The following is a 72089-nucleotide window of genomic DNA, read 5'->3' on the forward strand; positions in this document are numbered from 1 at the left end:
CACGGACATCACAGCGAATGACGGCGCCCAGGCATAAGCTCAGGCTGTCTCACTTAAAAAACACATCACCCCTTGAGGCATTAGGGCATACGTGCTCATACCGTCTAAGCTAGAACTGGCTCAGAACACCCTACATAGATCTGATATAGTTGACTGTTCCAAACAGAATCCATCACCGTCTCCGAAGACGAGAGTCCCTCGCACTGGCACCAGAAAGACTACAGAGCCTTCAACCCGTCCAAGACGTGGGAGACGGCGGACTTCGCCACCGCGCCGCCCGTGTACAGCCTGCCCGTCACCTCCGCGATCTGCGACCCCGCCGACGGTGACGTTATCAGTGTCAAGAACGGAGCTGTTCAAGTTCGAGGTGAGGACATGGACAATAACACTGTCGACGTACAATGCGAGTGACGCAGCTAAGGATATCGTGAACATGTTTGTATGAATACTTAATATAGTAAAATAACATAGCTAACTGACACCTGCGACTTCGGTCATGTGCTTAATTTAGTAGGAACGAGATGGTTTTTCGAGATAAAAAAAGGTAATTTGCGTCACTATAGTATGTATTAGTGTAAAAAAAATATGTCTATCCATTTTTTCGTTTCGAGGTAAAATAAGGACAAACAAACACATTTTCATATATATAATTTTGTATAATTAATGTATAATTTACTAGAGCCCATAGAAATCTACAACGTAAATGCGCCACCCACCTTGAGATATGAATTCTAAGGTCTCAGTATAGTTACAGCAGCTGCCCCCCCCTTCAAACCGAAACGCATTACTGCTTCACGGCAGAAATAGGCGGGGCGGTGGTACCTACCCGCGCGGACTCACAAAAGATCCTACCACCAGTAAAAATTTTCAAATAACTTCAAATAAATAAAGTCGAATTTCGATTACTGGGGGACTAGTACCAGTGTAGTTGAACTCTGCAGGCTACGCGTACTCCGGCGGCGGGGCGAAGATCGTCCGCGTGGACGTGTCGGCGGACGGCGGGCGCAGCTGGTGGGAGGCGCGCGAGCTGCAGGCCGACGCCGCGCCGCCGCAGCAGCACTACGGCTGGACCCTGTGGACGGCCAGCGTGCCCGTCGCGACACAACAGAAGGAGGCAGGACGCAATTAAATTATTAAAAAAAAAAACAAGCTTCTAATAATTCAATAAATTATAATATGCAAAATCGACTAATAAATTATACCTACCGCAGATCTACACCACTTATTATTTATTTATTTATTATAAATTGTCACTTTGTCACCGTTGACATGTTTAGTGATGTTTTTTTTATTTCTTAGATGAGCGACGAGCTCACTGCCCACCTGTTGTTAAGTGATTACTGGAGCCCATAGACATCTACGACGTAAATGCGCCACCCACCTCGAGATATAAGTTCTAAGGTCTCAACTATAGTTACAACGGCTGTCCCACCCTTCTAAAACCGTTCGCCAAACCGAAACGCACTACTGCTTCACGGCAGAAACAGGCAGGGTGGTGGTACCTACCCGCGCGAACTCACAAGAGGTCCTACCACCAGTTAACCTTATTGGTTTTTGTTTTCAGGTGGAACTATGGGCTAAAGCTACTGACAGCAATTTCAATACGCAGCCAGAACGATTCAACGACATTTGGAACATTAGAGGAATACTCAGCAACGCCTACCACAGAATCAAAATTAAACTTGTACATTAATTAAAATGTTAGAGAGAGGCGATCAAATTTACAATCAATCTTTTATACTCTTTATTCTCTGTTAATTTATTTATTGTTACGAATTTCTAAAAAGGGAACCGGGTTGATATTAAAAGTATATACATTAAAAAAAAAGCGCAGTTCGTGTGACGTCATTTGGGGCTAAAATGAACATCGCGCTAACAAAGGATCGTGAGCTCAATGAACAACGATTGCCCACGTGTGACATCACACCTTACGGTTGTGATTTAACTTGACTTGATTTTATTATTATTTATTCGTTTTTATGTACTAAATTACAATAATAGTGACTGTTTTATTTTATATATTAATTAAACAATACATTTTGTAATTGTTCCGGCTTAGGTACTATAGTGTAATAAATGTTTTAAATAAACAAAGGTTGAATTTTATTTGGCTCCAAGCTAAGATTATCTCTTGTGTACCAGGAATATCATGTGAACCAAGTTCGCCCAAACCCCTAATATATTCAGCTGACTCGCTGACTCCCATTCCCGATCCTGCGGACAGAATGGAAAGCAGTCGACGTCGCCCAAAACACGTCATCTCGGATCCTCCTGATCCACTAACGGTGCTTTTAGGTACTTCAAGCACCGGTCACCGTTCTCGTCGAACCCGTCGCTTGCGACGAAGGGCTCGACGAGTAAATTAACTCTCAGACACAGCCCACTGAGTTTCTCGCCGGATCTTCTCAGTGGGTCGCGTTTCCGATCCGGTGGTAGATTCTGCGAAGCACGGCTCTTGCTAGGGTTCGTGTTACAACATCGTCAGGTTTGAGCCCCGTGAGCTCACCTACTAAAGTTAGGGTTACGCTGACATAGCCGCTAGGGCTATCAGCTTAGGTAGGAGAAAAAAAAAAAAAAAAGCTGACTCCGACCGGGAATCAAACTTGTATTGTGAAGTACAGCAGTCGGGGTTTTTATCAACTGTTTACTACAAGCAACGATCGAAATTCGTCCCTAAGTACTATTACCCCAAGATTTAAATTTATTTTATATAATACCACATTTTGTTTTTGACATTCTGAAGACAATAAAGCTGACTATTTTTTATTACTAACACCAATGTTGGTAATTACTCCTAAAAATTATAAATCGATTGTCAAACAGATGATAAGATCATCATACCGTACTATATTGTTTCTGTTTAATTTAAAAAAAAAAAATTATTAGGCACACTATACACATTAAAAATAACAAGTAAAAAAAACTGGCTTACAACATAAGCCATGTGCGCCCGACTAAACAATACATATAATAATACAGATAATACCTGTACTACATATATGTACATAAGTACTCGAAAATGTTAGTGTTGATTTCTTATTTATTGCCAATGTAGGCAGACGGGCATACGGCCCACCTGATGGTGAGTTACCATCGTCCATAGACTGCAGCAATGCCAGGGACAGAGCCACGCCGCTGCCCACCATTAAGTACTCTCCACAAGCCTCTTATGAAAAAATACATGTCATAGCGCTCAGGAAAGACCTTGGAAGGGCCTTATTCCAATGCCGGATGGTTTATTAACAACGTATCAATTTTTCTAAGCGCACTTTCCGTAATAAAAAACAAACATCATATAATCAAGCGGGAAACAGGTAGATATCAATTATCCTACTAATTTCTTAAGTTAATCTTCATTCAAATCGATTGAGCAAAGCCACCGCCTTTTTTTATTTTTTTTTATTGCTTAGATGGTTGGACGAGCTCACAGCCCACCTGGTGTTAAGTGGTTACTGGAGCCCATAGACATCTACAATGTAAATGCGCCACCCACCTTGAGATATAAGTTCTAAGGTCTCAGTATAGTTACAACGGCTGCCCCACCCTTCAAACCGAAACGCATTACTGCTTCACGGCAGAAATAGGCGGGGTGGTGGTACCTACCCGTGCGGACTCACAAGAGGTCCTACCACCAGTAATTGAGACATAAAGCGAGAGAAAAAGACCTTTCCGAACTAAATCACGAACAGCGATACCGGAACAACACATTAAGAGAATAAAATATACCCCATACAAAAAATCCAAAGCGATATAAATTAATCAGAGTTCGTTATGTTGTAACAAGTTCACGTAAACGGCTTACCGACCTTTTGCGTAACTACACGGATAAGATTTTATTGTTTTGGGGTTCAACGTTCTATCTGTCAACAGATTCATGGGCATAATTCTTTTTTTATTGAATTTAAAATGCTAAATGATAGTAATAATACGGTTCAGTTCTTCAGTGTTCGCGAGTCATAGACATAATTAAAACGGCTTCTACCGTTTAATATTTTAGGAATCAAGGACAATGGTCTTTCTACGGTGATATTGCTCGGTGGGCCGATGGTCCAAATGCTTTTTATTTATTTTTTGCCTGCCTATTCTAGTAGCCTCGAGGTGTTATACTAGATTCACCGAGTGAGTAGGCGAGCACTCGAGACTCAGACTGGCGAATTTATTAACACTAGCCCTAGCAAGAGCAGTGCTTCGCAGAATCTACTGCCTACCACCGTATTGGAACCGGTTAAGTCTAACCTATGCGAGTGTGATATTCGCGGTGGCACCAAATTAGACTCCCTCGTCAAAAAACTATCACTTTCTTAAGTTATCCGTCGCACCACCGTGGTTCCTATCTACATATGTGAGAAATGTAAGCACAACGATTTTTAGTCACGAACCAGTCCGTAAGTAAATGATCGAAAGTACCTAAATAGCGTCCGTTCGCTTTTTCATTATAACAATAGTTGACATACCTACGTGGCTTACTTGTCCTGAGCGACGTCAGAAAACTATAAACGGTGTTTTTTTACCGAAACATATACTAGGTACTACTGAGCTGGCACTATGACCCCGAAGTGGGTCTTGGCCTCCGACAATAAACTTTGCCATTCATCCCGGCGCTGCGCAACACCTTGCTAGTCCGACACTTGGACTTCACGTAGGTATATTTCCTTCCACAACGTCAGACCTTGGGCCTCCCTACGGGGCGGCGTCCCTACGGTACACCCGCGTACATCCGTTTCACAGCCCGATCCTGCTCCATACGCACTACATTCCCGGGCCATCCGAGTCTTAGAATATTTGGCTCACCAATCGATCATCTCGCACTAATATTTTTCAAATCATGACATTAAATAGGAACATTTAAAGTTTAAATTTCTTTTTATTTTTATTTATTTATTTATTTTATTAGGCTCACAACACACATCACAAGCTAAAGATACACAAAAAACACAAATAAAAAGAAACAAAATCTGGCTTGCAACATAAGACATGTGCGCACGACAAAACAAGACATATAGTGCTGAATTTATATAACAATGTTCCTTACAATTATGACAAAACAACACAATAACAAAAACTAATCTAATGAATAATGTAAGGAAAAAAAAAAAAACAATATAATACATTAAACAATTACATTAACCTACCTATTAATAAAGTGGAGGATGCCCTTGAACATTTTTCTAAACGTAACTAACCTACAAGTAAAAATAACAAAATTTAAAAAATAAAAATAATAAAATTTCCACGTTCTTGTTTTTCTAGACGCGCAAAGAAATGTCATCTTTCGCTCAGTCACGAGAATTTTGTCTCTTATATGAAATATGAACTTGCCAAAAAGTCAAGTATTTATGATGAGCTTACACGTCACTTCGGATCCTCCCGATCCACTATCGGTGTTTTTAGCCATTCCAATCACCGATCACCTTTCTCGTCGAACCCATCGAAAGCGACGAAAGGTTCGTCGTGAAAAACAACTCACAGACACAGCTCACTGAGTTTCTCGTCGAATCTTTTCAGGCGATTCCGATCCAATAGTAAATTCAACGAAGCACTGCTCTTTCTACGGCTGATGTTAGCAAAGTCGCCAGGCTGAGCCCCGTGAGCTCGCCTAACACCTGCTGAAGCTAGCATAGCTCTAGGTTACTAGCCATAGGTAAGCAATGAAAAAATTAATATTGTTTCTTTTCTGACTTCCATGGAGCGCGTGATAGCCTCGCGACAAAAACCGGCAAGTTAGTTACACCCACCAGGGTGGGCTCAAACCTACAGCTTATCAACATTAAATTAATTCATTTCATTATAAAAAATTGTTAGTTAACTCATTGATATGCCACATGGAAAATTTTCGGTCAGATTTTACTTTTTATTCCAGATAGCGCTCGGACAATCAGAATTAAGCAGAGTGCACAATATTTAAGGAATGGTATTATTTGTTAGTTAGCATATTATTTGCCCCATGATTTTTTTTAAACGAGTAAATTTTGAACAGGTTTTGATTCGTTTATATTCGTTAGTAACGAAATATTCTTCACATGCATGTGAGTGCAACAATTTGGTTGGTTTTTTTTTCTTTTTTTTTCCTACCTAAGCTGATGGTCTTGAGAGACTATATCAGCCTAACCGGATAAGTAGGTGAGCTCACGGCGCTCAAACCTGACGTTGTTGCTAACACGAACCCTAGCAATAACCGTGCTTCGTAGAATCTACCACCGGATCGGAAACGCGACCCACTGAGAAGATTCGGCGAGAACCTCAGTGAGCTGGTTAGTTTTTAATACCGCTATAGTCCACTGCAGCCCACAGAAGAACATCAGCAATCGGGGTCACGCATCCCTAGCACGGCAGCCTAGACACGTAGAATACTCACGACAATGAACGTAACGCTCGAACTAAAAATCTATTCTGCATACTTTCAACAGCATTTCTTTGGCTCTTCTTCTTATATGAATATATACAAGTTTCGAATACCTACGCAACATTGATTCGCCGACCAAAAACACTCACTTCATAAAAGATCATCCTTTTTTCGTTCTCCACTAAAGTGGGCGGTGAAATTATAACGATTTGAAAGCGTATGTAAAGGCCTACATGGATATGAAAGCATTTTGATTAGATTTGAAACAACTTCTTTTTTACCCTTTTTTCCCCCTGGGCAATGACGGGACAAATGGTGCGGAGCCATATAAGGGTTATGTGTAGTACCTACAACTGATTTTTATAAATTTGTGACATTTATATATAGGTGTGCGTGGTTTATTCCCAGTTATTAATTAATATAAATTATTATATTTTTAAAGTCTAAAACCGTTCTCAATTAAAAATCACCGAAAGCCCCTGCCATTTTTTTTTAAATAAACCTGCAATAATTGAATTGTGAGATTAAATTGTCACTGACAAAAAATAACCTTTGAGAATTTATCCTTTATTCAAGAAAATCTAAGTTATTAAAAAAATCGTCGAATTAAATTCTGTTTATCGAATGTAAAACAGACTTTATGTATCGTGACGCAAATGCGTTTAAGGGTATCTGTAATTTATGAGATCAAATTCTTAGACTTATCGTATCGTGTTAACGTAACAATTTACCAATGTTTACTCGTACCTACTAATAATTTAATAATAATTTCAATATAAACAGGCCGGCTGTTAAATCAGATATCACAAATAATATAATGTCAAACAAATTTATCTCAGTTTATCATATTCCTGCTCTGAAGCGAGCACCGCAAACATGTTCGCTTTGAAACGGTTTCAAAGCTGCCGTTTTAAATTTATACCGAAAATAATCGCGACACAAATTCATAGTCACAGTGTTCTACTTAAATATACAAATGAAGACCATTTAAAACTTAACATCAAAGGAAATGATCTCAAGTTTCCCTTCGTTTGGCTTCGAGACAACTGTCAGTGCGACCAGTGCTTCCACAGAACCGCGAAGAGCAGGATCCTGGATTGGACAAAATTCGACATCAACATCAAGCCAGCAAACGTGGCCCAAGGCGAAAACTCGCTCCAAGTGACCTGGAGTGATGGGCATAAATCAAGTTACGAGTTCGACTGGCTAAAATTCAGGAGCTTCACCCCTGAAAACCAAAAAACATACAAGGACACGATCTTCAGACCGAAAAGGATAACTTGGCATGGTGATGATTTTGAAAACATTTTTAGCAAACACTATTACAATGATATTGTAAAGTCTGAAGAGGCTCTATACAATTGGTTACACCAACTTTCGATTTACGGCGTGGCTCTCATACAGAATACGCCTGCTTCAGAGACAGCTGTGGATAAAATCGTTGACAAGATCGGCTTCACGAAACGAACGCATTATGGGATCAAATTCATAGTCCAGCACGTGGCCAACACTAGCAACGTCGCATACCTGTCCAGCAATTTACAAATGCATACTGATCTACCTTACTACGAATACTGCCCCGGTGTAAACTTATTACACTGTCTAGTTCAAACGGCGAGCAGGGGTGGTGAGAATTTGCTGGTTGATTGTCATTACGTAGCAAATTACATGAAGGAAAACCACCCGGATGAGTATAAAATTTTGACTGACACCGAGGTCGAATGGAACGATATTGGCGAGGAGGATGGAAACGAATTCTACAAACTGAACCGAAGCCCTGTTATCAGCCTTGACAAGCACGGAGAAATAACAAAAATAAATTTCTCTGTAGCTCAGAGGAGCAGCAATCTCCCCGCTCCTTATGAGTCTGTCATACCTTGGTACAAATCTTATGCGCTCTTCCATAACCTTGGTCGAAAGTTCGCAGCGAAATACAAGACACAGGATGGAGATATTTTGGTCTTCGACAATAGAAGGCTACTGCATTCGAGAAGTGCTTACGAAGACAATTCAAACAACGTAAGAAAATTAATAGGTGCCTATGTTGATTGGGACGAAATATACTCGAGATTGCGATGCTTAACAGTTAAATTAAAATATGTCGATGGAATTTTTCAATCAAATCATAGAGGATAAAATGTTATGTTATGTAACATAGAGTAAGAATGTACTATTATAAATATTATTACTAAAACAAATACAGTCAAAACCGTTTAGTGCGACACCGTTTAGAACAACATACCGGTTATAATAACCTAGAACAAAGGTCCCGGCTGAATGCCATATGACCGCCTTATTAAAAATATTGCTTTATACGACATTGCTTATAACGACATACCTCATAAAACGACCACATTTAACTAATATTTTGGAGAATTAGATCTGTTAGAACGACCGGCTCAGCTGTATTGTAAACAATTTAAATAGTTATCCCCATTTGTCTTCAATGGCTATTAAAATCAGGAAAGAAAACAATAGTTTAGTGTAGGGTCTTTTCTAATTCTTAGAAACAAAACATGTGCATGCAGTAGAGTCAAAGCCCGTTTCTTCATAGCTCTTCAGTTAGTTTGTTACTTATCTATAGTCGGATTTTTAATTAGACGAAGCCAGCTGACAGTAGCTAATGTCACTTTGTGAAATAATGTTGCTATATTTAAAGTAATAGTGATGCGTTCAGTTCTCGTTCGATCACATGAATGAGCAATGAGTGTAAAGAGTTAATCATTAATTTCAAACTATAAAAGAATATTATTTATAATTTACAATAAAATTGTATTAAAGTGCTCCAATATATGTTACTAGTAGTATGTAATACAATCAGTTTTTTTATTTTCATTACCTACCTATAATTGTTATATTTTATACGTCTATAATTTCAACTATATGATGTATTAGAAATAGGACAGTCTTACAAGCTTCATCGCAATGTTTTTCTTAATGTTTAAAACACTCGGTATTCAGTACAGGTAGATACTATAGGAACATAATATTTCGTCGAAAACTCGTTGGTATGTACAAAGCACGCCTAAAACTCGAACCCCGTACCCGATATCGGCAATTCGGCACACCAACTATTCACTAGACAATCGAGGCAATTTCATTAATTCAGGAGTTTTTTCAATCGTTCACTTTGTCACAACACTATTTTTATTTCATCAAAAACTGACAACACAGTAAACGTCAGTTGACTTCGTCTAATAAAAAATCCGACTATATACACAAGACGCACCAAAACTTTGAATGATGGTGTCAATGCTGTTAGTGTATTAAGAAAGATTGATCTTTTTAATGAACAGTTCCACATCCACAGCAGTTATGACGATACGTTAATTAAAATGCAACGTGAATTACAAAATATCTATGCACAACAGAAGTGTTCCAAACAGACCAAAATTACAGATTTTATGCTCACAGAAAAATAATATGCATTGTACTTGTGTGTAATAAACAAAATGTACATAGTTGAGTAAATATATTTTTCCAATGATTCCCTATCGATTTGTTTGTACTTGCACGATACACATTAAGCATCACCGGTTGTTACGACTATCGGTTTTTACGACTGAATATGAGCAGTCCCTTCGATGTCGTTATAACAGATTTTGACTGTATACTCTTTTTTTTATTATAAACAGTAGGTACAGATTTTACTTTGATTCCGATTATGTTCTATTTTATTCATAATGGTAGATATATTTTAGCTATAGCTATAGGCTGCTTGGTCTTGATACTTTTTTAACGTGCATTAATTTTCTGTGAATAAATTTGACAAATATTTCTATACTGTCTCAGGCAAGTAATATATCGTTGCTGACCTCATAAATTATGCTAAGTACACAATTTATTCATCAGGTTATTAGATATGTAAACATTACAATTGTTATTTGACCATATTTCAAAATTTGGAGCGCATTTCGGTAAAATGGAAATAGTTGCCATATACCATTCCTTAAATAAAGGATATTTACTGTCTCTACGACTCTGGTGTTGTTGATGTCCATGAGCTACGTGAACCACATGCCATCTCTACAATGTTTCTATCGCTCGGCTATCTTCTTCCGTTTTATTTTATTGCTTAGATCGGTGGACGAGCTCACAGCCCACCTGGTATTAGTGGTTACTGGAGGCCATAGACATCTACGACGTAAATGCGCCACCCACCTTGAGATATAAGTTCTAAGTTTTGAAGTATAGTTACAACGGCTGCCCTACCTTTCAAACCGAAACGCATTACTGCTTCACGACAAAAATAGGCAGGGTGGTAGTACCTACACGTGCAGACTCACAAGAGGTCCTACCACCAGTATTAACACAAATTATAATTTTGCAGGTTCCATTTTTATTACACAATGCTATTCCTTCACCGTGAACTCAAAAAATTGGTACCGGCCTGGGATTCGAACACTGGTACATCGCTCAACACGAATGCACTGGACGTCTTAACCTTTAGGCCACGCTAACTTTTTATTCCCTACCCATTCGCTGGTAGCCTAAGGGGCTATTCCAGTTATCAACTACCTCGTTGGCGCTCTCGTTTCTAACTCCAACCTTTGGTCCCCAGGATCGGGAACGTAGTTACCGGCGGCCACGATGAGAGGGTTCTCGTGTCGTGCCGCTTTTTCGAAATGGCGCACTGATGTGTGATTTGCAGGGGTTTCAAATTAGTGCGGGGCGCGTGAGCGACCACTACGCTTACATAGGTCATGACCGGGCGTATGCAAGTTTTGTAGAGTGTCACCTTAATGCGAAGGTACAATTTACTTCGCTTGCAGATCATCGAATAGAGGCTTCATAGTATGAACGCGGGTCAGTCGCGTACCAACTTAATGTGGAGGTGGAATGTGATTCCTCTGTCGAAGGTGACGCCTAGGTATTTGATCTTCGGGGCTCACGATGTGGGCTGGCCGAATAGTGATGGGGCGAATGGTAAAGGTGTTTACGCGCCTATCTGGGAGTGGACTGGTCGAAGTGGTATTTGGAGGGCGACCCCTTTTGAAGAGCACCGCTGGGCTTTTCTTGGGGTTGGTGCCATAACCACTTTCCCATGGTGGTTGCTGCGGTCGCCGGTGCAATAACGACTTCTTCGTACACGAGTAGTAGATAGCCGTGTTATCGCCGAAGAGCGCTAGATGGGTCTCCGGAGACCGGGGCATTTCATTGATATACAAACTAAACAGTAACGGGGAGAGCGCGGAGCCTTGCAGGACTCTGGCTGTTAGGTGACGGGGGCGAGAACGAGCTCCCTCAACTCGATATCGGATCGATGCACACGACCTAAATCAAATGACACCGATACCCATCGGGCACGGGCTGGAAATACGCCCAACTACCAGGTTTACATTACATGAGGTGCATCTGTGCATTAGTGCATTAGTGTTATCTCGTCTCGTATTTATTACTTTCCATACGCCCACCTTTTTAGAGCTGCTATCTGTAGTTCAGTATAATTAAATGCAATCTCTATGTTTAACTATGCGGTAAGTAAAAATAGATTATCATAATTATCAACATTTGAGGCATGGAATATGCAGTAAAACGTTTTAAATCGTAATTGTTTCTAATTTAACATTGAAAAAAGGCCGATTTATTCTAAAATTAATTGCCTTTAATTATTGTTCTATAAATCTAAAACTATGGTTTTATATAAAAAATAGAGAGAGAGACCACAATAAAACCAATAATAAACGACAAATAAATTCGTAAGCGATTTTTCAAAAAGTTGATCCTTTAGGTACGTTTCAAGAATTAATTACATCCAAAACTAATTAATTAGGTACATCTAGAAGAACTGATAAAATTACAATAATACGAAACTTATCAGTCACGTTACACAATTTTACCAGTTTTTTTGAGTAAAAAAAGGCCGAAGATTAATTACGTAGGTACCTACCTTATTAGTAAAAAAAAAACAATGCTTATCAATGGAACCGAAATATGCGTGATTTCGGAAACAGATCTTCCCAAGAGTCAAGGTCTCTACTCGTTTATCTTTACAACAGTGTTAAATTGATAGCCCATTACACAATTAAACTTGAAAGTTAATAAACGCTGAAACATAAACAAGAATCGTTTAAAACTAATTACAAACTTGTTGCAAACAATGTTAAGAAATTTTACGTTAACAAATGTTACGGAAAGGGAAATTTATCTCAGAGATCATAATCCTATGTAATGTTTGTTAAGCTTGCAATACATGTTGGCCGAGCTTAGGTCAAGGCAAATTAATACAATGCAAGTGCTACTGCCTACACGTTCGGCAAGTTTACCGAAAACCAATGCAAATGGCCAATATAGACAAATTTTGAAAAGGTGCCCACGTTGGGCTCCTTCAGTTGAGAGAAATATATTAAGTGTATAATCTATGGTTGAGAGTGACATTTTGTACGCGTACACACGACCGACGCCAATCACGTAATGGCGCGCTGACAAACATGTAGACAGTACTACTGGCCAAGTGCGCGCGAGCGCCTTTGATTTGTGCAGAAAAACCGACAGCGCTCCGAAGTGCGACAAGTGGTCGCGAGGGACCGCAAGTTGTGGCAAGCTACGCCAAATGAGTTCTACACACGTTGGCGCTTGACTTTGCTCGGCCAACTAGGCGAGCGACTCCGAGCGATGGCAAGACAATGCAAATATACTGTATATACGTTGGTATTGGCGTTCACTCGGCAACGCTCGGCCAACATGTATTGCAGGCTTTGATGTTGAATGTTAAAATAGTCACGGGCGAATAATTAAATACACGCAAGGCATGTAACATACGCATGGCAGACATAAACATCATAACCATCTTCCTTGCCCTTTCCCGTTATCAGTGGTGCATTATGATGGCTTATGAAATAAGAATTTGTGTATTATTACACAATGTTATTCCTTCACCATGGAAGTCAATCGTGAACATTTGTTGAGTACGTATTTCATTAGAAAAATTGGTACCCGCTAGCGGGATTCGAACACCAGTGCAGTGCTCAACACGAACGCACCGGACGTCTTATCTTTTAGGCCACGACAACTTAATAAAAAACCCTTTACAAAACAATTGAGTCTTGGACCTTAAGTCTCAACTGGGCAACCTTCAGTTTGTAATGGGCACCAGTATCTATTTAGTGCTGAGTAGTCAGTAAATATTTAACATACAATGTGCCATTACACAATATAAAATAATTTGTTTTAAATGGGTTACAATCTTTTTTTTAAATAAAATAAATATTTTAGTCCATCATTATGATATAGGTTTACAAGGGACATTTATATTAATTCAAATTGATCATTAGTATCGAGTGAATATTTAAAGTTCTATTTATAAACACTTAAAAAAAAAAAAAAAAAACAGTGATTTGTTTAATACTACAAAATTTAGGTCATATAAATTCTATATAGGTATCAATGTTGTGATTTCTTATTGTTAACCTTCTTATCGGTATTATAGTTTCAGCTTCCTTCTGTTTGAAGTCTACTTCCACTAGTGGAAATTCTTCTAAATCTGGGTTTGTTGAAATATTCACTACAGTCGACTCATTAGTGTGTATGAAAATTGTGAAACTTTTATTCTCAGGCAAATTAACAAACCTATGTACCATAGAGGACAGTTTTAAACAAAAAGCACGCAAATTTTGTTCACAATTAATCAAATATGCATCTGAAGTGTCATCAAATGTGAAGTTCTTTTCAAAATCAAATACGAATTTTATCAAGGGCTTGTATTCTTCGTCGGTTGTCGCAAATTCAATTCGTTGCATTGTATCTGATTTGAGACATTCAGCAATGCTTTTGAGACACATATCGATGTATCTATTTACTTCTGGATGAAAACAGTGGTAAACCACAAAGTTGTATTTCCTTCGCATTTCAAATATATTTTCATGGTATATTCGTGTGTAGAACAGTATGCTGTGAAAGGCTACTGCTAGAAATTCTAGTGTAACATCCACGAAACACGGATCCATATTTTAAACATTTTCTGCATCTAATAACTGTTGTATTCTACTTATTTACATCTTTTTAATTATAGCATTTTTTTGATAGCCAGTGAAAGTTAGTTTATAAGATATGTTCCTTGGTTAAATTTCCTTTTATTAAGTTAGTTTATAAGATATGTTCCTTGGTTAAATTTCCTTTTATGTCTTTTAATATTTTCAATTTAACAGTGTTTTGAATAACTGGGGTAAATAAAGTAAATATTATGACTATTTTAATTTAACAAACTTTTCTTTATAGGACTTAATATGACATCAAACCAAAATAATCTCGATACAAATTCTTTGACAATGTCACTGTCATCATATAGTAGTACCGTAAAATGGGGCGATTAGGGACAAATTCCAACTTTATGACCAATTTTAAGGTAGTTGTTGATGTATATAATGCTATATTAGGATCAAAATGATTGAGTCTTGGGGGCATCTTTGTTGTCTAATTTAAAATTATGCAACTAACATTCCAGTTCAAGCAAAAAATGCAAAAATAGGTGTAATCCCTATTTACCCGAAAATTGCGGTTAATTGGGACGAAATGAGAAATTTGCTAGGGTTGGCACTACTTTTATTTTTATATATAGTTTTAATTAATTTATTTATTTAGTTGCACCAACAAAGTGATCATCAATAAAAAAAATTGAAAAACTGACAAAAGTACATGGCAGACATCACCTCAATTATAGGTGCAATCGACAGTGCATTAACAACAAAATATATATATAGTGGGCTTTCTTAGAAACGGTTTATATTTCTCCGTTCTTGGTAAGTACTTAGGGGCTGATATTTCTATCTGGGTTAAGAGATTAGGTGTGTCGGTTATTCCATGGATTAATCAGATGAATACCCCCACTCTGAACAAATATTAAATATTTTATTATGTATTACTTAGACATTTTTGTCCACCTTGAGATTTCATTGATCTTGTTACATGTCGCTGCAAAATCGACTTACTTATATTAAATTGCTTATCTATTTCAACTAAAGACTTGTTCCTAATTTCGCTTCGAATAAACCAAATTTTTACCAACAAATTTAACAAATATTGTTATAACTACATAGACAACCCTACAAACCTATACCTATTTATACTTAGGTCGTTTCCATTTCACGTATTCTCATCCCAATTGACCCCTTTTTCGTTGTTATTTATACCTAAGACGTCCCCAATATCCTCAAAAACAACAGATTTTTACATGTATTTTTATTTAATCAAATACATTAAAACCAATAACAACTGAGACTTACCTTTAATATATATGCTGGTTCAAACACTAAATAACGTTTATAAATCATAGTCGTCTTCTATTATTATCAAATAAATAAAAGAGAGCAAAGTTTCTAGCACTAAAATAATTACCACCACAGGAAGTTAATTTGAAACGCGATTTTTTATAAGTTAGCAGCTATTATCATGCATATTCAGAGTTGTTTTGTGAACTTTCAACATTCTACTATTAAACTACAAAAAATGGAAGATTTTGCAACGAATATAAAACTTATATTGAGCGTCGAAAGATTTTCCCGGTTTTTTCCCGATTCGCCTCTCAATCCCTAATCGCCCCATTTTACCGGTAGTAGTTTTTATTTTATTTTTCCAATTGAAAAGGTAAAAGTCTCATACTAAACAGCTTATATTTTTTATCATTTTTTTTATACGAAAAATGATATTATGAGATGTAATGAGATGAAATAAAATCTCAGTAAAATGGTGGTAATTTACTGAGACTTTTTCAGTGGACCTTTTGGAGGATCCCGAGAAGTTACGTTCAGCGGCTTTGTTTCATTTTCCCACATTTGTACACTTTCACATATACTAAACAGTTAATAAACCACCGTTATTACACATTTAAGCCAGAAGAAACACTAAATAGACAAAATAAAACAAATCACACAACTTCACTCCTTGCGTTCCCGCCTAACTATCGAGGGTAGAGGTAAGGAAAACCGTCTCATATGGGAGAAGCTTGAAAAAGTGTCCCACTTTCAACACTAAATAACAGTTCAAAACTCCTCCAGAATGGCGTTAGCATAGGCACAGGGTATGATATGAATTGAGCAGTTGTTAACTGATTGAAGTATGCTAAGTAAGAAAACTTAATATATTTAACTACACTAGTTACAGTGCTAGACTACAGTAGTTACAGTGTAATATAAAAGACCTCACATGTTTACGTAGACCAAATTAATTTTGTCAATATAACCTAAAATTATTGCTGTGGTAAAACGTGGAGACATCGATTGCATTTTCATATTAGCTTTAAAAAAAATACTTTTTGTGACTTTGTAGTGCTTACAGTTCTTTCGTCTTTTTTTATTTCTCTATTTTATTCTAATAGCTTACAGCGCCTCTTTTAAAATTTACCCGGATGCTACTGTAGCGCCACCCTTATTTAGGAAATTTTAACGGACACTTTTTCACACACAGAGACTGTTCTCTTTACCTTTATTTTCATTATATTTTCTCATTCTTTTCTATCAGTCTATTATTCAAATTTAAATGTGCCATTATGGTGGTTATTTGGTGGTTTATTCACTAATTAGTATCTGTGAAAGTACACAAATATATGAAATTTAAACAAAGCCGCTGGTCGAAGTTCCTCTGGAAAAGGTCACTGAAAAGGTTTCAGTAAATGACCAGTGTTTTTCTGAAACTATATTTCACCCCATATTATTTTGTTTCGTTTAATTTCATCTCGATCGATTAATAACTTTCTTTTTATTTATTACTTAGATGGATGGACGAGCTCAAGGTCTATCTAATGTTAAATGGTTACCGGAGCCCGTACACGCTTACAACGTAAATTGCCGCCACCCAATACCACCCACCTTGAAACATGAGTTATAAGATCTGTTTTTCAAATACAATTTCACTCAATAGATGTGTAACTAGCTTGTAAAACAGATAAAATAACTAGCAAAATCTACATGTTTGTGAGATATAAAATATGTTTTGATTAAATATTTGATATCTTTATTATGTACCACAAAGAGTACACGCGGCTAGTGAAAATAATTCACACTGAAAAACTAGGAAGGGTAGTTCGAGAAGTTTCGAGGTTATTGCTCTGTGATAAGAAATTGATTAAATAAACCACTATTTATACCTAACGAGTATGTTTTTTTTTTTTTAACTAATACATTTTTGTGGTTCCACTTCGCAGCTGCCTACCACCCCATAGCAACAACACAGTTCGATGACACGGCGTTAAGTGCCCCAAAGAAAATTCTATAGTAACACCTATCAAGCATTATCTTGGGTATCATAAAGTCCCAAACGGTGGACATGCTTTATAGAGTATCTACATTTTTTTTATTTATTGCGTAGTTGGGTGAACGAGCTCACAGCCCACCTGGTGTTAAGTGGTTACTGGAGCCCATAGACATCCACAACGTAAATGCGCCACCCACCTTGAGATATAAGTTCTAAGGTCTCAAGTATAGTTACAACGGCTGCCCCACCCTTCAAACCGAAACGCATTACTGCTTCACGGCAGAAATAGGCAGGGTGGTAGTACCCACCCGCGCGGACTCACAAGAGGTCCTACCACCACCTACATACATAAATACATACAAAAATAATAGGTCCTAGTAGTATAAGCAAAAATTTAAATAAGTGTAAAACACTATACATTCAACACATTTATTAAATACTAACTAGATAATATTTTACTACTTCAATTATCCGGGATAGCTTCCAAGCCCTGTAACAAAAAGTGCATATTAATAACTTTTGATGTTTTCAACATTAAGATGCTTACTATATTTTTTTTTTTTTAAAACATTTTATTTTTCTTTATATATACCTAATGTAAATGTAATGGGCACAGTCAAACTCCCTATCATTAAGATGCTCTATTTAAGTTTCTTTAATTCAAATGGTGGTAATCGGGCCTATGATCTGTACAGTCTAAGTGGCAATAGCTACAGTCTATCTAGAAGTACACTGGGAATCTTGTTTGGGTGATTCATATTAAATTAGATTACCGGATTTATTTTGTTTTATATCTGATATACGTATATTTTTAAATGTTGTCTCGGTGGCACGAAAGGCTGTCTTCGTGGCCTCTAGCCATGTAACGATGTTCGAATCCCGCAGGCGGTTACCAATTTTTCTAATGAAATATGTACTTAACAAATGTTCACGATTGACCCCTACGGCGAAGGAATAACATCGTGTAATAAAAATCAAACCCGCAAAATTATAATTTGCATAATTACTGGTGGTAGGACCTTTTGTGCGTCTGCACGGGTAGGTATCACCACTCAGCCTATTTCTGCCGTAATGCGTTTCGGTTTGAAGGGCGGGGTAGCTGGTAACTATACTGAGACTTTAGAACTTATATCTCAAGGTGGGGGGCGCATTTACGTTGTAGATGTCAATGATCTCCAGTGACCACTTAACACCAGGTAGGCTGTCAGCTTGTCCACCCATCTAAGCAATAAAAAAAATATAAAAAAATATGAGCCGTCAGAGTAAAAGTGGCCTAACCCACAATTTTTCATATTCGTGCTTATATATCGCTATTTATTTTAAACATAATAAATTTTGTTGCAAGAACGGTTTATCCCTAGTTTCACACATAGATAATTGCGTGAATTATTTTTGGCTACGAAGTATGTAAATGCGTATTCATACCCCTTTTACGGTGATGGCCTCATATGCAGGTTATAAATAATAAAAATCGGACTGTGGGACAATTGAGCAATTTCAGCTGCTTTACAGCTGCAATACACCAGGCATTCTATCCTTTACCGCACATATTCTTCAAAGATATTGCTTTCTAAACCTCATACTAGAGACAGCATGATGCTGCATATATCCCAGTAACATTTATGAGTCTATTTACCAAACATTTCAATTCTGGATCTTAGTTGAGCAACCTCTACAACACCAATACTATCCAGAGCTGATAAGATGGTGTTGGTGCCATAAATCCGCTAAGCATAAAGATATGAATACTTTAACAATCTATGGATTCAACATGTGGTCACCAGGTCCATTTTATTGTTGAGAGAATAATTTGGAGAATGGCAGTGCACTTCCAACCCTCGTGTAGGTTTAAGATAGTACCAGTACTTAATGCCTAATGTCTACCATAAATGTATATAGTGTTCACTATAATGTATGTTGCATTCATAGTTGATGAGTCAAAATTATTACTGAAGTTGAGTCTTGATACTCTTAAGGCTATTTTTTGTTAAATTATAAACAGTTGCTCATCTGTAAATTATAACCCTACCAAAATATAAATCTAATCTTATTGATCAAACAAAAGTTTAATAATTATTTGAGAATTGAAAAATTAGCTGTATCTAAATTTTACACAGTAGTAGAGAATAAAGTTAAAACAGACATTAACAGTGGCAGACATTAATATAACATAAAATAAAGTTGATATTGTATCATGCATATTATCTACTGTTTTTTTGTTTATATTATTGATGGTACTTAGTTAGCCCACTTAGTTTCTCGCTGGATCTTCTCAATGGGTCGCTTTTCCGATTCGGTGGTAGATTCTGCGAAGCACTGCTCTCCCTAGGGCCCGTGCAACACTCCGGTTTGAGCCCCGTGAGCTCACCTACATGTTAGGGCGAAGCTGATATAGCCTCTCAAGGCTATCAGCATAGGTAGGGAGAAAAAAAGATGGTACTTGATGAATTTGTACCATCCTACTGAGTTTCTACCTCTTAGGCTACCTTCAAATAGATAGGAACAAAAAAGGAATTTATAATAATTGCTTACTTACATTCACTTCATAAGGATTACCAGTAAGCCTCATATCCCTCTGGTACAACGCACGACTCCATCTATCAGTAAGCGAGCGTCTATAATGCTGAAACATGCAAATTTTAATTAAGGAAATAATAATTTGAATATGAACGATATGAGTTGTCATAGCAAAATCCTCATGTAGGGTAGTCGTTATAGTTTATGACTGAGAATTAGAAATCCCATCTAAAGGTGGTTGGCGTCATTTACGTTAATTACTATGGGTTACAGTAACCACTTAACACTAGGTGGGCAATGAGCTCATCCGTTCATCTAAGCAATAAAAGGCTGTGTTCATAAAAACAATCGAAAATTTAGAAGATATGCTTAGCAGTAACAAGCTAAAGAATATAAGTACTATTGGATTTAATAGAAAGGGAATTATTGTCATTTTTACTAAGACTAATAAAACTTTAATCTGAAGAAATATATTTTTGTATCTATGACAATAAAACTAGTCTGTGGTTTCGTTAAACTGTGATTTCTAGCAAGTGTTATCTAACTGTTTAAATTTTTTGCACTTACATTGCCTAAAGTCAGATTATGTATATGATAAAGACCCCAGCCCGGTAGACCAACAGCAGCAGTTATAATGAAAAAACTCGGAAGAATTTCGTACCACATTATTCTAAATTCTCGTATCCCAAGTTACACAAGTGTTTTCGTTCGGAAAATAACAGTGACAGCAGTGACAAGAAAAACTGATTTGCCAGCCGTCACTTGCAAATTATACCAAATGCCAGACCAAATTGTCAAGACAGCAGATCAGGGTGAGAGGTCATGCCAATTTCATTGAAATGTAATATAGTACTATTTTAATTTAGTACATAATTACCTATATCCTCGGTTTTTTTTAAGCTCTACATTTTGTCTATACATTTAACTGCATTGAGCAAGCCTTTTATTGTATGTGTGGAGAACCACACTCAGCAGCACAGATCAGTAATATTAGGAATTTAGCAGTAGGATGACTGAAAGAATATATTCTTTCTGTTCAATATATTTACCTTACGAATTTTGTCAGTCTCGGTCCAATGTCGGAGCTTAAAAACGTAAAAGACAGAGCTACTTACGTAGGTATTAATAATGTTGATTTTTGGTATGTGACTACTAGCAAACAGATTAAGTAACTTCCAAAAATCTTAAAATTATAACACTTTTGCAACAACGCATCTGATTATACAAAGATTATACTCCAATTAATCTATCTACATGCTGTACGAATTAAAATCCGTGCAGTAGTTCCAGAAATGTGTGCGAAAAAGAGAGAAAATGATTAAAAATAAACGGTGCGCGTGAATGAAGTGAAACTTCTTTTCGATGTGTAGTATTGTGGTTTTTTCATTTTTTATCCTTAAATCAGATTGATCTTGTAATAGGGAATGCTGTGTTTAGGAGATGCGACGTCTTCAACATTTATATTATTGATACTAGCTGGCCCGGCAAACGCTGCTTTACCATATAAATGATTTCTCGGAAAGATAAATAACCTATATACCGACTGCAACGCCATCTGCCGGGCGGATTTGTAAATCTAAACCATTCTCGAATCCTGAAGGTAGACAAAAAAATTCATTAAAATCGGTCCAGCCGTTTAGGAGGAGTTCAATCAAGCACACCGTGACACGAGAATTTTCTTAGATTTTTTTTTAAATACGCTCCTCGTTGCTAACGCTTACGCTAGCCTCTAAGTTATAATGTGGGCATGCGTTGGAGTGCCACGCATTCACTCTCGCTCTGTCTCTTTCTATTCCATGGTAGCGATAGACGTTTAGTAACGCAACCTTGTTGGAAGTCGCATTAGAAGTTTCACTTCAACAATAGCTCATTTACATTCTATAGTATTGCTGGCTGTATTATTTTATTCAACGTACACACGCCGAGGTAAATTGTATTGTTAAATATATTAATAACGAATATTTTGACCGTTCCACTTCGCCCAAAATTATTCTAACGGCATTGCATGTTTTGAAAACGCTCCATCTGATCGTATTTATTTCCCTCTCTAAAACCGTTGGGGCCATTTCAACGAGGCGCGGACGTTATAAGTGAGTTCACGAGGCTCAACTTGAGAGAACTAACTAACACTAGCCCTACCAAGAGGAGCAGTGCTGCTTTAGAATCGCCACCCACTGAGAATATTTAGCGATAAACTAAGTGGGCTGTATCTATGGGCTTGGATGCACCACAACTAAGGTTGAACCACAGCTTAGTATAATAGTTACTTACTACGTAACCTTGAACTCTTGAAAGTCAAGAGTGATGACCGAGGCCGTTTTCCAATTACAGCACAAGAGCGCATTGTGCGGCGTAATTGGAAAACTAATATTACGGTTTTACATAACAATAAAACCGATATTATGTGCCGAGAAGGAAAACATACAGCATTGTATTATGAAGAAGCAGTGTGTACTTAGCTTAAATTCCTTGTCTATGTCCAACCATAGACAGTCAATTTAGTTCCATCTTTAGCCGCTAGGTGCTGCCAGCAAGTATAAAGGAAGCGCAGCCATCTTTGATCTTCATAGTCTTCACCAGGAAGAACTTCCTGCAATGCTGTATGTTTTCCTTCTCGGCACATAATATCGGTTTTATTGTTATGTAAAACCGTAATATTGATGTGCCTTTGGAAAACATACAGCATTGTATTATGAAGACGTGTTTGTTATCTGCTGGTGAAAGTATTAAGCACAACGCTATGATGAAATAGGTAAAGCCATAATAAAATTATGAAGCGCAATGATAATGTTCATAATTTATATAATTATTAAATCGAAAAAACACAGTTGTTAACTTCCATGTTAATTCAATAATTAAAAAATATTTATAAGTTTGTAATAAACATTTTATCTTGTATATACAAGAAAATGTATAAATTGTATAAATGATGTATATACATCATGTAGGAGTAAATGTTTTGAAAAAAAGAATCGTGAGGATCTTTAGGAAGCCCTATTATTCGGCAATAATTATTGTAAACGTTTGGATGATTTGCAATTGCCTCTAGAAAGTATTTCGTCCATTGGTTCATTATCAATCCATCTCAGAGGCTACTGCTGATCTACAACTTCTTAGAGATGCGTTGATGCCATTACCTCGTAAGAGTGAACGAAGACCAGTTTCCAATTACAGTACGGGATGCCGCTTTTGTGACAACACACATAGAAAAAAGTCCTTACGAATCTTACCGGGCATGTCTTTAGTTTCATGTTTAGAAAGCACTTATGCAAAAGCACTTATGCAAAAGCACTTATGCAAAAGCACACACAAAAAAAAGCACTTATTGACGAAAATGGATTTCAATTTTAGACCCAAAGACTGGTATTAGAAAGATGTTTTTCTCTGTTATCAAAGAAACTGTCTTTAGAAATGTTGAGCAAAGTAAGGTCATTAACTCTGCGTCCAGTAGCCAGCAACATGGTTGTTGGTGTCCTTCAAGCTACATTGAGGCGTGATCTGGTGGCTGGGTTTGAAGAAAACCAGTTTAGAACTATTCTCGGGTCTCATGTGAATGGGACTACACTTAGTAAAGTTGTAATAAGTAGTTGAATTTTGTTTAGCTAATCCGATGGCTTTTTTTAAAATAGCAATTTTTATTAGAGAGCTTGAGAATGTTTGCTGTCCTACATGTATTTCGCCCACAGAAAGTCGACAGCGCTGCTTTATGATGCAGAAGGATTGTTTTATAGGCAAAATTTTCTTTTTGGAAAAGAAGAAAGAATTTGGCAACATCTGCAGACTTAGGATCAATTTTAAAACTGTAGCACCATATGCACCATCTTCTAGTTACTGGTAAGTATGCTGACAAAGTGGATTGACACCAGCTAATTTTCAATAAATCTTCTCCTGTGTAGACCAGTCTATTATTTGTACAACCTCCCCCCCCCCCCCCCCCCCCCTTCTAAGCTTTCAGGGTTAATGTTTAACCTGTGGAGGAGGCAGGTTTTGGATTTCGTGCGAGTTATCTAGCGTTCGGGATCTGAGGGCTTGGAAACCCAAATGCTTTCGTTCAGTCTGGGAACACTACCAGGTAGGTTCCCTAGACACTGTTGAAGTGAGTCAGTACTCTGGGGAGAAGGTTGAGAGGAGAAATTCTCCATGCTAGTTGCATCCTCTACGGTCTGCTGAAGGTATCCAATCTTGGTCGGCGAATGGGCTTATATCCGGATGACCCCACTTTCGAAAAACTCTTGTGGTCACTTGTGGTAAAAAGTGCCATTTCGCAGGTTGATTTCCTCGTGATAGCCTGTCGGCTACGATGTTGTATCTCCCCGAGAGATTATAAGCTGACAGTTATCTTGAACTTATCGCTTAGGTTTAAAAATCGAAAGGTTAATGTAATGGTAAAGGTTAATGGTAAAGGTTAGTGAAATACTTTCAGATTCATTTTGATTGTCACTACCATTGCAAATAGCTCTTTTGTGGATGAGCCGTTTCTGTTGTTGAGCTGACCATAGACAGGACGTTAATATTTTGTCTAATTGTAACCCCTACCCATGTCCGAAGCTTCCGTTGCCAGGAAATGGTTGGTTTTGGGTCTCGGCAATGTTTGACATGTGGCTCCGCGTCAGCACTGCATTTGTAACCCCTACACATGTCCGAAGGTTCCGTTGCCTGGAAATGGTTGGTTTTGTGTATCGGCAATGTCTAACATGTGGCTCCGTCAGCACTGCATTTAATTGTTAACACATGCAGGATGGCCTGTTTTTTACGGGGGTGTTTTTTCTTGAAACTTCGCAAGAAAATTTGCAAGTTAGCATGTAATTCCGTCAGAGTTTGAGCTAGGATGTTGTTGAGTGGCCACTTCATTTCTCGCAATTTTCCATCGAATCCCTAGACATGTCATCTCTTGAACCAGTGTACTAATTGATTTTTTGTAAGGCTGACTTGGCAGCCCAAATAATCCAAGAGCTTTACAGCTTATGTGGTCTGAAGACTCAACTTGGACTTCTTTTGATGGACCTGGTGGGATTTGCGTAGGTGGGATAACACTCAACATCCCTTTGCACGCAATGTCTCCGCGACCGAGCATGCTATGCAAGCAAAAAAGGTGTATTTGTCTTCATAGACCAAGAAAAAGTCGCGTAGGTAGGTTAACATTTGACTTCCCTATGTACGTAAGGTCTTCGCGACCGAGCATGCTATGGGAGCAAAAACGTTTATTTGTCTTGGTGAAACAAGATCAAGTCGTGTAAGTAAGCTAACACTTCGATTTTGCACGCAATGCCTCCGCGACCGAGCATGCTATGGAAGCAAAAAGGTGTATTTGTCTTCAAGGACCAAGAGAAAGTCGCGTAGGTACGTTAACATTTGACTTCCCTATGTACGCAAGGTCTCCGCGACCGAGCATGCTATGGGAACAAAAACGTTTATTTGTCTTGGTGAAACAAGATTAAGTCGTGTAGGTAAGCTAGCACTCGACTTTGCACGCAATATCTCCGCGACCGAGCGACCGAGCACCCTATATAATGGAAATTGACATGCCAGCCCAGATAATCCAAAACCTTCACAGCTTCTGCAGCCTGAAGTTTCAACTTGGATTTGTTTTGGTCGACCAAAAGGAAGTCGTCTAGTAGACACTAGCACTCGAGTTCCCTTTGCACGCAAGGTCTCTGCGACCCAGCATGTTATGGAAGCAAAAAAGGTTAATCCAAAAGCTTCACAGCTTCTGCAGTCTGAAGTTTCAACTTGGATTTGTCTTGGTCGACCAAAAGGAAGTCGTCTAGTAGACACTAGCACTCGAGTTCCCTTTGCACGCAAGGTCTCTGCGACCCGCATGTTATAGAAGCAAAAAGGTGTGGCTCTGAAGCCAGACCGAAGGGTAGGCATGTCATTTCATACTAACTCATAAGAAGGTACCGATTCCTTCCTAGAGGTACTGATACTGGTACCTTGGTACTGATCCTCAAGAAGTATCGACGAAATTTTGCGACTGATACTAGAATAATATTCCTGAGAAATGTTCAATTCTATCATCCAGTCCCCTGGGTGGAGAAAGTTTGGTACCGAGGTGTCCGAAAACAGTTAGGTGTTTTATCTTTACGACCTTGTTCAACTCTCGAAGATCGAAAATTGGACGCATTGATCCGTCGCTTTTCTTCCGCAGAAAAAGGGTTTTTTTTTTTTTTTTTTTACGGTATTTGGTAACCATACATGGTTTACAAATTATTACAATTTTGGTGGCACTCAGTGCCTCCCGTCGGTGTCTTCAATTGCCCCCCTCTGGATTGTGCCAGATGTTACGGACTATGATTGTTTATAATGTTTGGCTTGCCTTTTGTACGAGGTCGTGACAAATAGGATTGTAGCCCTCCGAGGGACTGAATAGATTTCAATTTAGTATTATCAAACAAAAATTCCTCAATGAGTGGTGCGTTGGCAACAGGATACTTTGTTAGAGATCACGGAAATTAAACTTTGACGTCTTATTTCTATCCATACGGCCCTTTTTTTTCGTATACAATTTAAAACGCTTTTTACGGGTAACTTGTACGACGGAGACGATTTGCCAAAGTTTTCAGTAATTATGTTACAAAGATTATTAGTTTAAATCTGTTGTGTTTTTGTCAAAATTTCCGTATTGACGAGATCAATTTGTTTACAACAATTTTCGTTACATTCAATTGTTACACACAGTTGATGCATTATTAGATTTACAACGTAACTGACCTGGTGGGATAACGAGCCGATTCGAAGATCGACCGTTACCTTTGAATCCCGTCGTTTCTTACGCAGAGACTCCTTTTGTTCTTTTTTGCTTGACGAGCTGTTCGAACGCGAGGCGTCTCCATCGCGTCTCGCCTGGACATCTTCCCTCTCGGAAATTATGGATATATATATACTCAACATCACCTCCAACAGATGACGCGTGATTCATGGCGTCCGATGATAGGATTGGTAAATAATACTCGTAATGATTGCAAAATAACACTCATAGAAACACAAAATAAATATCTTTTGCAATTAATAAGAAGTCGAATAAATATTTGTGGATTTGCGACTTCACAGTACGAAAGTACACAACGCTATGAAGATCAAAGATGGCTGCGCTTCCTTTATACTTGCTGGCAGCACCTAGCGGCTAAAGATGGAACTAAATTGACTGTCTATGGTTGGACATAGACAAGGAATTTAAGCTAAGTACACACTGCTTCTTCATAATACAATGCTGTATGTTTTCCAAAGGCACATCAATACAGAATTACAGAGCATAATGCGACTCAGTGACGCACAATGCCGAATTAAGCTGAAGCTTAATTGAGAATTATGCCGCATAATACAGTCTTGTGCTGTAATTGGAAAACTACCCAAGGCAAGGTCGTGAAAACTAATAAAGGGCTAAGAGAACTTTTAGTATATATATTATAAATTATGTAACGCTATGTATTCAACCAATATTTTATAAAGTAAGGGAATCAAACACTATAATTATCACGGAAATCGATTACGTTAAACAGAACTCACATTGCCTAGAAAATAATTATGACACCACCACAGTCCCCAACCCGGCAATCCAATTGAAGCTGTAATAATTGCAACTGTTGGTAGTATTTCATACCACATTTTTTTCCAGAAGAATAAATAATTCTACAACAAATGATACATATATAATTAACTATTTTATACAAATTAAAGGAGCTGTCATGAGTGACCAATATTTATTGTCATGTAATATTTTCTTTTTTTTTCTAGTTTAAACCTCCTTAATCTATAAAAAGGTTTATTACCTACAATCGACCTAACAGGAGAGATTCCTATTCGTTCCTTTGTACTGATATTTTTATTTCTTTATTCACGTGTTACTTTGAACTACATTTCTTAGTTTCAGTTTTATTCATTACGATATTAGCTTATTTCCTATTCAGTCATTGATGATGTACGCTAGGTAAACTATTTATAGATACTATAATTATTGCGAGGTAGGGATTCCGAACTCAAGTGTTCAGTGTTAAATTTCTGGACCAGTCGCAATATTATCAGTTCCAAAAAATTACGGTATCGTTTATTATTCATGTTTTTAGTCGGAAATAGTAGTAGTAGTACTACCTAGTAGTACTTCCTAATATGTATGAAATAAATACACTATCAACGGTTGCCCGCTCGATACCTACCTTGCCCCGGCTAATTTTATAGAGAGATGTTAATATTTTGCAATGTGCTACAATACATTTTTTGAAACATAGTAAATTGTTTTAATTTTTCATGACTCGCAACATTAGGTATCGGGTCATCAAAAATGGCAGACGTACCGATCGACTGTGATTTCCCCGTTTGGGGATTATTACCAAAAAAAGAAACGGGAGTCGTATCGTTTCTGAATAAATATCCTGTTTACGATGGCCGAGATACGATAATAGCTATTTTCGATTCTGGCGTCGATCCGGCGGCCGAAGGACTTAAGGTAACAATTATGTCTTGTCACGATTTGTTTGGTTGTGGTTTTTTAGTTTTTTTACTATTATTTTTTCAAATTATATTGAATGCCTTTGATGTCTTAGGTGACTAGTACTGGTGAAACGAAGGTCATAGAAAGGTTTGACTGCAGCGGATGCGGAGATGTCGACACAAGCAAAACTGTTAAGGCAGTAGATGGGTACATCACTGGTGTTACTGGACGTAAACTAAAGGTAGGAAAAATAGTTTAATACGACCCACGTTTTAATGAAAAATTTAGAAATAAAATGCTATTTGTTTTTTAATCATCTTTGAACTTCATTGACTTTAGAACTGTCATAAAACAGCTGTTTTTGAATGGACAACTTTAACTTTTAAAATAGAAAAAGTTCAATTGACAACACAGAATAAAAAATTATATTATGGGCTATACTTTGCCGTTTATGATAGTTTGAAATCATAAAAAATACATAAACAAGGTTGAAGCAATGAAGATCATATTTGTGCATAATCATCCATACAACTTTTTGTGTTGTATGACAAATATTAAATTCTAGTTTAGGATGGAAATATTAGATGTATAACAGTAACTAACAGTTTAATTCTTCTCCAAAACGTAATTGTAACTAATAATTTTCTTGTTTTACTTCTTTGAAAAATATCAATAATTTCAGATACCAGAAACATGGAACAATCCGAATGGGGATTGGCGTGTAGGTGTTCTCCATCCATACAGCATTTACCCGACAAAAGTCAAGGAGAGGATCCAAGAGCACAGAAAAGAGCATCTTTGGAATGTTGGACACAAACCAGCACTGGCAGAGACCACCAAACAATTTCAGGATTATGAAAGTGAGCTTTGTGAGTCCAATTTCTTATTAACAACAAATCTTTGAAGGTGCTGTAAAGTGTGACTCAGAAGCCTACGTTTTTTTTTTATTGCCAGTGTATTGCACAAGCATACAGCCCACTTGATAGTGAGTGGTTACTGTTGCTCATAGACGTCAGCAATACCAGGGGCAAGCCAAAAGCAGCGGCCTACTGTTGAATTTCCGTTTTGTCATATCTCCAGGTACCTATGCACACTACTGATAACTCAGACGGGGAAAGGTAGTTTATTCGGTTTTCTAAAAAAATATACTTCTGGTCCAACATAACTGGTATTAATTACATGTTAACTTACAATCTGTATACTGTTTACAGTACAGAGCTCCTAATTGCGCAATGCCTACTTTGCCATTATACCATATGATTGTACTGAATATTTACTTAGATGAACCTTCACAAATTTATGCAGTTACAAATGGCCTTTTATCGCTCTAGTATGTTTTTTGGGTCTTGTTTTACATTCATGCCATACACAAAATACACTACAGTAATTATTTAATTTTCAGCATCAAAGAGTCCAACATTGACTCAAGAGGAGAAACTAATGAAGGAAGAACTGGAAGCAAGAGTTGAAGTACTTCAAAATGTTGAAAAGAAATACTCTGACCCAGGTCCTACATATGACTGTGTATTATACCACGATGGAGAGACGTGGAGGTTAGTAATTTGTATATTTTTTTGTTTTCACTAGTTGTAGACATAATAAAAACTGTTTTTACTTTCATTACATATTTTTCTATGTTTCAAATACTTTACAGTGGTCATGGACAACTAAGATGGTTTTCGATTTTAATGTTGTTCTAACTACTGTTTATTCTTCTACATAATAGGCAATGCAGTGATCATGACACTTGCACCAGTGCTGTAATATTCATTAAATGTAAAAATCGTAATAAGAATCTCCTAAATAATAGTGTTTATAATGTACATAACCACAAAAGTTAACACAATTTGTAAACCTAAAATTACTAGTTGTACCTTACTTAAAACCACGTCACAATCTTTAAATCTATTCAGTTTGACTATTTTAGTCAATATAATTTGTGTGACTACAAATATGCACTGCTTTCCATTTGCTAACTATATAATGTAACAGCTGCATATGGTGCTCTGTTCTTGCCCTACCATCCATATCTGAAGTAGTAGTTACAACCTATTGAGATAGCATAGTAGTTCAAGATCTTTTTAGAAAAAGTTGAGACAGTAATGAAATGATAAAATGTTTCAATATGAATACATCTTACATATTTACAGAGCATGCATAGATACATCGGAAAGTGGTGATTTATCAACTGGGCCCAATCTGGGAGAGTACAGTGTAACCCATGAGCACACTCATTTGACACCAATTGACGAGATGACTATAAGCATTAATGTCCACAATGAAGGCAATACACTTGAAGTGGTTGGAATGTGCTGTAAGTCTGGTTTAATTATTCACAGCTTAAAACTTAAGTTTATTTTTATTTTTTATTGCCCTTACAACGAGCATATGGCCCACCTGATAGTGAGTGGTTACCGTCGCCATGGACTTCAGCAATGCCAGGGGCAGAGCCAAGCCGCTGCCTACCGTCCTACCTATTTAAAGCAGCTTACCATATATAAGATGTATGAATCACTTACTGTAATCACTATCTGGATTAATAATCTCTACCAATAGTGAAAGTATAAAACACTGAACATTGTTAAAAATATTCTTAAAATTATCCAATATAACATGCTAATATTGGCTTAAAAGAATGGATTGGTGTATGTGGTCCAGCAGTGGATGTCTTCAAGCTAATGAAGATTCAGAACTAATGCATTGTATTGTTCCAAAGTAGGGAAAACTGTGGCTGGCTGGTGTTTGGTAGATGTTTTCAAAAGGAGATAGTCAATTATTCACATGCATCTCTCGACATATAAAACTGACTTTTAAATATACCAATTCCAATTTTAGCTTCTCATGGTACGCATGTAGCAGCGATAGCAGCAGGATATGTTCCCGAGGAGCCTGAACGTAATGGAGTATCACCTGGTGCTAAAATCATATCTCTAACAATTGGTGACAGTAGATTAGGTTCCATGGAAACCGGTACAGCCCTTGTTAGAGCGTGTATAAAGGTCATGGAATTATCTAAGAAGATGAAGATAGATGTCATTAATATGAGTTATGGAGAGCATGCCCATTGGTCTAATGCGGGGTATGTTTTAACTTGTGCTATATCTTTAATTTATAAAAACCAGATTGTTGCTGAAAAAATTTAGTTGAATATCATATGAAATGGATGAAATGAACAAAAGAGTGAGCTTGATTTATGTAAGTAATTATTCCCTTTGTGACCCAACCAGGGTTTTTAATTTCTTCTTAGACAGCTAGACAACACGAGTGGCTCACGACCCACCTGGTGTTAAGCGATTATTGCAGCCAATAAACTTTGACAACGAAAATGACGACACCCCACCTTTAGACATCTAAGCCTCAGAAGCAACAGCTAGAATTTTATTTTTGTTGTTGCTGCGAAAGATAAGAAGTTAAACTGCCTTTGATAAATAAAGAAGCAGATCTTATCTTTTTACGTTTATGTCATTAATGCGAAACTGGCAAGCCTATGGTTCTATTATTTATTATTTGATTATTTAATTTTTATTACTAATTATTATATTATTATTAAATATTTATTATTTCATTCAAACTTATTTTTGCTATCAAAAATAACTCTGAGTGAAAATGTCCAACTTTGATAACAATACAAAATTCTCATATTTTATTTAAAAATATATATATTTTTCAGTCGAGTGGGTGAAATAATATTGGAAGTGGTGAATCGTTATGGAGTATCGTGGGTTGTGTCAGCTGGAAACCACGGGCCGGCTTTATGCACTGTGGGAGCTCCCCCTGATATAGCACAATCTGTACTTATTGGTTTGTATATTTGTCATCTAAATACCATACTTAATTTGTCATGTCTTTATTACTGTTCCTATCACTACGTTGTCGAAAGGTAGTGACGGTATTACGTCGCTTAAAAGCGTTATTGTTCAATTGAACTAAACGTTAAAGTGTGAGTGAGCGACGTCCGCTATGAGGCTATTTTCTCTTGCAAATCCAGCCGCCAAGAGTGACGCATCGGTTTCATATTTCTGTTATATTCAGCCTTTAATTTGTCACATAAGGACTAGTAAATATCTCAACAGCAATAAAGACAGTCCACACTCATTTACCACAACGCAACAGTTATTGATATTGTGTCACTTTTTTTTTTCCTAGCTAATCTGATAGGCTTGAGGCTATTTCAGCGTAAACTTAACTAGTAGGATCGGAAACACGACCCACTGAGAAGATCCGGCCAGAAACTCAGTGGGCATTGTATTGTAGGGCAATGACACCCCACCCCGCTTAGCTGCTTACTATGCAGTTATAGTAATAAGCAACATACGTTAGTCAGTCAGTGGTTAACGTGCAGTGATCCACCGCGGTCTCTGAATAAACATGTAATTATAAGTAATGTTTTATGGACCGCTCTGGTGAGACTTATGGAGGACAACACGCAACAAACAACCAACGCACACGCCTAATCCGTCATCACCCAATAAACCTCACACTGGTGACCCCGTGTCATTCCCCTACAGTATAATTCTGATGAAGCTTATATACCGCATTTTTCAGGTGTGGGTGCGTACGTGTCTCCGGAGATGATGGCGGCGGCGTACTCCATGCGGCAGCGCGTGTGCGGCGGCGCTTTCAGCTGGAGCTCGCGCGGGCCCGCCGCGGACGGAGCCCTGGGGCTCTCCGTGGCCGCTCCAGGAGGTGCCGTCGCGGCAGTCGCCAGGTACCGCGAATACTACCACTATTAACAATACTTATGTTACTACTATTGAAGTCAATGTGGCTAAATGGAAATTCGAGAATTCAGGTGTTCAAATTTTATACTAATATTTCACATTCACGAATTACTTTCGAACATCGTGTAATAAAAATTTACCCATAAATATTATAATTAGTCTACTTATTATACAATTGAGGTATAGACTTCAAGGCTCAAGGTGGGTGGCGGTATTCACTTTGCGATGTCTATGGGCCCCGAAAGAAAACGGCTTAAAACCAAGAGGAACGTGAAGCTAGTCCCCCATAGTAAATATAAAAATAAAACAATAATAATATTATAAACGTAATTTTAGATGAGATTACAATTTAATGACATTAATAGTTTATAAAATTATTCATTGGTTCTGTTTCATATTATTCACAGATCGGTGGTAATAAATATTGACAAATCGAATAGTCTAGAACTCGTTTCTCGAACAAAATTTGGCTATTTATACCTAAATAAGATGATAAGCTGAAGATTTTTGTTTGATCTGTACCTGCCTACCTATCTGTCTCTCGATGAAAGAAAGAAAAAGATAAATGGAAACTAACCTCTTGGTTTTCATCATTTTCTCATCTAACGTTTACGTTATTGTTGTTCTTTCTAGATTCACATTAAGAAACTGTCAACTAATGAACGGCACTTCAATGGCGGCTCCTCATGTTGCTGGGGCTGTAGGTACGATATCACACAAATAATTATTGAAATCATCACGACTTATTATAAATCACAAAATCTTATGACCGATAAATCCCCTTAATTTGTACTTGATTGATAATCTTTGAAGTCACTGCCATCATCTTAGGCAGCAGTTGGCAACGGCTTGGCTCTGCCCCTGGTATTGCTGAAGTCTGTGGGCGACGTTAACCACTCACCATCAGGTGGGCCGTATGTTCGTCCGCCTACAAGGGTAATAACAATAAAAAAAACTTGCTTGGGTTCAGTAGGTATAACCGAATCTATCGCTCGTATACTTTGTTTTAGAATATGATTTTACAACTGTATATCTCCAACGGCAACCCTAAAACCAATGCTAAACCAATCATTGACTGCTAGGTAGAAGGGAAACTATTTTTTTCTAAAACGGTGAATAAAAGTTTTGAAGAATGACCAAATTCTGTTATTATGTGTTTCTAGAGATACAATTTATGCAGTTATCCTTTATGTTCACAGCCACACTCATATCTGGTTTGAAGGCAAGGAAGTTACCGTATTCGCCGTATTCTATAAAGAGAGGGCTGGAGAATTCTGCAACCGTACTGAGTCACGTTGAGCCTTGGGCTCAAGGATGCGGCCTTCTTAATGTTGAAAAGGTATGAATAATCATTCAGTGTTTTGTAGTGTAATTAGTGTTTTTGTTTCAATTAGTGGGAGGCTCATTGTCTAGCAAGTCGTTAAGTGGATATGTGAGCTCGAAAATATCAAAAGCAAAGAACCTGGAACTTGATGTGAAAGTCCCCTTAGTGTTATTATAATGGTACGCGCTGAGGCTCGGGATAAATAAAAATTCTACCGGAGTACAACTTACAACTGTATTTATTTATTACACTTTATGTAAAATTTACATTGGCGGACTTAATGCCTAAGGCATTCTCTACCAGTCGACCAAAGGTAGTGCAGAGTAAATAATTTATCATTTAGAACGCTCACCGAAGACTTTAAAATTCTTAACTTCTTCCGCTTCGCTTCAGGTGATCCGTTTGTTGTTGCACTTCGAGTAGCTCCTATTAGTAATTGATTGCGTGCCATCTCTGCAACGCATTTATAGTCGATACGACACCCCTAGAATCGTCGAGAACATTCCTCACAAGTTGAGTACCATCGATGTGTTTCCGCTATCTGATAATAGATGGCGTTGCATTTCTCGAGAGTTCTAGATGCTATTAGATCCTTCGATATTCGTTTAGCTATTCGGCGATGGATGGCGTTACTCTTACCGGCGTAACAATAACATGGCTGTTCTATGTTTGAGGCTTATGTTGGAATAAGGCTACTATACATATAATAGAGGTGACAAAAAACCAGATGTATGTAGAATAGGGATCGCAGCCCATAAAATAAAACATCCAATGTTCCAAAATGTTCTGTTATAATAATAATTTAAAATTAATTAACACTTTTATTATGTACGCCTTGCTCATATCTTAAGCGTCTTCGCCATCTTCCTTTTCTCTGTCATTCTCTGTCAGTCTCTTCGCCCTTTCTTTCCGTTTTCTCTCACTCACATCTTAACGCTCCGTTCCACGATATTTTCATTCGTTCTGTTCTCACCACAATCCTACATTTATATAGGTATTTCATATTTATCGCAGGCCTTCGATCTGCTCTCGACGTACTACGATCAGCCCGAACGCGACGTGACATTCAATATACAGTGCTGTTCGTACAACGGCAAAGGAATAATACTGAGACCGAAATTAGACGATCCGCCCGGAGACATCGGCCTCACCGTCGAACCGCACTTCCTGCAGGACCACAAGGATATGGAGGGTGAGTTTCTACATCAACTATTAGAATAACTTATGCCCTTTTAGATATATAAGTATACTGAGACTTTAGAACTTGTATCTCAAGGTGGATGGCGCATTTACGTTGTAGATGTCTATGGGCTCCAGTAACCACTTAACACCAGGTGTGCTGTGAGCTCGTCCACCCATCTAAGCAATAAAAAAAAAGGTACAGAATTTTGGTGAGCATACAGCATGAGATGTATTTGTTGTTCCCAGACCGAGCCGTGATCGGTCGTCAGATCTCGTTCGGAGTCCGCCTGGCGCTGACGTGCGGCGCCAGCTGGGTGTCCGCGCCCGTACACCTCGACATGATGAACGCCACCCGAACCCTAACGCTGCGGGTCCAGACCTCCAGTCTGCCGCCCGGACCGCACTTCGCCAGGTAAAGTTCAACTATGTTCGTAATGTAAATCCAAAAAAATACCACGGCGAATGAATGCCCTGAGGTAATACGGTAGGCAACGGCTTGGCTTTGCCCCTTGCATTGCTAACGTCCATGAGCCACGGTAACCACGTAACCACTTACCATTAGATGTGCCGTATGGTCGTCTGCCTACAAAGGCTATAAAAAAAATCCCGTCACGTCACTACTCGACCTATGATGAACGTCCGTCTGGTGTAGTGGTAAGTGACATGGTCACTACACTAGGGGGTCGCGGGTTCGAATCCCGCCAAGGGAAGATATTTGTATGATAAATATAAATGTCTTTTCCAGGGTTATGGATGTATATTAAATATATGTATGTGTATAATAAAAATCTTACATTTATTTCCGATATCTGGTACCTGTAACACAAGTTCTTTACGAACTTATCACGGGACCAGTTAACGTGGCGTGATTGTTAATAAAAAATATTTATATTTATTTATTATGATACTAGATCTAAGATAAAAAAGTTACTAAAATCACTTTCTTGTTCCCAGCATCGACGCATACGACGTGTCTTGTATCGAGAAAGGTCCAGTCTTCAGAATACCCGTGACAGTATTTCAACCGCAGCCGCTACCGGATTGTTCTTCGCCGACCGTCATTGACGAGAAGGACGTGCTCTTCAAGTCTTCCACTATCAAGAGACATTTCCTAATAGGTAAATCGTTATTGATATTAAATCTATACTGCTAGTTGGCCATGCCATGTCAGCGAGTTGATTGTAGTTAGGGACACAAAGGTTGAGGATGGTAGCCAATCAAATGGGGCCCTCAAGTAAAGGACATTTTCATCCAAGTTCAGCTCAGTGGTGATTAGTGCTACGGACAGAGACCGATGAAGGTAGATCGTCCAATCTATTTATCCTCTGTTATGAGGGACTAATGGCAGAGAATGACACCATATAAGACAAAAGGTTGAGAATGACACGATATGGGACAAAAGGTTGACTGAAGGTTGAATGTGTTCTCAAAATCCAAACTGGTTGTAGGACCTCTTGTGAGTCCGTACGGGTAGGTACCGCCACTACCACCGCCCCGACTATTTTTGCCGCGAAGCAGTAATGCGTTTCGGTTTGAAGGGTGGGGCAGCCGTTGTAACTATACTTGAGATATTAGAACTTATAACACAAGGTGGGTGGCTCATTTACATTGTAGATATCAATGGGCATCAGTTACCACTTATCACCAGGTGGGCTATGAGCTGTGTTCACCAAGCTAAGCAATAAAAAAAATTTAAAAGAAACAAAGACATTCTCTTGCTATCCCTCATTTCGGGACTCAGTCTGCCCAATAACATCAGTAAAAAGATATCGTCTTATTAAAGTACCACCGGAAGCAACGTGGGGCGTTTTGAAGATGGCAACAGAAGACAAAGAGATCGTTGGCCGGTTCCTGGTCCACGTCATGCAGCTGTTGCCGCGCAAGAGCTGCAAGAGTCAGGAGACGCAGAAGATGCTCAGCGTCAGCAACGAAGTACCCACGCTTCTGCCGTTCGGAGTTGTTGTGAGTGATAGAATTATTGTTCACGTATTACGTTTTGAAATACACAAGTCTCGGAGATATTTAATTTCGAGGTAACGGAAGTAAAGGTCAAATGATTCACTCTGGCTTGCTTTAATAATGGATTAGTAATTTATAAACGATTTATGTCGGATTATTCATTTTAAAAATATAAATTACATTGCAATTGAGTTACATATACTTGGTAAGTGTTGTTTTATGATTAATAAACCCGTAGAAATGACAAATCAGGATAATTATTACTGAGAGATCTAAGTTAAATGTTCATCCAAGACCTTATCTTATATTGAAAAATCTCACACAATTGACTAGTATGATGGGAATCGGAGAATGCTACATATCTTTACTGTTCATCACATTAGTGAAGTGGGAATGCAACCCACCACCCTTGGCCTAGCAGTCAGGGCTGCTAGCTACTGCGCCATCAACTAATAATAATAATAATTGCATTTATTTACTCCACAATACAAATACAAATAAATTTTCTATTAATGTGACATAAAAATTCTAATTCTAAACAATATTACAAACTCAGTTGCTTTCTAACATACATTTCAGGGCGGCGTCACAATAGAAATAGCAATAGCAAAATACTGGGCCAACATCGGTGATCTGAGCCTGGACTACACGGTGGAGTTCCACGGTCTGAAGCCGGACTTCGGTCAGCGGCTGGTGATGTCGGCCAGCGAGGGCGTGCGATCCGTCACGCTGTCTGCGCACCGCCTGCTGGAAGTACAACCCAATGCCGTGCTCAAATACTCTGAGCCGGTGGTCAGGTGAGTCGAATACAGAATATCGTCGTTGTGAGGGGACTTTTGGCGTGAACGCGAGGAGTGAAGTTGTGTGATTTGTTTTATTTTGTCTATATAGTGTTTCTTCAGGTTTAAATGTGTAATAACGGTGGTTTATTAACTGTTTAATATCTGTGAAATTGCACAAATGTGGGAAAATGAAATAAAGCCGTTGGACGTAACTTCTCGGGATCCAGTCCAAAAAGTCCACTGAAAAAATCTCAGTAACTGACCACTGTTTTACTGAGATTATATTTCATCCTATATCATCTCATTTTATTTAATTTCATCCCAGTTGATTAATGTCTCAAATTAATCATCTTCATTTCATTTCATTTCACTCCATATTATCATTTTTATAAATTAAGAATATAAATTAAAATTAAAGATGACTTAAAGGTCTTAGTAACCAGGTCATAAAATCCCTTAAAAAAAAATCGTCGTTGTGAAACCAAAATCTGCTATGTGCACTTTTTGCGATTTTTACTTTTTGACCTTTTTGTATAGTTTAGTTTTTTTTATATACCGTATAAAAAACTGTTATGTGTCTATAGCTTTAATATTTATTTATAGCTTTCATTTGATATAGTTCTTAAAAATTCACTTTCATATCAAATTTTATACGAAAATGTTTTTACTCGTTAATTCAAAATAAGAGTTTTTGCACATAGCAGATTTTGGTTAGACAGCGCCATTTCTAAATTGTCATTTTCTAAACAAATTATTTGAACGTAATGAGAATTAATTTGCTAAGTGGATTTATTCGAAAATTCATAAACTCAGTTGTAACTATTGTATATTTTAGTTAAAAATTCAACCCACCAATCTTGTGTAACAAATGATTGATTTACGACTTAAATTAGTCTAATAGGAAACTGGATCTCAGTAATATAGCCAAACAAAGAATTGGTTTTAATTAGTGGTCTTAAATAAAGAGTTTGCACAGTATCTTCTTTTTGAATCTTTCTGAATTTTATTTTCTATTGAAATCATAAGAGTTTAATTTTCAAATCACAAAATCAACTCTATAAATTCCGCTTGTTTCAAGTCATTCAGGCACTTCATACATTTTGGCCCCAAGTGACGTCATATCCAATGAAGTTCCGTCAAGCACAATTTGGAAATGTTTCCATGGTGACTGCAGAAGTGAGGGCTGTCTATTTACAAAGTATATAATGTATCTCCCTGTTACAGACCCACAGAATCGAAATTGACTCCGTTGACGTCTCGTGATGTCATTCCGCCAAGCAGACAGATCTACCAGCTGATAAACACATACAATTTCCATCTTGCCAAGGCTACTGAGGTAAGTTCTAGTTGTGCCAACATAATGTATCATAAATCCAACTTAAAGCAGATTAATAAATTAAATAAATTAATAGAAACTTAAAGCAGGAACCCGTTGAGATTCTGGGCTTTGACAATTTACGTAGAAGAGCTCTACGTTCGGCGGCAGATAGCAGCAAATGGTTTAGAATGATCTAGAATAGGCTCTTGTTGTGAAGAAGAAAGCTCAGTAAAAGCTATTGCATCATGAATACAACGAGGTTCTGAATTCCACCCAACCCTGATTAGTCGCTCAGAACTTCCAGATGCAAAAACCTTAAGCAGGAGATATCGCTAACAATGGAGAACATTGCGAAGGGAATTGTCTAATGCAGTAATGTTTTGTTGCCAGGTGTCCCCGACGGTGTCGCTGCTGTGCGACATGCTGTACGAGTCGGAGTTCGAGTCGCAGATGTGGATGCTGTACAACAGCTGCAAGCAGCTCATGGCCGTCGGGGATGCTTATCCGTCCAAGGTAACCACTGTGCTCCTTCGATTCCACATAAAAATATATAATAATATATGGTGATTTATTTTTGAAATTTGCGTGAGCTCCAAGTGTCGGACTGGCAAGATGTTGCGGAGCGCCGATATGAATGGCGACGTATATTGTCGGAGGCCAAGACCCACTTCGGGGTCGTAGCGCCAGCGTAGTAGCAGTAGTAGTAATGATTTATTTGAAGCAGATTAGTTAAAACGCGCTTTATATTAATGAATGTAAATTTTCTTTGACGTCTTGTAAATCGAAGAACACAGGTTGCACGCACGAAAAAGTGTCACGTTCCGCCTTAGCCTGAGCGTGCAAGCGAGAGCGCGGAACAAGCGATAGAGACGCACGATCGGCCCGAGCGTTGGCTTGTGACACATTTATCTCTCTTCTCGTGTGACGTCAGAGCTAGCAGTTCGAATAGTTGTGCTACTGACGTTATCACGTAAAACTATCGACCTTACAGACAAACGTTTTTTTACAGTATAATGTGAAGTTGGAAAAGGGCGATTACGTGTTGCGTCTGAACGTCCGTCACGAGAACAAGTCGTTGTTGGAGAAGCTGCAGGAGTTGCCCGTGGTGCTGCAGCAGCGGCTCCAACAGCCCATCACCATGGACTCCTACTGCTCCAGGATCCAGGTACCTACTGCTCCTATCCACCTACCGCCATACAACACGTCCTTTGGATGCAAACGAGGACGAAGCAATGACTCATTTGGCGTCGTATAATCGGAGCCCATACCTGGATCGAAAATTAAATAAGCATTTTCTACGGTTTTTGGCACATAATAATATTTTCACAGTTTAATCTTTAAAAAAATAAAACAGTCGACCGTGAAAACTGTAAAGTAATGGTAACATCGGAAATAACGTAATGACATTTTTATTTTAAACTAGCTGACCCGACAGATTTCGTAGTGCCTCAATCGATAAATAAAAGACCTAAACTTTTGTATAAAATAAACTTAAAACTAACAAAAGAATCCGTCCGACGGGGGACACATCAAAGGGAAACCAAAATTGTTATTTTCATTTAATTCCGAGCATTTTCTTAATTATCTACCTTTTAAACCTTCTCTGGACTTCCACAAATAATTCAAGACCAAAGTTAGCCAAATCTAAAACTCGACACTAACAAATAGCAATTCATTTATATATATACATAGATTATGTCAAATCTGGAAGTCTCAATTGTAATTATGTCAGTCAAATCGTCCTTCGAGACGCGACTGCTCACAGCACGCATGCGTGATGCAGGCGCCGGATGATTATAAGTGTCCGTCTCGTCGCAGGCGCTGACGGCCGGCAAGAAGTTCAGCACGGCGTCCCTGCCCAGCGGTAACCTCATGCCCGTCTACTTCACAGCCGTGCCTTCCGACAAGTAAGCTTGTGCTACTACAATATATTATCGCTCGTCGCACCCCTGTTTGAACTCAATAGTGATACGAGCTAAGCTTCTGCGGCGTACGTCTGTAATCTATAACAATGGGCTCGTAGGGTTGACTCGCGGGAAAATACAACATACCGAGAAAGTAATAAGTTTTAACAAAAGAGTGTAATCATAATGTTGCATGTTTATATATTTTTATTTTTTTATTACACTTGATGTACAAGCGGATTTAATGCCTAAGACATTATCTGCCAGTCAACCAAAGGTAGTGCAGAGTAAATAGTGGTAGTTGTAATGAAATTTATTCTAATAAACCATGAAAACAAAATGTATTTCTTTAAATAGGAACTTAATTATTGAGAATTTGCATAAGACATAAGAGTAATATACTGTAGGTACACAGTAAAATTTTCAAATAATAACTTTAATTAAAGCAACTAAATAAAATAAAATATTTCTTTGGTTACAAAACAACACTTTATTTTAATAATAATCTCAATTTAAAAAATATTACAATTTGTCATTTGAATTATTAAAACAATCTTATTAGTTAATTATTTTATGTTCTTCTAACTTTTTTCTTTTTATAAATTTCTTGATTCATAAATTCAAGTCACATCTCACGAGTAGAGTTTAGATCAGACCGACGGCTGATTGTCAAATTTGCACAAGTCCACCCTGCCTATTTCTGCCAAGAAGCAGTAATGTGTTCCGGTCTGAATAGTGGGTTGTACTGCCGAACTGGGAGTTAGAACTCATGTCTTGAGATGGTTGGCGGCATTTACGTGGTTCATATCTGTTGATGTACGGGCTCTGAGGTAACCACTTACACATCTACGCAATAAATATAATTCTCAAAGCAAACAACGCCAACTACATCGAGATGAGGTTGGAGTTTTTTGTTATTGCTTAGCTTGGTGGACGAGCTCATGGCCCACCTGATGTTTAGTGGTCATCAGGGCCCATAGACATCTACAACGTAAATAACGCCACCTACCTAGAGACATGAGTTCTGAGGTCTCAGTTTTTACAGTACACCAGTTGCCCCACCAGTAAAACCGAAATGCACTACTGCTTCACAGCACAAATAGGCAGGGTGGTGGTACCCACCAGTACCGACTCACAATACGTCCTACCACCAGTCTCAGGAGTATTAATTGTTTTGGACAACGGCTGCCCCAACCCTCAAATCGGAACTGACTACCCTCTCAAAAAACATATCTTGTTAAGATTCTGATATGGACAACCACCAGCACATTATTTCCCAACCCTAAATTTCGGAATCATCGAAAGGCTCCAATTTCTGGCTTTTCACCCCTAAAATGTATGTCTGAGTTCACAAAACATTTGCGCTTTAACTAACGCCCAGCCCTGTACCACTATTGAATTCATATCAGTAAACAATCATTAAAGTATCCACACATCGTTTCTTACATTCATTCTTTGTTGTGAATTCCTTTAGTTTGTAATATATATATTTTTAAATTACACAGAGCAAAGATAAAACTTTTTTAAATTGTTATTTTGTTAATATATCAATAAATAGTAAAGTTTATAAAATTGATAAGTAAAAGCACACTTTTGATCTTTGAAAAGTGAAAAAAAAAACATTTGCTTTTTTTTAAGCATCGTGATTAAATCACAAATATTTTTGTGTCGAATTTCAAACTAGGAATGTTTTAATTATAAAATGTATGGTAATGGTATGTATTGGTAAGGTGTATAGATTTATTTTTATTTTGTCAGGTCTATCCAAAGAACGGTTACAAATAGGTACAAAATTTGAAGCATAACTGTTTGCTTTTGTCTTAAAAATTAAGCTAAATCGCTGTATACTTGTTTTGTTTGTATTCTTGTTGAATTTGAGTCGCATGTTTTGGGGAAGAGAACAACATTGTTTTTCATTCGATTCATACATTCATTTTATTTTGTTTATAGAATTGAAAGGCAGATATTTTTTCTAAAAATTTTCAACATGGCTCTCAAGATTAGCTTATGCCAAGTTTATAGTAAGTTACCACTGGAGATCGATTGGAGAGGCTTATGTTTAGCAGTGGACATCTCTAGGCTGAGTTGATGATGATGATAAGTTTATTTAAAATTGAATGGATCTTAATAATATTAAATTAAAAATACATATTTTTAAATAATAAGTAAACAGCTTTAGTGACTTATTTAATTGTAAATCAGTCGTGTTGTCTATCTTTTAACGTTTAGCTTTATTCAATAGTAACACATCTTTCTATCTAGTCCTTCAGTAGATTCACTCAAATGAAGGATGCGGACTAGAAATATGGAGGGTAGATATAAGGAGCACCATCTTGCATATAGAACAAGTTGAGAAAGTGTTCACACTTATTTATTTATTGCTTAGATGGGTGGACAAACTCACAGCCCACCCCATAGACAACTACGACGTAAATGCGCCGCCCACCTTGAGATATCAGTTCTAAGTTCACAGTGTAGTTCCCACGGATGCCCCGCCCTTCAAACCGAAACGCATTACTGCTTCCCGGCAGAAATAGGTAGGGCGGTGGTACCTACCCGTGCGGACTCACAAGAGTTCTTACTACCTACAAACAGCAAGATGTGGAAATCATATGAAGATAGCAGTTTTAAACAGAGTGAAACGTGCTGGATTGAACCGAAGTTCAAGATTCATACTACAGCGCCACCTTGATTAGCTACCTTTCAGCGGACACTTTTTAATACCCTGAGATGATGCTCCTTTCTTCTATCCTCCATCATTGAAAAGTAATATACGTAAACCACGGATTATATACCCAGTAGGGATGTACAGAAAATATACATAGATAAGAATGGCAGCGGCAAAATATTACATAATGACCATGCCCCCTGTCGAATTAAAAACATCATTGAGTGATGTCATTTGTGACGTAAATTGTAAGATGGCAATTTCGAGCGCCTTAATGCGGTTTAAAAAAAAGTATTAATACCTACCGAAAGTTTTATGATCGACGTTAAAAGATAAACGAAACGATTATGATTTCGAATATTCGCTAGAGATTTGGAATACCATCGAAATGTCATCTTTACAGAATAAGCCGTTTGAATTTGACCGTCGGTCACACGTTCTCCGGTACGATATCGTTCGCTAAAGACGAGCTCGGTCGGAAAGTGGACACGTACGCGCTTCAGTACTTGGCCTGCGAGCCGCCTAAACGTAACGCCAACTCCAAGGATAAGGAGAAGGGGAAGGCCCACGACGATTATATGGACGCCGTCAAGGAGTTCACGGTTGGCTGGATTGCTAAACTAGGTATGGTATATTGTTTTTTTGGTAAAACAACTACAGGTTGATTTTATTAGATTTATTTTATTATTATTTAAATTTTTTTATTGCTTAGTTGGGTGCGGTAGGTAGTGGCTTGGCTCTGCCCCTGGCATCGCTGAAGTCCATGGGCGACGGTAACCACTCACCATCAGGTGGGCCGTATGCTCGTCTACCTACAAGGGCAATAAAAAAAAACAAGCTCACAGCCCACCTGGTGTTCAATGGTTACTAGATCCCATAGACATCTACAACGTAAATGCGCCACCCACCTATAAGTTCTAAGGTCTCAAGTATAGTTACAACGGCTGCCCCACCCTTCAAAGCGAAACGCATTACTGCTTCACGGTGGAAATAGGCGGGGTGGTGGACTGCGTTAACGGGTCAATTAATTCTGGCGTACTAGGTCATTTGTGGTCACTGGATCCTATAGGAATCTTAATACGAGTGGCATCACCCAAAACATGATTGCACAAATATAACGCGTCCGAAAAGAAAATGTTTTATCAATCTTTATAATGAAAACACAGCTTCACTAAAACGACCGTTCGCTATTTATGGCTCATGTTTGTTATAAGTTCGCTGTATTTCAAGATTGATCTTAGTACATCCCGCATGACAGCGTATTGAATATTATTAAAATGCGATTGTATTAAGTTTGGTTTATTTGTTACATCTTTAGAGGGTCTTAAGAGAGAAATACGAGAAATGGACCAAAATAATTACAGAGTGGTACCCACGGGATGGCTGTAGAAAAAAAGGAAGACAGCCAAAACGTTGGGAAGATGCAACAAAGAGTGTAGCCGGCCCGCATTGGAGTCGAATGGCCAAAAATCGAGAATATTGGCAATCTTTAGAGGAGGCCTTTGTCGAGAGACAAGTTGTTTTTAAAACCACACCGAACGCCGAACGGAATAATTGATTATAAGTTGCACTTAAATTTAATTTATTATTAAGTAATGTATTAAGTTAGTAATTAGTAAGCAAAACGCAAGGCAAGCAAGCAAATTATTATTATTTATTTGTTACATCCAACAGAAGGCGATAAACTAGAACAAGTTTACGAAGAGCTGGTAGAGAAATTTCCGGGTTATTTGGGAGCTCACGTCGCTTACTTGCACGCTATTGATTCCCCCACCGACCCCAAGAAGTGAGTATGCAATGAGATAAAACTAAAAAAAACAAATTAAAATAGCATTTTTTTTGTATAAAATTATGTATAATTAAATTGGCTTAAAAGACAAGAAGTCAGGCCGTTTGATGTGTTAATAAAAAATGTACTTTACATTGCGTACCTTTGATTTCAGATTACCGCATTCAAACGAAGAGCTGGATGTGACGACGGCGTGGTGTGAACAACTCATTGCGATCTCAGATAAGGTGATGACCCCTAACTCGTGCATCTGGATAGCGTTGCTTTATTGAATACTAGCTGACCCGGCAGACTTCGTAGTGCCTCAATTGACAAATACACGACAAACAAAAGCAATCCGTCCGACGGGGGGGACACATCAAAGGAAAAACAAAATCGTTATTTTTATTTAATTCCGAGCATTTTCATATTTATCTACCTTTTAAACCTTCTCTGGACCACAAATAATTCAAGACCAAAATTAGCCAAATCGGTCCAGCCGCTCTCGAGTTTTAGCGAGACTAACGAACAGCAATTCATTTATATATATATATAGATATAGATTAACGTACACATACGAAGGAGGGTAGTTCGTTTAAAATATATTCATTGGTTTTTTTTTCTTCAGGTAATAAAGGCAATAGACCAAGAGAAGCTGTTAGCTTATTTAGGAATCAAGAACGATACACGAACCGACGCACAGAAAATTAAACAGTAAGTATAATAATAATAATTATAAATAATAATAAATATTTACTAACAATCACGCCACGTTAACTGGTCCCGTGATAAGTTCGTAAAGAACTTGTGTTACAAGTACCAGATAACGGATATAAATGTAAGATTTTTATTATACACATACATATATTTAATATACATCCATAACCCTGGAAAAGACATTTATATTTATCATACAAATATCTTCCCTTGGCGGGATTCGAACCCGTGACCCCCTTGTGTAGTGACCATGTCACTTACCACTACACCAGACGGCCGTAAGTGACTCGGTGTTGATTTTTCTTATTTCTATATACCTTTTTTTTTCTATACCTAATCGCTGGCAGGCTAGAGAGCTATTCCAGCTATTCACTTGAAGTCCATTCGTATTGTCCAAGGCCACAATATAATATAAATCCACCTAGAAACACTAGTGTCGGCTGTCTCAACCCTTGAAACTGGAGCGTACTGCTGTTTCGCGACATAAATAAGAAGAATGGTGGTACCCACGGTTGAATTAGGAGGATTTGTAAGACATCCTACCAGATGCCAGTCAATATTAGTTAACGATCTTAGTACGCTTGTTCGATTTGTGCAAAATCGACATTAAATAAGCACATTTATTATCAACACCATACGGCACAGTCTCGTCTGAAAAAGCAAACTTATTACCAAACTATTAAATATGACGGAAGTTTTTAAAATGATGACGTCAGCGTCGCTGACATAATTCTCAAGTGTACAATAATAACCACAGAGAGCTCCACACCGTTTGGTTGCTGGGTTCAGAATATGTTGACAAAAGTAGTTCATATTTATAGTAGAACAGTGGGGGTAGTTTGGTCCTGAATTTTCCTAAATACTGGTGGTTGTGGTGGTTTACTGGTGGTAGGACCTCTTGTGAGTCCGCACGGGTTGGTACCACTACCCTGCCTATTTCTGCCGTGAAGCAGTAATGCGTTTCGGTTTGAAGGTAGGGGCAGCCGTTCTACTTTAAAAACTGAGACATAACTCATATCTCAAGGTGGATGGCGGAACTTACGTTGTATTTGAAGAAACAATTAACTTTATAAGTAATTTTTTATTTTTTATTTTTTCATTGGTTATATGGGTGGAAGGGCTCACAGCCCACCTGGTGTTAAGTGGTTACTGGAGCTCATAAACATCTACAACGTAAATGCGCCATCCACCTTGAGGGCAGGGTTGCCCCGATAAATATAATTTGTCTTAACAAGTAGGTACCGTTCGCAGAGTGTTTTTATTACGTTGACTTTTTGTCTTTAGGGATCAAGAGAAACAACGCGGCTATTTAATAGACGCGCTCTGCAGGAAGGGCACGGCGCTCTGCCGACTGTACGCGCTGGCCGAAAGCAAGTCGGCCAAGGAGAAGATCGCGACAGCGCTCCAAGCGAACATGATCGACCTCCTCAAGTACACCGATCTCACTGAAGCCAAAGTGAGTCGCTTACCTCACTATTGCACTTCCACTGGACAAGACAGCGGCTTGGCTCTGCTCCTGGCATTGCTGAAGTCCATGGGCGACGGTAACCACTCACCATCAGGTGGGCCGTATGCTCGTCTGCCTTACAAGGGCAATAAAAAAAAACAAGGGTTGAAAAAGGATATCGCCACCAGAGCAGAGCTCATCCATACTACCTGGAGCCACAGCGTCCATTCACAGATCTTTTCTGCCACGTACTATCCGGCTTTGGAATGAGCTCCCCTCCGCGGTGTTTCCCGAGCGCTATGACATGTCCTTCAACCAAAGCTTGTGGAGGGTACTTAACGGTAGGCATCGACTTGGCTCTGCCCCTGGCATTGCTGGAGTACGGGCGACGGTAACCACTTACTATCAGGTGGGCTGTACGCTCGTTTGCCTACGAGGGCAATAAAAAAGAAAAGAAGGACAACATTATTTCAGTTTACATAATGTGAATCACGTTGCATTTTACACGTGTAGTGGAAACCTGTCCATATTGATGATTCCTTTGAAATTGTTAGGATTTTCCACGCGAGCAAATTTACAATACATCCTACAATTTTTTAAATTGTGGGAGAGGATCAGCAGTCGATAGAGATCAGCAGCAGGTTATAACTCGATTAAAGTAGACGTAATGTTTTTGAAGTGAAACTTCTTGGCGCGTTAAAACTAAAATTTAATTCGCGACAGATTCGTTACGTCTAGAGAGAAAAGATACAATTTAGTAAGAGCGAGAGTGAGAAACTAGACATAGCGTCTCGCGAACCATGCGACCGTGGAGAGTGGGAAAGGACAAAGGGAGCTAGGTCGTTTCTCTTATACACATTCTGTGTACGGGCGTCGGCTGATAGATGGCTGGTTATTCTCTGCTCATTGCTCTTGTAGATGGAAGTAACCAAAAGAAGTTTCACTTCTTTCACGTGCATCAAGTTGCACGTGCACCATTTTTTTTATATAAGTTCTCTGATTAATTACAAGTACGCTTCCTTACTTTACCCGTCTTGACTGCAACATAAACAAACATTATCTATACACATCTATAGCTCGGGCCTATTTCAATTATTAAAATTACATTTCATTAATAACACACAAAAAAATCCTCTGTAGGCAATAAACTACGGCGTCTGGCATTGCTTCACGTTCAAACACTGGGGCCGAGCGATTAAGCTCCTCACGAAGATCCAAGAGGACCGTCCCTCCAGGGAAGTCGAGGAGCGTCTAATAGAAGCGTACCGGCAGCTGGGCTGGAACCACATGGCCAGCTACACGGAGGCCACGCTGCCTATTAAATATCCACTAGCGTATCGACCTTTTTAGGAGAAGACCGGAAGACCGGAAAACTCGGTAGGTTAGTTCGTGTTCTGTTACCAGATTACTCAAACCAGATAGAACTGGCTAGAACCAGATTTTACAAATAAATATTGCACTTGTACTGGAAGAATAATTTAGTCGTTTGGTTGTCAGATTTCATTGAAACTATCTTTGCAGGGAAGTTTCCAGAATTTTCCAGACCTTTTGTCTCACTGTCTTTCCACTTATTTTGTTTCTACTTATTTTCTGAAAGTTCTAGATACTATGAGTGATACATGTTTAAGAATCCTCATGGCTACTTGCCTGTTAGCACTGCATCGCTGACATGCTTTTAATACCTCTCTTGTCTCATAGAATACGTTATTCCATCTATTGATTTAGTTTAGAACTAAACAGCAGACTACGACTGCCGCTTCTATACATAATTTATGGTATTTAGTCAATAATTTATTTGTCCTTAAGAACACGGGCTGATCTATATAGGTATTAAAAAAAAAATCCAATCTTAAGATGAAATTGTAAAAATGTTTTAGTTGATTATCGATTTTTGTATGATCTGTGTTTTTATAGTGAGAGTTACAAAGACTCGTTTCAATTTTAGCTTAAGTTCTCCAATATAAATGCAAACGTTAGATGTTTTATTTTTATTTTATTGTAATGTTCATCGAAAAGTTAAGTGATACAACATAAAGTTTGTTACATACAATAGAAAGTTAAACAGTTGTACGTTTTAATTTATATAATATTTATATATATATATAATATATTATTTCACTACACAGGGAGGATGAAAAATCGCTATTCAAAGATTAATATCGATTAATTTTTCTGCAACACTTATTACATTTCATTTTAATTAAATTACGTTATTTCACTCTGATTTCATTTGTTAACAAAACGTGCATACATGTCCTTACCATGTGACACATGGAACATATTTCCATAGATAAAAATTTAGTTTTAATAAATTTGACATTTTGACGCGAATCTACGTGTTAGTCTAATAGAATAGAAGATTATGAACACAGCTGATAAACGAAATCAAAATTTAAATCTGTTAAGGTATTAGTAAATTATAGTCATTAAAGTTGTTAATGACATGCTAGCGAGAAAGCGCACTATTTTATAGTTAAATACACTATTTTATATATAATGACGTCAACGTTCAAAAGCGAACATTCGTGTTGCGAAAAGGGATACAACACGCTCCTACATCTCGGAAAACTATTAGCAAATTTAATGTTTCTCACTGAGTAATTTGGTTTTAGAAAATATTTAAGTCCGCTATTTGTATCTGATGCTTGCTCTGGTTACTGCTTATATTTTATCAAATCATTTTTCGTGATTAAACTAAAACTTTTGTGAAAAACACAAATCGAATGGACAGAAACATGAAGCATAAGCGTATTTCCACTGTGGCTTGTGTCCACTACCAAATTAATTTGAGAAGCAAGCAAATGACATTGACAGTTTAAAAAAAATGACACCTGTCAGGTTTTCCTGAATGAAATGTTTTTAGATTTAACGATCAATGTGACGTTGCCAAAATCTGTTTTTTTTTACTTTTATAGAGAAGGAATCGTTCGTGTTTTTAATGTTATAGTGGATCCACGCTGTTAACGTGTGGATATTAGCTAGTCGATTTCACCTTAAAAGACTGTTAAATGGACAGAAATTTAAACCATTCGAACTGTTGACTACTATAAAATTTTATTGGTTCAATTCATTTTTCAAAATCGATTCCGCTACCCTAAACCTGTTACTAGGTAGTAAGTAGTCAAGTTTGACATCCATCGATGGTGATGTCTTTGTTAGGCACCGTTCATTGCGTGTTCATGAAATCACTAAATCTATAAGTGTTTTATGCTTAGGAAGTGAATGTTTATCTCCGTTGCGCTAATGTTGTAAATTAGTGTAATTTTGCTGTGAACTTTTCGTAAATAAGCATTTATTACCAAGATGATTTTTAATTTATGACGAATTTAGTAACATTTTACTGCCTCTTAGCAGACTAATTTTATTTGATGACAATACATATTAATAGATTTGACTTCTCAATACATTTTATGTCTTAATAATAAAAGTTTAATTTCTATAATAATATGTGTATTAAATATTATAATTATACTTTGTAAATGTGCTCTAGAAAAACGATTCAAAATTGAGCTTACATAAACAAAAAACGGTGAGTTTAAAGGTATCACGTGAGCTCACCATTGGCAGTTTGTTATATGTTGCTGTTGACAATGTCAATTGTCTTGACTGAAATTTCCGTTTATCGCTAATTATCGCAAGAGCACCACGTAGAAACGACACGATTGATGAATACATTTGTGAAGGTATTGCTATTACCGTTCGCATGACTACTTGGTGTTTCCGAATGTATTCTGGAAATCGATAGATAAACTAATATGTCTATACAATTATGAATTTATTAAATACATTTAAAAAAAAAGTTGTTTTTTTATTTATTTTGTTGATTGTTTTTTAATCGGTACAAATTACTAATGTTGTATCGTTCAAGGATTTTCGCACTAACAAAAATTTGCACTACTGCTTAATTTCCACAAAGACTGCTGTGGTTCTGAAAATAAAAATTTTTTTTATTATCTTTATTGTTGAAGGTCTTGTTAGACTGAATTCTTTAGTGTTAGACGGAAGCGTTTCCAGATCTCTCTACTCTTAACGTATTTTATTTCCTTAAATACCTGAGGCATTAAATTACGCCTCAGATACCTAAGGCTTTAATTATGCCTCAGATACCCGAGGCATTAAATTATGCCTTAGATACCTGAGGCCATAAATTATGCTTTAGATACCTGAGGCATTAAATTATGTCTTAGATACCTGAGGCCATAAATTATGCTTTAGATACCTGAGGCATTAAATTATGCCTTTGATACCTGAGGCCATAAATTATGCTTTAGATACCTGAGGCATTAAATTATGTCTTAGATACCTGAGGCCATTAATTATGCTTTAGATACCTGAGGCATTAAATTATGCCTTAGATGCCTGAGGCATTAAATTATGTATTAGATACCTGAGGCATTAAATTATGCCTTAGATACCTGAGGCATTAAATTATGCCTTACATACCTGAGGCTATAAATTATGCTTTAGATACCTGAGGCATTAAATTATGCCTTAGATACCTGAGGCATTAAATTATGCCTTAGATACCTGAGGCATTAAAAAACTATATAGTACTGTGCTAGTAAGAAACCAGTGCGAGATTCTATTTGGCAAGATACCAGTGAGGGATGTTGTTTGGTCTGCACACCGTTTAGGCGATCGATAAATTGTCATTACCGTTTCGCAGCAGTAACATGCAGGACAATGCAACTTACTCGAACGAGATTTCAATTATCCTTACCACCAATAAAGCCTAATTAGCCCCTTACATTTTTTATTGCTGCAACACACAAGCTGAAAGCGGTTAAAAGTCATTTACAATTCGAACTAAAATATTAAATATATCTCACAAAGTTTGCGTTAGACATCAACTCAACTGAATCACGAAGCTTCCAGTATCTAAACTTCCCAATGCAGTAAGATGCAATGGAGAGGTTAGGAGGATGAAGGAGACTGACTCACTAGTGTGAGCCCGGTGTAGCTGTGCTATGAAGAATACTCAAGTAGCAGGAAAGAGTTTACCAAGCAACCTAACCCATGCATCGGCCCGCTGAGTATCTCGCCGGATCTTCTCAGCGGGTTGCGATTCCGTTCCGGTAGTAGATTCATTCGCGAAGCAGTTGCTCTTCAGTTGTTAGGTCTCCTTCGGAGGCGCTCGGGCAGCTGCTAGCAAATCCCACCCCTCCTGACTGAGCCTTTGCTCGCCTACCTGTCCTGGTGAAACTGGAAAGGTATCCGGGTCACCAGTAATCCTTCAATCATAAACAAAAAAGCTTACCAAGCAAACCAGAAGGAATGCAACGTGTATGTACAAACAACGATATCAATTATTCCTTATATATGAAAAACTGATAGTATATTTAGCAATACATTTGATATGGAATATAATTGCAAGCTTCCATAATATTATATCGTTCAAAGCCGAGACAATAAGCACTCTCTCCACCCTCCGGAATGAATTCGTTAAATATTTTATATGGAAACGTATTCAATTATTAAAAGCTACGTCAGGATCTTATACATACAGTATGATGATTCATATTGCATGAGGTTAATGCGGGTGGGTGGTTTCAATGAAAGGAAACGTCACAATGTCGTTTATTTTTAAATTTTAGTAGAAACAAGAATACAGTAGATGAGGTCGTTTTTTTTTTTTTGAGAACGCCATCTTGTTGTGTCTTTAAAGCGGTTAGTTGCCCTCAATTAAGAAAAATAGTATTATTATTCGCCAATAGATGTCGGGAAGAGTTGATTATTGAAAACACGAATAAAACAACGTTTTCTGAAAATAAATCGTAGCTAGATCGATTTATCGCCCCCGAAATTCCCTGTATACTAAATTTTATGAAAATCGTTGGAGCCGTTTCCGAGATTCAGATTATATCTAATATATAAAATTCTCGTGTCACAATGTTCGTTCCCATACTCCTCCGAAACCGCTTGACCGATTGTCATGAAATTTTTTATGCATATTCAGTAAGCCTGAGAATCGGCTACTATCTATTTTTCATACCCCTAAGTGATTAGGGTTGTCCACCCCTAACATATTTTATTTTATTTGGACATTTTTGTTTTGTTATAATGAGGTATTATGTGGTTGAATGAGGTTTTGTTATTTTTATTATATATTCCCTCATCGTTCACAGCACTACATACCTCTTTCACTCATTTACCACATCCTTACACACTTACAATAAGTTAGGTTTTTTTTCCACACTAGAAATTCCCTAGAAATCTTATATATGGCAAAACAATGTTTGCCGGGTCAGCTAGTATTACATATTAATATACAAGAATTGCTCGTTTAAAGGTATAAGATTTAGAAATTTTAGAATATGCTTCTTTTAAATGTAGGCTACGTTCGAAAACCGTTCGAAAAAAGGTTTCAGATTGCTCGTGTTTTGAGATACTGTTTTATTACATGCTCCAAAACTGGCTCTCAAATAGTACTGAATTGTAAATTGACGTATTTATTAAAAAGGCCTACGTTAGATAAGCTATTACCGTGGTTCATGAACAGAAATACCAATTCCCATGGAACATATAGTTTGGTGAGATTCAGAGGCTCCAAATTATTATTATATAGGTATATACATTTTTTTTTCTTGTAGGCGTACGATCATACGGCCCGTCTGATGGTGAGTGGTTACCGTCGCCAATGGATTTCAGCAATTCCCGGGGCAAGCCAAGCTGCTGCCTACCGGAAAAAACATTCGGGAACCAAGACTGTCCGAATAATAATTTAAGTATTTTGGAGCCTCAGCCCAGAGAAGGTTCTGCGGTTTGGTATATTGTCAATTAGTCTATGATTTGTCCTGATTTACATTTGCCAAACAAATTTGGTATATCAATCTTGGTATTGCCTATCGTACCTGGGTTTGGGGGTGGGAACAAATTTTCAATGCTGTCCACACGGTCTTGATACTTTTCTTTGATACTTTTGACTATGACAATTTATTTTTAATCAAATACGGCTCTATCTGACGATGCTCAATATTTCTGTAATACTTTAATAATTCTCGGAATTCGTTGGAAGGGTACACCAAAGGTGATCCTTGAAAGAAATTAAATTTATTAGGTCAAGATCAGTTCAAGGCAATCAATGTTTTCTTTGGTTCAATATCAGGCTACTGTTGAGCATGAATGTTTGAGATACCTAATTGAAAATGAAAATGCTTGCTTTTACTTAAAGAAGAGGTTTGTTTTTGGTAAAATAGCTATTGGTGTAATAATAAAATAAAGGGATTCTTGTTTGATGGATTATTAATATTATTCCTAAACTGAGTGTCAGGAGACCGCTTTCGGAAACGAAGACAGGCAATAGTACTAATGACGCCTTTGATCACAGAAAAAAAAACGATCCTGATTTAAAAAATATATATATTTTAAAACGTGTTATTAGCATTCTTTGCGCTCCATCACGTTAGTACAGCCAAATGAAACGATAGCTTCATAAAAAATACATTACCTACTTTACTAAAAAAAACCCAGCAATGAAACACAAAATCAAAAACAGCTGATGCTCGGATCAACGAACGCAAGTGCGCGGCGCGGCGCAGACTCGCGCGATCTCACAAATACTTATTTACAACAACATTTGTCTAAATATCTCCATCATCAAAGGTGTCATTAGTACTAACGTCTGTCTTCGTTTTCGGAAGCGGTCTCCTAACACCCAGTATTAAAGGATTCTTAACAATTTCAACCCCACCTGCACGTGCCGGATGGCGGCGGCGACCAACAGGTCGCCGTGGTGCTCCCTGGTGGATAACGAACGGGGCAATGGCGACCGAGCAATGGCGGTATAACCATACACAACCGTCAGGACAACCTGTACGGAAGAGGCGTCAGAAACCTTGGAAATCAAATACCCCCTAAAATGCTGGTGCAGAAGGCAACGGGAAACCACTGCACTAATTTCCCACGAGAGCCATCTGACTGATGCATGACCACGACCACTCTGTCAAGAGTGTACGAATAAGGAGAAGAAGAAGAACAATTTGGACATCAAATTTTATCCAGACAATAACGCCTTTAGAGCTTCAGTGTGCTTAGTGCGGGTTTCTTAACGTTCTCGATAGCGTAAAAGTTAACCCAATTTTGTATGCAGTTAGAACAGCGCCCCTAGCGGCAAACGTACGCAAACGATCCCATTCCATACAAATATGAGCTAACTTTTACGCTATCGAGAACGTTAAAAAACTCACACTAAGCACACAGAACAGCTTTCAATTCTACAAAAAAAAAAAAACTTTAATTCGGATTCGTAATTTAGTGCCTATACCTATATTAATACGTGAAGCAAAGACTTTGTATCCCTTTTTACGAAAATTGCGCGGAGGAGTATGAAATTTTCCACACTTATAGAGAATATAGAAAAGAAGTGCACAATGCTAATATTTTTTTAAAATAATGCATAAAACATACATTAAATCAATAAAGAAAACATTACACACACTACATACCATGCATTTGACGCACACACGCATGCATACTATTTATTGTCAAACTTTTGTTATTGATGTCTGTTGTCAAATTGAGATTAAATATTGTTTGTCTTTGATAATATTTTTTATAGTGTAGTCTTGGCGAAATTTGTGATTATAGAAGTATAAAATTCAATCATAATAGTGTACAAACTTAAAATTCCAATTAATTTAAGTATAGTCGAATTTCGACTACTGCGGGACCTCTAGTATAGTTAAATACATAAAAGCATCGCGTTAAGCCGTCGTGCGCCGTGAACAAGCGCTTTAGTATGCAAAATGGGAATTATGCAAGTGATGCAAATTCGGGTATAAGCCTGCGTTTCAGTGGATCGTTTCAAGCTTGATGCACACTAATTATATTATTGGATGATTGGGAATTTACGTGATACTGAGTCTCATGCGGCTGGAATATATAGCACGAAATAGATAACAGGTAGACAAGAACTTTCGAAGAAATTCGAAGAACAAGTAAATTAATTAAATTGCTATGTATCTGTTCCCTCGAAGTACTCCGAATCGATCTAGATAAATACATTTTTAGCACTAGGAACTGTTTTTGATGTGAAACATTTATAGCCGCACTTAAAACTGATTGCTGTCGTGGCGACGCGTCGACAGACCGTACTCTATATCTCTCTCTCACTCTCTCTTCCCAGCTATTTATCCCACATGGTGGTGGGGTCAGCTTTCTTTATTTTACTCCTCCACTTCGCTCTGTGTTTGACATCCTCGTCAGCAACATTGCATTTCCTTTTGTCCTTCCACCTTGTCTTGGGTCTACTGTCTACCTCTAGGCCTCCGACCGGGAAGGTCGAGCAGTAGTGTCAAATTTCCGACTTAGTCAGGTGGTTTCCTTTTTAACGTACACATGGTATATACATATATACTATCGATAGACGTATATCGATAGACTATATCTACATATATACTATCATAAATATAGCGACTTTTTCATAATATTAATATTTTATTTTTCATGACGGCATATGAATTTCCTGCCGTAAACTATCCTTTAATGCATCTATACCTTTACAAATTAATATCAATGTGTCACATTTGCTAGCCTTCTCTCAATGGGTTATTTCCCTTTGTCTTTACGGTTCGTTTTTATATTTTTACTCTGTACTGATGTCAGCATTAGAATGTTCTCTTATATCTCTGCTGTGACTCTATAAGTCTGATCTTAATTAAAATATACCAACGAAATTTACACAGTCAAAATTTGAACTCAATCGGTTTCATGTTGCCAAAATGCAGGAGAAACTGATCTCTTATTCATTCTGTTGATAGGTACGTAAATTAATATTAAAGCGATGCTGCTTTTACAAATTTATATAAATTAAACTAGTATACATTAAGAAATGAAAATGAAGGCAGCTACAAATACGGACATCAGCAGCGTCACCACTTAAACGTACAATTAATGGAGTGAATAAATAAATGTAACTCGAAACCCCCAAGAAATGACGAGAATATTTTTAATTAATTACAAAATGGCAACCGTGCGTCGTTCCGAGTTGAAACACCGGCACTTATAATAATATAATCAACTGTGGACGAGTGGCTTAAGTTATAAGCGAAAACGATTTTTAATGTCATAAATTGATCCAAGCTCATGATCCTGTTGGTGTTCAGTGATTGCTCGAGATGGTTAATGGAGCCCACACTGAGCCATGAAGTTCAAATGTTAACCGTGAAAATGACGGGGTTTCTTAAAAACCGGAATTGCTAAAGATGTTTGTGGAATTAGCAGGATAATGGTACCCATGTGTACCTCACAAAAACACCACTTCTAGTAATCATAATAAATAAATATATATATAATGTCGGACGTGTACACTACATTTAACATTGTACATAAAAAGCAGTATGCTTAGAAATCTAATAAGGAAGGACATGAACACGTATCCTACTTATGGATTTTTTTTTCATAACATTAGATATAGTGATAATCAGCATACTAATAAACAAATATAAGACGGAATTATTCCAGTAAAATATTTAATATTGAAAATGGCCATAACAATTAACTAACGTAGGAAAACGAATAATAAAATTGAATTTTCATTTCTTTAATTATTAAGAAAATCAATATTGCTTAATAATGTATTTTTCGTGTATTTAGTAATATTCCTTCTAATGGTTAGGCGCATTGTAAGTCCGTAAGATTAAATGCTATAATCCTTGCTGTTTCTGTCTGTTGAAGCAGTCGGAACAAACGGTGTACCGAAGCATCTGAGATTTCGATTTCTTGATTCAAGGTGAGCGGTAGTATTTATGATATAGCCCTCTATGGCCTCTCTTTAACAGCAATAAACCGATGGTAGGGCCTCTTGTGAGTCCGCCCGGGTAGGTACCACTGTCCTGCCTATGTCTGCCGTGAAACAGTAATGCGTTTCGGTTTGAAGGGTGGGGCAGCCGTTTTAAATATTAGCTAAACTGAGACCTTAGAACTTATATCTCAAGGTGGGTGGCGTATTTACGTTGTAGATGTCTATGGGCTCCAGGAACCACTGAACACCAGCTGGGCTGTGAGCTCATCCACCCATCTAAGCAATAAATAAATAAAAAGTTGGTTCCTAACTTCAATAATGGTAATAAAAATCGCATTATTGTATCCCATGACTTATACCACTATTAACAGTACTCGCCGTGGCTCGGAGACACAGAGCCATTCAAATGTCCCCTCTTCGATTTAATTAAACTATTTAATTGATTTCGTTAAAGTGAAGCTAACCGCATTCACTCCGCAACTGATCTTCCGGTCTAATTTTAAAATAAATTACTATCTCTGATTGAATCTATATGCATACTTTAAATGCTTTTTTTTGTTCTTTAAAGATAACACAAGGGATTTACGTGTAGGAAAATTAAGTTAATCATTGTTTTAGTAACTTGTTATCGATATAGAAGTCGTCGTGGCCTAAAGGATAAGACGTGCAGTGCATTCGTATCTAGCGATGCACCGGTGTTCGAATCCCGCAGGCGGGTACCAATTTTTCTGATGAAATACGTACTTAACAATTGTTCACGATTGACTTCCATGGTGAAAGAATAACATCGTGTAATAAAAAATTAAACCCGCAAAATTTGCGTAATTACTGGTTGTAGGACCTCATGTGAGTCCGCACAGGTAGGTACCATCACTCCGCCTATTTCTGTCGTGAAGCAGTAATGCGTTTCGGCTTGAAGGGTGGGGCAGCCGTTGTAACTATACTGAGACCTTAGACCTTATATCTCAAGGTGGGTGGCGCACTTACGTTGTAAACGTCTATGGGCTCCAGTAACCACTTAACACCAGGTGGGCTGTGAGCTCGTCCAACCATCTAAGCAATAAAAAATAAAAACGCTTATATACCCACAATATTTATATTCGTCCCCTAATTCAGTCGTCAATCAGTTTTAATGAACCGTTGTGGGGAAACCATCAATAACACAGGGTACACGTTCGGTTTTATCGCTTCCTCTAGCGAAAAATGAGTTAGAAGTGAAGAGTTTGATTAAGATATTGCTGTCATCATCAAGAATAAAAGAATAGAAATTTGAGAAGATGCCCAGAACTATCACAAAGCGATCACAAATAAATCCATTATCACATATTAATAGGATCATCCTGATCCATTGAGGCACCACAAGCACCGGTCACCGTCCTCGTCGAACCGATCGCTTGCGACGAAGGGCTCAACGAGCTACTCGACGAATTAACCCATAGACACTGCCCACTGAGTTTCTCGCCGGATCTTCTCAGTGGGCCGAGTTTCCGATCCCGTGGGAGATTCTGCGAAGCACTGTTCTTGCTAGGGTCCTACTACCAGTAAACCCACAAGAGGTCCTACCGCCAGTAATATTTTGTAATTCGTGTAAAATTATATTAATCTGTACTTGTAAGCGTTGGTACTGTATTATTCTTATTTAAATTTTAGGATTGTCGTTTGTGCGTCCCATTGAGGTAGAATTTTTCATTTACTTTATGTGTCCAGTTTTAAATATGCTTCATTAGTTTTTACTTTTTTGTTGTAACAAAATAAATAAATACGAAATCTATTTAATTCAAATTACATAGCATCACTATTTAGTTATTTTATAAAAAAACACGTGTGGCACTCGGGGACTGCCGCGGTAAAGCTATTGCATAATAGCATTTTTTATCAACTTATGCAATTGTAATTAGACAATAATAATTTAATATTAAAACAATAATAAAATAAGACCACGCTATATTTATAAACATTAACAAAAGCAAAACATTAACTGTCCCCTTCCCAAAGTTAGAGCGCGCAAGAAAGAGATATGGGCAGACTTTTCATGATGCGCATGCAGTGCGACATCACGCCGCGCGCTTATTCACAAACACTACACAAGCGCAACGTGTGAATGTGTTGAACGCGAGCTACATGGTAGGCGGAGTGGGGGTGTTAGGTTTTATTTTCGTTACGGAATTTCTTGATTCGGTCGCCGCGCTCAGAGCCCGCGATATAAGCTATGAAATAGCTTAAAAAAAAGACTGATAGTGTTACAAAAACATAACGAAGCGTTTGTCTGAGCATAAAGATTATCGTAACAAAGCGTTACTAATTACCAGTCATTATTATAACAGGACCATTTCTCGCTGTAATGTAATCCGAACTCGATAAAGTATAACATTACTCCCTTGCCGTCGCTTCGATAAACTTGTAATGATGCTCTCATCTAAACGGCTCCCAAACTTCTGCCTTAAAATTTTTGGTCACGTCTTAAACATTAAAAATTATATCAATGAAAATTGTAATCATTTTACGGGACTGTCTATCTGATGTTAGGCTGACACGATAGACATTCCCTTGGAAAATACGAATGCCCAATATTTTATCGTTAAACGAGCAATTCTTGTAAATAAATATATATATAATCTGAATCTCGGAAACAGCTCCAACGATTTTTATAAAATTTAGTATACAGGTAATTTTGGGGGGCGATAAATCGATCTAGCAACGATTAATTTTCAGAAAATGTTGTTTTATTCGTGTTTTCAATAATCAACTTTATCGATCATCAACTTTATGACTCTTCCCGAGATCTATTGGCGAATAATAATACTATTTTTCTTAATTGAGAGCAACTAGCTGCTTTAAAGACCCAATAACACTAAAGCTACTTCAGCAGATGGCGTTGTTAAGCAACCCGAAGCCAATGAGTGTTTGGTTTAAGGTTAGACCAAGAATATGAATTGTTTATTTATATTATTTGTGTGTTTTTAACTCACGTGTTCACCTAAAAATCCCTAAGCGATCTTGGAATATTTGTTCATTTTATCAATATGTAATTCGTATTTAAATATAATTTCTAAAAAACACAATTTATCAACAAAAAAAAACCTGCAAAGCTCGGTCATTACCTAGTGAAACATTATGCGACATAAAACATTTTCCAGTTGAGAAACCTCGTGAAAATTGTGTCGGATTATATTGTTTTGTATCAATTTCAAATTCTCACGCTCGTTGTCTGACGTTGTCACTGTCGTCTGATGAGGGTTCGGGGTCATTTCATTCTTGAATGCTTTTCTTTCTAAAGAGCAGACTATTTCAGTATCAACAATTGTTATTCGATAGATGGGGAATTAAAACAATTTAAATTTTGCTTAATGATTTGACGAAGTCACACACAATTTGTCCAGTAGTTTGACAAACGGTATTTATTTTTATGTATCAAATATCAAAAAAGCTTCGTCGTTGAAGATAATATAATTTTTATAAATATAACGATTTGAAACATAGTTGAAATTTTGTAAGTTGAAGTTTAAGTTTATAAAATTTAAACCATGAAGCGTTCCAGAATAATAAGTCTTATTTATTCGTAGTTAATAACAAAAAAAAATACAATGATTCTAAATTATTTTAATGACATTCACGTAATAATTACGTAGGCGTAAGTGTACTTACTACTCTTTACGTGCGCACGAAATAAAAGTGTAAAAAACTATGTCATTAGCTACGGACCGGGATAAGGGCTAACGGCCGGGAGAAATGCGCACGAAATAAAAGTGTAAAAACGACACTTATTAAATGACACTTTTCAAACAAGACGTTATTAGTTATATATACCTAGTCAGGTCATAAATTCTGTCACATGTTTAATGTAAAATAATTGAAACAAGTTTATTCATTATGTAATCATTCATATACCAAAATGAACTTAACAAAACATAGATTCTTATGACACTAAAGTTTATTCAAAATGAAATCCGTGATTTTGAATACAGGCCTTCAATCTGCGCGGCCAGTCGTCTATCGCAGCACGAACGAGGTCCATGTCAATATCGGCGGCTGCCTTAATCAAAGATGTCTTGAGTGACTCCAAATTGGGATGAGGCTTTGAGCACGCCTTTTCCTCCAAGTGTTGCCATATCTTGTAATCTAACGGATTCAAATCTGGACTGGAGGAGGGCCAGTCTTCGTGCCGGATGAAGTCGATTTCACGCGCCGCCAGCCAGTCTTGTGTGCTCTTTGCTCTGTAAGCTGGCGCCGAATCTTATTGGAATACCCAGTGCCTGTTATTGAACATGGTATGAAAAACAGGTTCCACAAGGTTCGTCAGGACTGTATTTTGATACACAACTGCATTCGTTTTTACACCTTTCTCACAAAAATGTACCTCTGTTAAGCCTCAATAAGAAACTCCCAACCATACCATGAGCGATGATGGAAAATGACCTCGTTGGACACGTGGAATACGGTTGCTCGCTTCTTCACTACTGTGTGCGTACACCTTATCATTTTGTTTGTTGTAGCTCTCTTCTACGGTAAAAATTTTTTCATCCGAAAAAAGAATTTCAAGATATTTTTTTCCCGCGTATCGCTTCAACAAAGCGCGCCATCTCTTCAGTCTCAGGTCCATTAGACGAGCATTCAAACGATGTCCTGTTTTTCTTCGATATGCCCGAAGCCCTAAGTCTTCATATAACACCCTTTTCACCGTGATTCTGCTTAACCCCATCTGAAGGGCCAACAGTTTCTGCTTACGTTTGGGATTTCTTTGAATTCGCGCCTTCACAGCTTTTATCACTGCTGGAGTCCTAACAGACCGAAGGCGACCACTTCTTGACCTGTCATTTACACTAGAGTCTTCATTATATCGTTTGATGGTACGATAAACGAATCTTTTGGTTATATTCAAATTTTTCAGTATGTTAAAAATTTGAATTGGCGTGTAACCGCAACGATGCAACGCAATAACTGCAACACGGTCTTCTTTAAGCGTCCACTCCATATTTAAAAATGAGTAAAAATTCTAAAAGTATATATTTTTATTTTCATGAACAATTCGAAATTCGAATTCAATAAACTTTTTTGTGGCCAGCATTCTAAAAGAAAAGTTTTTACTGTGTGACAATACTTATGACCTGACTAGGTATATATCAAATTATTTTTAATAGAATGTCTAATTAGAATACCTTTTATTATTGATTGAATTGAATTGAACAACATTAATAGATACTGTTTTATTAACTTATTGATAATCAATTCTAATTGACAGCTTGAACATACATAGATTATGTTTTGTCTATTTAAATATAGAATACATATAATATATAATGACGTACGCATGAATTTCTATATTGTTTTCAACATTTGAATACCGCCGACCGCCGAGTTGTGACCAATTAATTAGTATCGGTTTTATGAGCAGCGCTAATCCTGGAGGGAGCATCGCCGCTGTCATTAGCTACGGACCGGGATAAGGGCTAACGGCCGGGAGAAAACTCCTTCGAAGAATGGAACGATATGGGGCTATACTCTAATTAAATTTATTTTCGGCTTTTTCCAGTGATCAATTTATTTAAGTAACTTTAAATCGTTAATGGCTTATTTTCGTTTGCCTGTTTCTGCAGTTATATAGTTCTGCAGCTATATATACTAAGTTCCTTTAAAGCAAATTTAAAAGTATATCTTCTGAATATGCAAATTAAATTCGAAAATATCAAGTTTAACTATTCCGTACTGTAATTGTGCATTGCAATTGTAATTTTTTATAATTTAATGTATGTATTTCATTGTTTTTATTGTTGTTGTTGTTGTAATTATTGTTGTTGTTGTTATTATTCTAAGCTCAGATAATGATTGGTCGGTGTGCACGTCCTGGTGCTGTGTCCACGTCGCTGGTGTGCACGTCCCTTCGCAGGTGCCGGCGGAAGATCAGCGCCGCAGTACCGATTGTAGTGGTACTGTTAGGCATTGCTGAGCCGATAACCCTTTCCAAGCTTCGTTATTTTTCTTTTAATTTTTGTTTCATTTTTTGTAAAGTTATGTTTGGAATAAATGTTTATTAATATTATTATTATTATTATATAATAAAAATGAGAATTCACCCTCACGTCTTAAGGTGATTGGCTGGAATCATGATGACACATTTGCGGGCACCAATAACTTTTCAACATCAGGTGAACTCGAGGCTCGTTCATCGACCTAGATAGATAAAAAAGATGTGTGGCGTCGTGGGACACCGGATAGGAACGAAGTTCCTTATTATAAAAATATTAATATTAAGTTCTATTCGAAGTATAAAGAAAATAAAACTGGAGGTTTCGCAACAACCCACGGTCAGTCGGTAACGTGCGAACTTATTGTGGCACACTTCATTCACGCTTGTTTGCATAAAAGTTAGTGTATTGCGCAGACGAACGCTCTGAGATCGTGGTTAATGAATGATAAAAAATTATTTTATTTTTTGTATGTTATTACAAAGTTAAGTCATACACTGTGTGCATCACCAATAAAAATCTTACGTTACGGACGTTTTTTCCCGGTTAGGGTACCCCTCCGCATCGTCCCATAAGGAATTTCTTTCCAAAAAATATGCTAAAACAAACTCATCTTGAAAACGTACTATACTCCTGGGTTATGCTTTGGTACATGTATGGTTAGCTCGTCGAAAACATTCCGCCTCCAAGATCCCACTGGTAATCACAAATATCGTACAATTTATATACGCGAAACCAATACCAATTTTTCTAATGAAATACGTACTTCACAATTGCTCACGATTGACTTCCACGGTGAAGTAATAACATCGTGTAATAAAAATCAAACCCGCAAAATTATAATTTGTGTAATTACTGGTGGTAGGACCTCTTGTGAGTCCGCACGGGTAAGTAACACCACCCTGCCTATTTCTACCGTGAAGCAGTAATGCGTTTCGGTTGGAAGGGTGGGACAGCCGTTAACAAGACCTTAGAACTCAAAAATCTCAAGATGGGTGACGGCGTTTACATTTTAGATGTCTACGGACTCCAGTATCCACTTAACACCAGGTGGGCTGTGAGCTCGTCCATCCATCTAAGCAATAAATAAAAAAATTATAACTGTACAGATCTTTATGCTGCCGTGCTGTTCATAGCACGCAATTTAACATATCAATATATCAGGAATTCGCGGGGTTAGATTTTACGTAATTCGGAAAAGGTACTTTAGTTTTATTTTGCGCATTCACACAAAATGAAAATATTAAAAAGCGTATTCACGCTCACAAACCAATCCTGTTTTATTTTTAAATTTTGGTAGTATCACCGGCTCCGTTTTCAGGAATCATTGATATTGTTAGGTCGGAGAATTTATGCGTTGCAATATCTTATTAAGTAGACCAGCCTAAGGCCTAAAACGAAGACATCTTTAAGCTCCTACAGTGAAGAAAAGTTAGATAAGACACTATCAAACAACATAGATTTATTTAAAATACAAATTTATCCACGTATATAATAATATGGTTGCCTTAATAACAGGTAAACAAATGCTTACAATCCGCAGATAGCATTCCAAGTGATATTAAAACTCATAACTTTTCTCAAATCACTCCGGCGTTACCTAATCCATGTAAAAATGGCGTCACAGAATTTTCTCGATATCCAAGTTCATTGTGTTTTCAAGTTCGTTAAATTATATTTGTACTACATTAGAAAGTGCTCAAACGTAACTTTCAATTTGATTAGCGCAATTTACATATATCTGTGAGGATTTACGGCACCAGAACTTTGTGGTAGTTCGTTCATTATGTCATTGTCACTGTCGACGGTTTAAAGGGAGGGTACATGCGGCGCGGATTTCAAAAAAGCAAATATATTATTGCCATTCAAATACTGGTTGGACTATACATTTGCATATAAGTTAAAAATGTATCCGAAAATTATTGTTTTATTTATTATTTTGATGTCGATATCTGTATTTTGTGAGGGATCTGAAGAAATAGAAGCGCGTGGAAAGAAAAAGAAGATAGCGTTGTTCGGTAAGTTACTTTTTAATAATCACTACATAGTATAAAACAAAGTCGCTTCCTCTGTCCCTATATCTGTCTGTCCCTATGTATCCTTAAATCTTTAACACTACGCCACGGATTTTGATGCGGTTTTTTTTAATAGATAGAGTGATTGAAGAGGAAGGTTTATATGTACAATAACATCCATTAAATAGTGGAGAAATCAATAATAAATTACAGTTTCCGAAGCGAAGCGAGGGCGGGTCGCTAGTCTATAATAAATAGATAGATAGATACGCATATAGTCCCAACTGTGCTCAATTGTTAATTTTCTAAAGTCCTGGATTCTCGTTCAAATTGTTTTCCTACGGTCCTGGATCGATCCAATTGGTTTTAGAGGTTGATCCTGATAGGGAAACGTTTTAGCTGATCAAATAACCCCAAGTTTCAAGTACAGCTCTTATTTTAAAACGACTGTTTTTTTATGACTGTCTTTTTTTGGATGTAGTAGATTTTGATATCATGAGAGGTGATATTTATTTATTTATCACATTTCGTGTAAAATTTACATTGGCGGTATTAATGCCTAAGGCATTCTCTACCAGTTAACCAAAGGTAGTGCAGAGTAAATAGTGGTAGGTGCAATGGAATTTATAATAAATTACAAATACATATACAAAACACATATAAGCGTAAATATATATACAAATATACACAAATACATATCCATATATTATTATTATTTATTTAGTCTTAGTCGTTTAGTTTAGTTTTGTTTTTAGGTCCTTGGGGATTTTTTTTTATTGCCCTTGTAGGCAGACGAGCATACGGCCCACCTGATGGTGAGTGGTTACCGTCGCCCATGGACTTCAGCAATGCCAGGGGCAGAGCCAAGCCGCTGCCTACCGTTTAGTACCCTCCACAAGCCTCGTTTGAAGAAGGACATGTCATAGCGCTCAGGAAACACCGTGGAGGGGAAGCTCATTCCATAGCCGTTTCTACATCTTTGAAGGAAAATAAAGACTGTCCCCTCACATTAGGTAATGGTGGCATCACTAAACGACCTTTTTTATTTCCAGTATACTTTGCTGATATAGTAATAAAGAAGATATTCGTTCTGAAGCTGATCTACGCTTTCGTCTTCTGGGTCGTGCTCCACAAAGCGGGTTACTTCCTCTCCTGGTTCGCTAGCTACATCAAAGAGCAGAAACACGAGTATCACGATCATCACGACCACCACGAGTACGCTCATCACGACTATGGACCGAATTACGGACCTTATAGGAAACAGAGTGATGGTTATAGATTACGATAGAGTTGTGTAGTTTGATGAATGAGTTGAAATGTATTTTAGATGTGTAATTCTGTTAAATTCGTTCATTACGCCTTGACTGGAATAGTCTATGGAAAAATGAAATAAAATAAGTACATATTCAAAAGTAGAACATTGCAGATTCAGCGCTGGGTCCACGCGAGTTTGTTTAATAGAATTACACTTCAGATATGAGATTGTGATGTTTAGCGGTATAATGTTTATTAAATTATTGAAATATATGTTACGTATTTATTGTATTTGATTGTTGATATTGGGTAATCAGTATAATAACTATGAACCAGGTTATTATGCTGATCCATCACGTGATTTTAATACCCGTCCAGAAACACTGGTAGTCGCGTGGTCCCGAAACTGGGCTAATTCTAAATAGTGGGAACTTCGTAGTTGAACTTTAGTAGACACGGGATGTCCCGTGTCTACTAAAGCTCATGAATAATATGACCTGAACCTGGTGGGACATCACATGGTATCTAAGTTTCGGTCGTATGGTATTTTATAACAGACTAGCGACCCGCCCTCGCTTCGCTTCGGAAACATTAAATTTTATTATCGATTGATAGGCGAAGCCCGCCATGCTGCGCGGGGCATGACAATAACTGCTGGTGACGCCGCGGGGCGTAGCTAGTCTAAAAAAGTAGCCTAAGTTACTCCTTATACTTATATCATCAGCTACCTATTAGTGAAAGTCTCATCAAAATCGGTCCAGCCGTTCCAGAGAGTAGCCGGAACAAACAGACAGACAGACAGACAAAAATTGAAAAAAATGTTATTTTGGTGTATGTACCGTATATATAGGTATATTCATATGCATGTAGTAAAAAGCGGTTACTTCAATATTACAAACAGACACTCCAATTTTATTTATATGTATAGATGTCCCATTGCTTTCATTGCTGAAACATTAAGACACCAACCAGACCAGACCAAGACCTGTCTGTACAGGTTACAATTCGCCCAACCACCAGTTAAAAGTTGCCAGTGTTTGTGTATGTATATAAGAACAACATATTTTCTTTATCATTGCATTGTTATCTAAGCTTTTTATGAGTCGAAATCATGAGATAAAACATAAAATACTGATAATATAGCCTAGTCAGCATATTTCCAAGTCATACTTAACTAATTTCTCAACCGATCTAACTTTTTTATTGCTTAGACGGGTGTACGAGCTCACAGCCCATCTGGTATTAAGTGGTTACTGGAGCCCATAGACATCTACAACGTAAATGCGCCACCCACCTTGAGATATAAGTTCTAAGGTCTCAAGTATAGTTACAACGGCTGCCCCACCCTTCAAACCGAAACGCATTACAGCTTCACGGCAGAAATAGACAGGGTGGTGGTACCTACCCGTGCGGACTCACAAGAGGTCCTACCACCAGTAATTATGCAAATTGTAATTTTGCGGGTTTGATTTTTATTACACGATGTTATTCCTTCACCGTGGAAGTCAATCGTGAACATTGTTGTGTATGTAATGCATTAGAAAAATTGGTACCCGCTTGAGATTCGAACACCGGTGCATCGCTCAACACGAATGCACATCCTTTAGGGCACGACGACTTCTGGAATCAAATTAACTAAAAATACGCGTAATATAAGAAGACATGAATTTTCACTCATTCCTTGTATACCGCCCACAATACGTATAAAGAAGTAAGTTGGAACGTATACTAGGAACTTTGTTTGTTTAACAGCTTTTATTGTGGCATTGTAACCTTATCGCTGAGTTGGCAACGAATTTACGTACAGAATTTTACGATGCTTTAAAACATTTAAAAGTCCCTTTTACATTCAGAATGCGCATGTAAATTGCGATTAGAGTAAATTTGAATAATTTTGTTTCTTTTTTTTTTATGAAATGGTTCTTGGAGCACGCCTAGCGCTTCCGCTTATCACGTCAGCGTGATGAACTGACGACTTAATTAATAGAAAAATGCTCTTCAATACGTCCAGAAAAGAGAGGGTAGTTAAAATTAAATCTCAACACAAAAGAATCACATTACGGTTCATGACGTCACCGCGTCGTAATCATCGAATACATTTCCAGCCTAATGCTTCTGTAGTTTATCTCAGAATAAGTACAGTCATAAAAACAATAATCAGAATCAATATTCCGATAACGCTGAAACATTTCTACGTATTGAGTTCGCACGGGTTGCAAAACTGACCGACTATTTCCGCTGCAAATCAATTTCCGTATCAATGGTCGGGATAGCCGTTATTTCGAGTAGCCTATCCTAGTTTTTGGAATATTCCTAAGTTTGCATAGCTTGGGTTTTTTGAGTGCTTTTAAGCGTTTCTATGAGTCCACAGACCCCACCCATCTAAGCAATAAAAAAAAAGACAAAGATAACAGGCAAAACTTTATTAAGCAATCAAAGTTTGTATTTTTAACGAAAATAAATTAGCATGCTCGTTTTTCCATTATAAATCCTAATTAAGGATAATATTTTCACCCAGCCAGCGTTGGTTTTTTTTGTTTTTTTTAATTGCTTAGATTAGTGGACGAGCTCACAGCCCACCTGGTGTTAAGTGGTTACTGGAGCCCATAGACATCTACAACGTAAATGCGCCACGCACCTTAAGATATAAGTTCTAAGGTCTCAGTATAGTTACAACGGCTGCCCCACGCTTCAAACCGAAACGCATTACTGCTTCACGGCAGAAATACGCGGTGCGGTGGTACCTACCCGTGCGGACTCACAAGAGGTCCTACCACCAGTAATTACGCAAATTATAATTTTGCGGGTTTGATTTTCATTACACGATGTTATTCCTTCACCGTGGAAGTCAATCGTAAAATTGGTACCCGCCTGCGGGATTCGAACACCGTTGCATCGCTATATACGAATGCACCGGACGTCTTATCCTTTAGGCCACGACGACTTAAGAAGAAGAAGAAGTGTTATTTTTCTCAGTCAGACACTCTTGTTAGAGTGGTTGTGGTTGCGCTGACGATGTAGATGCAGAAGTATTTGTTAGGTCGCCCGTGTTCTCAAGGATTGCCTTACTGGCAATGCGCTTCCAGATCTGGGGGTTTGAAGCGTTTCGAAACTCGATTTCTTATGCATTATAATTTTAATCTAGGTTCTTCATTGACAAAAAACAAGACGGAAGTTTTTATTATTGCTTGCTCACGGCCCACCTGGCGTTAAGTGGTAACTGGCGCCCATAGACATCTACAACGTAAGTGCCGTCACCCACGAGACATGAGTTGAAAGGTCTCAGTTTTAAGAGTACAACGGCTGCCTTACCCTTCAAACCGAAACGCATTACTGCTTCACGACAGAAATAGGCGGGGCAGTGGTACCTACCCTTGCGGACTCACAAGACGTCCAGTAATCAAAGTCGAGATTTAACATGAAAACAATAAATCTGCGTACTGATTCGCAATGTGAACTTATAATGCAGCCGTGTCAATAAAATTCCCTGGCGCGATGTGGATTCCCAATGTGCTGTTTTGCGAATCGTTTTTCATCGGATCAACTCCGTATAATTTGTGAGGCTGCAATACGTGGTGCGGTCTCGTTTATTGCTCTTCGGCGGATTTTCAATACTGCAGGCCCGGTGTACGGATTAAGCGAAAGTTTCTGCTTGAAATCGATTCGCTGTTGAGGCGGTAGGACTTCTTGTGAGTCCGCGCGGGTAGCTACCACCGCCCTGCTTATTTCGGCCGTGAAGCAGTAATGCGTTTCGGTTTGAAGGGTGGAGCAGCCGTTGTAACTATACTTGATGTCTATGGGCTCCACTAACCAGGTGGGCTGTGGGCTCATCCACCCATTCAAGCAATAAA

General features: G+C 37.7%; 4 protein-coding genes and 1 long non-coding RNA gene across 7 annotated transcripts in view; all 5 read left to right on the forward strand.

Moving 5' to 3' along the window:
* Window positions 1-2094, forward strand: part of LOC101743629 (sulfite oxidase) — a 12792-nt gene extending 10698 nt beyond the window's left edge. For both annotated transcript variants that reach the window (XM_004923852.4, XM_012688471.3), the window contains exons 9-11: window positions 167-367; window positions 942-1114; window positions 1565-2094. In XM_004923852.4, the coding sequence (XP_004923909.1) occupies window positions 167-367; window positions 942-1114; window positions 1565-1693 (503 nt within the window). In that variant the 3' untranslated portion in view covers window positions 1694-2094. The remainder of the gene's footprint in view (window positions 1-166; window positions 368-941; window positions 1115-1564) is intronic.
* Window positions 2095-6705: 4611 nt separating this feature from the next.
* LOC101743493 (gamma-butyrobetaine dioxygenase) lies at window positions 6706-9837 on the forward strand. The gene has a single exon (XM_004923851.4). It carries the CDS (start codon window positions 7220-7222, stop codon window positions 8477-8479), a length of 1260 nt encoding a protein of 419 aa, XP_004923908.1. The 5' UTR covers window positions 6706-7219; the 3' UTR covers window positions 8480-9837.
* Window positions 9838-20545: 10708 nt separating this feature from the next.
* On the forward strand, window positions 20546-51828 carry LOC101742969 (tripeptidyl-peptidase 2). 2 transcript variants are annotated; one of them, XM_004923847.5, is made up of 26 exons: window positions 20546-20859; window positions 28309-28490; window positions 28588-28716; window positions 29158-29344; window positions 29878-30028; window positions 30626-30789; window positions 31311-31554; window positions 32146-32276; window positions 33021-33183; window positions 33830-33900; window positions 34396-34535; window positions 35535-35712; window positions 35949-36114; window positions 36657-36820; window positions 37486-37664; window positions 38241-38458; window positions 39668-39779; window positions 40152-40274; window positions 40771-40926; window positions 41580-41668; window positions 44737-44957; window positions 46008-46119; window positions 46277-46349; window positions 46730-46815; window positions 48103-48274; window positions 49406-51828. In XM_004923847.5, the coding sequence occupies exons 1-26, from the start codon at window positions 20682-20684 to the stop codon at window positions 49613-49615; spliced, it is 3999 nt and encodes a 1332-aa protein (XP_004923904.3). In that variant the 5' UTR covers window positions 20546-20681; the 3' UTR covers window positions 49616-51828. The 2 variants fall into 2 exon arrangements, with proteins under 2 accessions (XP_004923904.3, XP_012543904.3); XM_012688450.4 differs by having other exon boundaries at window positions 29158-29335.
* On the forward strand, window positions 22408-23947 carry LOC134198959 (uncharacterized). Its single transcript, XR_009973263.1, has 2 exons — window positions 22408-22799; window positions 23734-23947. It is a non-coding gene; the product is annotated as an uncharacterized LOC134198959 (long non-coding RNA).
* Window positions 51829-66641: 14813 nt separating the features above from the next.
* Window positions 66642-68529, forward strand: LOC110384819 (uncharacterized). Its single transcript, XM_021346471.3, has 2 exons — window positions 66642-66987; window positions 68037-68529. The coding sequence occupies exons 1-2, from the start codon at window positions 66876-66878 to the stop codon at window positions 68270-68272; spliced, it is 348 nt and encodes a 115-aa protein (XP_021202146.1). The 5' UTR covers window positions 66642-66875; the 3' UTR covers window positions 68273-68529.
* Window positions 68530-72089: the final 3560 nt, after the last annotated feature.

This window comes from Bombyx mori, chromosome 5, assembly GCF_030269925.1.
Source record: "Bombyx mori chromosome 5, ASM3026992v2".
Classification (NCBI taxonomy): Eukaryota; Metazoa; Arthropoda; class Insecta; order Lepidoptera; family Bombycidae; genus Bombyx; species Bombyx mori.

Excerpts from the sequence above, each read along its gene's own strand:
- LOC101742969 (XM_004923847.5), top strand. The coding sequence starts at position 20,682 with ATGAAAAAACTCGGAAGAATTTCGTACCACATTATTCTAAATTCTCGT. Across the intron at positions 29,345-29,877 it reads GGATTATGAAAGTGAGCTTT|CATCAAAGAGTCCAACATTG; the intron begins GTGAGTCCAATT and ends TTTAATTTTCAG. Across the intron at positions 36,115-36,656 it reads CCCGGACCGCACTTCGCCAG|CATCGACGCATACGACGTGT; the intron begins GTAAAGTTCAAC and ends TCTTGTTCCCAG.
- LOC101743493 (XM_004923851.4), top strand. The coding sequence starts at position 7,220 with ATGTTCGCTTTGAAACGGTTTCAAAGCTGCCGTTTTAAATTTATACCG.
- LOC110384819 (XM_021346471.3), top strand. The coding sequence starts at position 66,876 with ATGTATCCGAAAATTATTGTTTTATTTATTATTTTGATGTCGATATCT. Across the intron at positions 66,988-68,036 it reads AAAGAAGATAGCGTTGTTCG|TATACTTTGCTGATATAGTA; the intron begins GTAAGTTACTTT and ends TTTTATTTCCAG.